Source organism: Hibiscus syriacus, unplaced genomic scaffold (assembly GCF_006381635.1).
Source record: "Hibiscus syriacus cultivar Baekdansim isolate YM2019G1 unplaced genomic scaffold, ASM638163v2 tig00111095_pilon, whole genome shotgun sequence".
Classification (NCBI taxonomy): Eukaryota; Viridiplantae; Streptophyta; class Magnoliopsida; order Malvales; family Malvaceae; genus Hibiscus; species Hibiscus syriacus.
In genome coordinates, this window is record NW_024062980.1 from 9808731 (window position 1) to 9880819 (window position 72089).

The 72089-nt window shown below is 33.3% G+C and overlaps 1 protein-coding gene and 1 pseudogene across 1 annotated transcript; both read left to right on the forward strand.

Annotated features, from left to right (window-relative positions):
* The first annotated feature begins 21540 nt into the window (after positions 1–21540).
* On the forward strand, positions 21541–24960 carry LOC120152774 (annotated as a pseudogene).
* Positions 24961–55256: 30296 nt separating this feature from the next.
* On the forward strand, positions 55257–56915 carry LOC120152731 (cyclin-D3-1-like). The gene is made up of 4 exons (XM_039164892.1): positions 55257–55879; positions 55950–56151; positions 56239–56369; positions 56449–56915. Exons 1-4 carry the CDS (start codon positions 55421–55423, stop codon positions 56692–56694), a joined length of 1038 nt encoding a protein of 345 aa, XP_039020823.1. The 5' UTR covers positions 55257–55420; the 3' UTR covers positions 56695–56915.
* The last annotated feature ends 15174 nt before the right edge of the window (positions 56916–72089 follow it).

Here is a 72089-nt window from a genome sequence, read left to right on the forward strand (position 1 = left end):
GTTCTTTTAGATCATTTGATCGTTCATTCTTTCTTATTCATCAACGTCAAGATATTTTCTTCAACAATTAAATAATGAGAAGGTCGAGAATGAGAAGAAAAATAATACATCTCGATTCTACAATTATCAAACGAAGCAAAATTTAGATTGGACCAAGATAAGGTTGAATCTTTTATTTAAGTTTTATCCATTTCAAAACAATTTTGAGAAAATTAAACTGAGAAGGAGAAAGAAGAGAGATGAGAATATTTTAAGATCTTATACGTCTTAACTAACAATCGACGATGGTCGAACGATAATACATAAGGATATCAACCAAAGGGTAAAAGAAGACTAAAATATTAGGTTAATTTTATAAACAAAAATTAAAAAAATGCAATGTTTTGTTGATGCTACAAACCAATTTGAAGAATTAACAGATTAGTGACTTAAACAAGCAAAAACTAATGTTTAATAGTAATCCAATTGAAATATTTTATAATTGGATAATCAAAACACTCAAAGTTGTATAACATCTTAGTGTACTATATAAAACAATTAAATATTATTTTAAAAACAATTATGACTTTTATTTGGAAAATTGGTCGGTTTTGAATCGATTGGATAGAGTCTCCATCGACCTTTGGGTTAGGTAGGTCAAATACCTAAAACGTCTTTTTAAAAATATTTAAGAAAAATTGTTTTTAAGACAAAAAGCTGGTTTGCGTTTACAAAGATTCGATTAAAACGAGTTCGGGATTCGGTTACGCGTGGGGAAGGATTGGCACCCCCACAGCGCCCAAAATTGGTATTGTGTCGCTTACACATCGTCATAAATGGTGAAAATTTTGAATTCGCATCGATAATTAAAGTGTGATCCCTTTATTAAAGTTAATTTAATTTGCTTCGAATTAATAACTTAAAGAAAATTCTTTGACTGGATAAGAACTCTCAAAATTCACAATCCTCCGTCGGGAAAGCTATTTCGACTACTTCTTATCCGTAAAAAAAGATTCTATCTTCGAATATAACAACCCAAATCGAATAATAAATAAATATGAATATTGACATTTGCATGAAATAAAATAAATTAATCAGAACGCATTGAATCATTCACATAAAAATATTTAATTAATAAATAAAATAGATTTATATCAAGTCTCAATTCATTCGAACGTCGTATCGGATTGTACCACTTCGATCAAGTGATACTTTTCACATCCGTTCTACAAATACGTGTTCGTGAAATTACTCAAATATTGTATCAATAAATAAAGAAATAATATGGGAATAAATACAATCGTAAATGTAAAAAAATAAAATAATTACAACAAATAATAAAAAATTACATTTGTTTAATGTTATACAAATAAATACATAATATGCTAAATGTATAAATTCAAAAGGGACTAAAACAAAACAATAAAAATTTACACGTCAAAATGTAAATAGCCAAATAAACATATTCAAAAATTTAAGGGATCAAAATAAAAATAATAAAAACTTAAAGGACTAAATTGAAAAAATAAAAAGTTAAGGGACTAAATAGAAAATACAAACATTTAGAGGACTAAAATAGCCAAAAAGAAAAAACTTAAGGACAAAAATGGCAAAAATTGAAAGGGCTAAAATAGTATAAACAGAAATTTAAAGGACTAAAATAGAAAAAACAACAATTTGAAGGGCTGAACAGTAATTACAAATAATCCAGAGCCAAAATCATAAATATTAAACAATACAGGTACTAGAAATGAAAATAACCCAAAAATAATATATAGGACTGAAATAAAATAAACATAAACATAAAGGGGCAAAACAATAATTAAACCAAATAAGAAGCAGTGACTAAAATAAAATATTTACAATTATCAAATCCAAATTTGAATTTGAAGAAAAATATACAAAACATTAAATCAGGTACTAAAATGATATATTTACAAATTTCGTGACTAAATTCCAATCATCCACAAAAATCTACAACACACTAAATAAATGCCTAAAATGAAATAAATAATAAACATTATGACCAAAGTCAAATATTAACATAAATAACGTAACATACAATAACAGGACTAAAACGTAAAATATGAAACATATGTGCTCAAAATCAAACAAAGCAGAACTTCATTATATGGCTCAAAAATAAGATTACAATGGCATAAGGACCGAAACAACTATTATACCCTAAAGCAAAAACACATAAATGGGGGACGACAAAACGACGTCGTCTCTCCTTGGGTATTTAAGCCTAAACCCGAGCTTAACCTTCCCAACACCCTTCATTTCTCTCATTTCTCAAAAAAACAAAGAGTGAGAGAGTTATAAAACTCTTTCAACTCCCCTCATCGGGGAGAGAAAGGCAGCTGATGCCAGTGTCAGCCACGACGGCTCGCGGCGGAGCCCATAGCGACGTACGGCGGCCAGAGAAAGATACACACCCCTAAAAGCTTCCTCTCGCCTTCCTCAACCCAAATCCCTAGATATCTCTGCCTAAAAGTGACCCTAACCCCTTAGATATGAAGGTTTACCTTTCGAAAGCTCCAGAAATCAACGACCTCACAGCTTCTCTTTGTACCCCGAATCAAGGTATGAACCCTATTTATCTCTCTTTTCTTTCTTTTGGCTATGTAACTCTCAGCTTTTTTATTTTCTTCCTCATTTCTTTTCTTTTTTCGAAATAGTTTTCTCTGTTTTTTATCTCTCTCATTTTTTCTTTTTTCCTTGAAACTCGTTGTTTTTTCTTTCCCCCGATCCCGAATGATTTTTTATATCCCTTCTTTCTCTGTTTGTATGTTCTTCTTGTGATTTGTTGTTGATTAACTTGAGATGATAGAGTAGATAAGATTGCCTTGGGATATTATTTGTCCTTAGTTGATCTTTTTAATTATTTTTTCTCTGTTTTTTTCACTATTGATTGATGGGTGCAATCTTAGGTCACTGTGAATGCAGGCGGCCAGCGTCAGAGGTTGTCGGCGAAGATGAGACTCGGCTTGAGCGACGGCTAGGAAGTTGGCGGCAACTTAAGATATTTCAGGGTTCAAAACCCTAACCCTTAATGATCTGGACCGTTGGATGGGTCCAGGTCTAAGGGCTGAGACGAGGCGTTGGCAGCTGAAAAGAAGAAACCTAGCTGTGTTCTAGGTTAGCTGGGTCGGTTCGGGTGGGTAGTTGAGTGGGCTGCTGGGTTAGGGTTGGATCCCAGCTGTTTGGGTCAGCAGCTTGGGTTAGTCTCAATTGGGCTTGTATTTGTAGTTGGGCTCCAGGTAAGGGCCTGGTGTTGGGTTTTTTCTAGAACCGAATTGCTTTGTATTCTGGGCTGATGGGTTGGGTCCCTTGTTCTGCTGGGCTTATAATCTGGGTCCCTTGTACTGCTGAGCTTGTAATCTAGGTCTTGTAATTGGGCTTCGCAGAGGCCTGTACAAAATGTATTTGTTGTTAACAAAATAATAATAATAATAATATAATAATAATATAATAATAATAATATACTAATAATATTTTTGTAGACCCGGACAAAAATGGGTGTCTACAGCTACCCCTCTTTGCACATTCTTGTGTTAACAAGAATAGGGAAAAGACAAAAAAGACAACTAGTTTTTGTCATGTTATCTGTTTTTGGTTTTGAAAATTTGATATTTTTGGTTTAGGGACGACACTGCTCATACGTGATGAAGAGGTTTGGTCATCTAAGGTTGACACGGCTCATACGTGATGAAGAGTTCTGGCCATCTTTAGGGAAGGTGATAACACGATTCCTACACAATGAGGATGGCTGGTTATCTAAGGGTGACATGGCTCCTAAGTGATGAGGAGGTATGGTCGGGGGATAACACGGTTCCTACATAATGAGGACAGTTGGCCATCTTTAGGGATGATAACACGATTCCTACGTGATGAGGACGGTTGGTTATCAGAGGTGACACAACTCCTACGTGATGAGGAGGTCTGGTCGGGGGATGACACGGTTCCTACGTGATGAGGATGGCAAGCCATCTTTAGGAATGATAACACGGTTCCTATGTGATGAGGATGACAGGTTATCTAGGGGTGACACGACTCCTACGTGATGAGGAGGTCTGGTTGGGGGATGACACGGTTCCTACACGATGAGGATGGTAGGCTATCTTTAGTGATTTTGGTTTCAAGAGAAACTGACTCAAAGATGATGCTTGAAGAGAAGCTGTCTCAAGAGAGACAAAATCCATTTCAAGGAAATAACTCAAAGATGGTTTTGTTTCAAGAGAAACAAACTCAAAGATTTGTGTTTCCAGAGAAACTGCCTCAAGGGAGACAAAATTTGTTTCAATGGAAACGATCTCAAAGGTTGGTTTTAAGAGAAACTGTCTCAAGAGAGACAAAACTTTATTTTCATAGAAACAGACTCAAATATCTTTCTTTAAAAGAAACTGTCTCAGGAGAAAAAATTTGTTTCGATGGAAATGATCTCAAAGGTTTTTTTCTCAAAGGAACTTGTCTCAAGAGAGACAAAACTTTGTTTCCAAAGAAACAATTCAAAGGATATTGATAATTGGCTTGTTCATGCTGGTGGAGGAAATGCCTTCATAAGATCTAATCGTTCACATCAGGATGTTGAATCCCCAAAGATGCCCCAACATTCAATGTTGATTGCTTCAAAGATGCCCCAATATTCGATGTTGATTGCTTCAAAGATGCCCCAATATTCGATGTCGAGTGCTTTAGCATTGATTCTAAGCATGAGTTTTGTGTCTGTGAGCCATATGTCAACTACCAAGATCCACTCCAGAGAGATTGTCTTGTTTGCAAACGTTTTTCTTCTTCTTGTATTTTCAAAAGTATGAAAATATCAATTAAAAGAGTTTTGAAAAATGTTTAATCAAAAGTTTTTAAATATTGCCCCTTTAGAGGTTTTACAATTGATAACTCATAAAACAAGAGTTCATTGGATATCAAAGAATTAATTACGCTGTTAATCCTTTAATAAATTATAGTTATTTGAAAAGTGTCAATATCAATGCTATTTTAGAGAAATGGTCAAGTAAGGAAAGGATAAAAATGTTTTAGGTTTTTATTTTTTGTCAAAGGTATGGCATTCTCATTTATTTGTTGTTTGCTGATCGGAGTAGCCTCTGTACTCATTTATTGGAAGTGTTCTCCGACTCCCACCTCTCATATTCTCATTCAGGTTGTGCGATGTCTTATCAAGGGATTTGTGTGATCGCCTTCTATGCAATAGTTGCACAGTCTTCATTTTCCACCAGAGTGTACTCTTGTAAACCTCGACTTGAGACAAGTTATTTCCTTGCCCCATCAATTTTTGTCCCAAAAATTGGCTTCCTATAATACCCCAAATATTGAATTATGGACTTTATTAAAATGATTTTAAAATATGAGGATGTATTGGAGTAAATAATAAAAGATGAGAATGATTTGTAATAGTGATTATACTAAAGTGTATAAATTGATAAAGTAAAAGGGCATTTTGATCTTTTAAAGTGAAATAAAATTTTAAAATCCATTTAAATTCTATGGATTTAAGAAAAGGGGAAGTAAGTTAAAGAAACTCTCTCTTCCTCTTATTCTTCTCTCCCGTGGGTTGCTCTCCTCCATAGTTTCAAAGGTAAATTTTTAATCAATCAAATTTTCCTTTTAAATATGGGTAGTTCTTGTAACCTTAAGTGATACATATGCTTAAGGAAAGGTTATATAGGATTAAAACTAGGAAATGGAGGAAATATTAGAGATTTAAGAAAATGGGTTTTTAAATGATATGTTAATATATGAGTGTTTATTGAGGTTTATGGGTAGAATTGATATATATGAGTGTTAATATATGAGTGTTTAATGATTCAATTAGTATCGATGCCATGGTAAGGGTATCGATACCAAGCATCATCGAAGCTAAATTTTGTATCGATACCGGCAGGGGGTATCGGTACCATAGCATGGTAGTACCGATACCATGGTAAGGGTATCGATATTAGGCAACACTGAACCTAAAATTGGTATCAATACCAAAAGGGGGTATCGGTACCATAGCTTAGAAGTATCGGTACCAAGGTAGTGGTATCAATACTATGGAGCCAGAAATGTTAAAAATAGGTTGATATTGGTATAGAAAGTTAATGATATGTTCTTTTGAGTATGGTTTAAGTATAATGATTAGGAAATATACTAACATTGAGTATGATACATGTTTTAATGGATGTTTGAGTAGATCAGAACTGAGCTCTCGAGACAAGAAAAAATTAAGGGTAAAGGCAAAGTACCGGAGTAGTCAGCCTTAAGTTTTGGATACTTAGCGAGGAAAGTCATGTGAGTACATTTAATTATGTACATATATGTTAAGTTAGTCATAGTTATATTAATTATTCATGTAAGAATGGTGATTACCAAATGGCATTAAGTGTGCAAAGTTAAGAAATTCATACTAAGTGTATGAATTTCCGTATTGGGCACTTTGTGTGCTAAAATGATAAAAAATTCATACTAAGCGTATGAATTTCCGTATTGGGCACTTTGTGTGCTAAAATGATAAGAAATTCATACTAAGTGTATGAATTTCCGTATGAGATATATATATATATATATATATATATATATATAAACATAAGAAATTCATAATAAGGAAATGGATTTTTATATTGATAATGAGTATTAAAACCACACATATTTTAGTGATGGTTGATAAATGACGGTATTAGCACTATCGATGTAAACCATAGAGTATTTATTGAATTGAAAGAATCTCTATATGAACTATTGTATAGGCACTACGTGTGTATCTTAATAAATGAACATGAATAAGTTGGTAAATTACCATATGAGCACTAAGGGTTTAAATGTATAAGGGTTAAAATAAATTAAAGATAGTTAATTGATAATAAAAGTAAGTATTAGAGTAGAAACTATTCCAAACTAAAAGATTAAAGGCCTAATTGTGCATTTGACAGAAAGGTGTCAATTATGCCAGTTAGATGAAAGGCTAAGTGCCTTTGAGGCCTAACTGTGCATTTGACAGAAAGGTGTCAAATATGCCAGTTAGATGAAAGGCTAAGTGCCTTTAAGGCCTAACTGTGCATTTGACAGAAAGGTGTCAATTATGTCAGTTAGATGAAAGGCTAAGTGCCTTTAAGGCCTAACTGTGCATTTGACAGAAATGTGTCAATTATGCCAGTTAGATGAAAGGCTAAGTGCCTTTGAGGCCTAACTGTGCATTTGATATAAAGGTGTCAAATATTCCTGTTAGATGAAGGCTAAGCGCCTTTCAGACCTAACTGTGTATTTGACAGAAAGGTGTCAATTATGCCAGTTATATGAGCGGTTAAGTACCGTTTAGTAAAAGAATAATGCATGTGGGTGCATTATTGGCATGAAAAGATGCCATAGCTGAAATGTATATGGGTACATTGTTAGCATAAAATAAAAATACATATGGTGCATTATTAGCATGAAAGGATGACATAGCTGAAATGTATATGGGTACATTGTCAGCATAAAAGAATAATGCATATGGGTGCATTATTGGCATGAAAGGATGCCATAGCTGAAATGTATATGGGTACATTGTCAGCATAAAAGAATAATGCATATGGGTGCATTATTGGCATAAAAGGATGTCATAGTTGAAATGTATATGGGTACATTATCAGCATAAAAGAATAATGCATATGGGTGCATTATTGGCATGAAAGGATGCCATAGCTGAAATGTATATGGGTACATTGTCAGCATAAAAGAATAATTCATATGGGTGTATTATTGGCATGAAAAGATTCCATAAATGAAATGTATAACGGTGTATAAAAGGCATGAAATGATGCCATAAATAAAATGTATAATATTATATAAAATGACATGAACGGTTGTTATAAATGAAAATTTCATAATGATGAATTATAAGAATGAATGGATGTTTTCAATGAAAACAAAGAATAATGACTAAAGAGATAAATGAGAAAAAAATATAAAGAAAATATGTATGCTAGGCCTACTAAAAATCATTAAGGCAATTGTGAATGGAAACCGGTTTAACTGAGGAGGATTATAGGATCCTTAAAGAATATATGATTTAGTATGAACCAAATAAATATGACATTCTTATGTATTCATAAAGATTTCTTAAAATATTGTGCCTCACTAAGTAAATACTTAACGTGTGTTGCTTCCACGCATAGGTAAATGAAGAGACAAATCAAATAAGGAGTGCAGTAGTAGAAGCGGATGTCATCAATTAAGGTTGACTCATCAGTAATATTATGACAATCTTATTCATTTTGAGAACTTAGTTGGCATGTAATTAACTAGGGTAAATATTTTGTAATGATCAAATTGAAACAAAATTTTTACGGGTTTTCAAATGACAAACATTTTTATAAAGTGATGTGAAATATGTATTTCGTGTATGGAAAGGTATACGGTATATGGGTGTTACATTTATTGGTATCAGAACCATAGGTTTAGTCGATTCTCAGCCTAAATCGAATGTCTTTTAATGTAAAAAGGATTACATGCCATTCAGATTGTCAAAGTTATTGATATAGTGTCAATTAGAGGGCGATTGATATCACTCCTTATTAGCTTTATTGTTATTCTTAATTATGTCCTAATAGATGTCGGAAACTAAGGACAAAAGTAAGAAAGTAGATGATATTGAAAAGAATGTTGAGATAAAAATTGACCCAATAGAATTCGACATGATTTTAGTATCATGCCGAAAAAGAGTAGAAGTTGCTAGGGATTTTCCTCCATTCTGTGGAAGAAATACCCCATTGTTTAACGATGATCCTGCATTTGGGGAATCTATTAAAAAGTTTGAATGGTTTACAAGAGAAGTTGAATCAGATAAGGATCTAGATGAGATTCTGAATATAGTGATGATTCCGAAATTTCTTCAGGTAAGCTTAATTAATTGAGAAATATTTAAGTGAAACATTAAATTGTTCAAAGTGTTGTTAATTTGAGTAAGAGAAAAGGAGTAAGCTGTAAATACATTGATTGCTAAAAGCTTATAGAAAGATGAATTATTAGTGGATCAAGTGATTATGAGTTTGTTTAAGAGTAAATTTGGTTACTAATGTATTTTTTGCATTAACTGTTATGAGATTATTACCACGAAGTTATCAAGTCTTATTATTTAATAAGGTGGATAACTAGACTTTTATAGTCGAGAGATAAAATGTTTCGATCGCTCGAGAATATTTTAAATAGATCTGGAAAGTTACGAATTTTCTCGAGAAGGAAATGAAAGATTTTAGAATAAAAATATTCTATTTAAATTAATCTCGAGTGAGATGATAGCAGTAAACCCTAGTGGGTCATGGTGCAAAGATGAGTTGGACAGGTAGTAAATAATTGGTATAGATTTTAGGGACTACGTTCCCGATGAACTTGATGAAATTATCATTTGATGAGTTAAGATCATATTGAATATAAGTTGTTTGTCTCTAGAGACAATTATTTCAGAAAGATGCAGAGAGTATGGAAATTATAGTTTTTAGTGAGAAGGTAAAATCATCGCTCAAGGTGATATCGATGATGATTGTGAAGAAAATGATGTCAAAAAGATTTATATATATAACTTTTATGGTTAATGTGATAGATACTCAAATAGTTAAAGTTGAAGTGTTTGTTAATTTCACACAAAAATTTGGGGGAATTTATAAATGGCTTTTCAGGTAATTTATTGAGTTACCTTCATACCGAAATGTGGAAATCAATGTTAATAGTTATTAAGGTATTGAATATGTTTATATGATTTAGTATTAAATGACTTAAGCGAGTCAAGAGAATTTGAGACTCAATTATAAGAGTTGATTGATAAAAGTTTTATCAACTCGAGTATTTCATTTTGGGAAGTATGTGTGTTATTAGTGAAAAGAAAGATAAATCTATGTGGTTATACATAGATTTTTACAGTTAAATAAGACTCTTCGAGAGAAGAACTTGTTGCCAAACTATTCAAATGTGAAATTTTGGTTAGCATAGATGGTTTCTGTAACCATGTTGTTTCGACATAAGGTATAAGAGTAGATCTTAAGAAAAAACTCATGTTGTAGTAAATTGAAAACTCCCATAGAATGATCCTGAAGTTTGAATTTCTTTAGGGCTTGTTGTTTACTATTGAAGGTTAATGGAAAACTTTTAGACGTTAGCTTTGCTGCTAACCAAGTTTTAAGGAAAGATAAGACTTTTTGTAGAATAAAAAAGAGTCAGGAGAGTTTTGAAATACTAAAGAGGATTATAACAGAAATACCAGTGTTTATACAACTGGAGTTGGTAAATATTATGTAGTTTTTACTAATGCATCTATCAACGGGTTAGGAAGTGTGCTTATGCACAAAGGTAAAGTTGTGGCATATGCCTCAATAAAGTTAAAGACCAACAATAGGAATTATATACACATGCATTAGAGTTGACCATAATCAAATGTCTTAAAAGATTTGACGTTATAATTTTTATAGTGAGCGGTACTATAGTTGTGTTAATTACAAAAGTCTTATGCTGATCTGAGGTAAATGCGCAAAGTTTTTTTAAAATTCGTGGACGAATTTTCTTATGGTGAAAGAAATATAATACCCCAAATATTGAATTAGGGACTTTATTGAAATGATTTAAAAATATGAGGTTGTATTCGAGTAAATAACAAAAGATGAGAATGATTTGTAATAGTGATTAGACTAAAGTGTATAAATTGATAAAGTAAAAGGGTATTTTAGTCTTTTTAAGTGAAATAAAATTTTAAAACCCATTTAAATTCTAGGGATTTAAGAAAAGAGGAAAGTAATTTAAAGAAACTCTCTCTTCCTCTTACTCTTCTCTCCCGTGGGTTGCTCTCCTCCATAGTTCCAAAGGTAAATTTTTAATCAATCAAATTTTCCTTTTGAATATGGGTAATTCTTGTAACCTTAAGTGATACATAAGCTTAAGGAAAGGTTATATAGGATTAAAACTAGGAAATGGAGGAAATATTAGAGATTTAAGAAAATGGGTTTTTAAATGATATGTTAATATATGAGTGTTTATTGAGGTTTATGGGTAGAATTGACTTGTCATAGAGGTAAATGAAAGATTAGAAGCATTGGATGAGTGTGAAAACAAGTTAGAAATTTTGGTGTGATTCTTAAAATCTAATTCTCTTGAAGGATAATAGATGTTTTAAGTATCTAAATGAGGGAAAGTCAATATATATAAATAATGAAGAGTTTAGTAGCATTATGGGAGGTAATCCTAACGAAATTTGATTTAAATTGTGTAATAATCGGGGTAAAAACTTGAAAATCTGGGCAAGGGTATCGGTATTTATAGAACAGTACCGGTACTATAGACTAAAATGGGATGAATTAGCTAAGTAGTATCGATAATGATTCAATTAGTATCGATACCGACGAGGTAGTATTGATGCCATGGTAAGGTACTCAGCCTTAAGTTTTGGATACTTAGTAAGGAAAGTCAGGTGAGTAAATTTAATTAGGTACATATATGGCACTAAGTGTGCAAAGTTAAGAAATTCATACTAAGTGTATGAATTTCCGTATTGGGCACTTTGTGTGCTAAAATGATAAGATACTAAGTGTATGAATTTTCGTATTGGGCACTTTGTGTGCTAAAATGATAGAAAAGTGTATGAATTTCCGTATGGTAAATATATGTGTATAAACATAAGAAATTCGTAATAAGGAAATGGATTTTTATATTGATAATGGGTATTCAAACCACACAGATTTTAGTGATAGTTGATAAATGACGGTATTAGCACTATCGATGTAAACCATATAGTGTTTATTGAATTGAAAGAATCTCTAGATGAACTGTTGTATAGGCACTAAGTGTGTATCTTAATAAATGAACAGGAATAAGAAGTTGGTAAATTACCATGTGAGCACTAAGGGTGTAAATGTATAAATAAATTAAATAGAGTTAATTGATATTAAAAGTATGTATTAGAGTAGAAACTATTCCAAACTAAAAGATTAAAGGCCTAACTGTGCATTTGACAGAAATGTGTCAATTATGCCAGTTAGATGAAAGGCTAAGTGCCTTTGAGGCCTAACTGTTCATTTGACAGAAAGGTGTCAAATATGTAGTTAGATGAAAGGCTAAGAGCCTTTGAGGCCTAACTGTGCATTTGACATAAAGGTGTCAATTATGCCAGTTAGATAAAAGGCTATGTGCCTTTGATGCCTAACTATGCATTTGACAGAAAGATGTCAATTATGTCAGTTAGATGAAAGGCTAAGTGCCTTTGAGGCCTAACTGTGCATTTGACAGAAAGGTGTCAATTATGCCAGTTAGATGAAAGGCTAATTGGGCACTTTGTGTGCTAAAATGATAGAAAAGTGTATGAATTTCCGTATGGGAAATATATGTGTATAAACATAAGAAATTCGTAATAAGGAAATGGATTTTTATAATGATAATGGGTATTCAAACCACACAGATTTTAGTGATGGTTGATAAATGACGGTATTAGCACTATCGATGTAAACCATATAGTGTTTATTGAATTGAAAGAATCTCTAGATGAACTGCTGTATAGGCACTAAGTGTGTATCTTAATAAATGAACAGGAATAAGAAGTTGGTAAATTACCATGTGAGCACTAAGGGTGTAAATGTATAAATAAATTAAATAGAGTTAATTGATATTAAAAGTATGTATTAGAGTAGAAACTATTCCAAACTAAAAGATTAAAGGCCTAACTATGTATTTGACAAAAATGTGTCAATTATGCCAGTTAGATGAAAGGCTAAGTGCCTTTGAGGCCTAACTGTTCATTTGACAAAAAGGTGTCAAATATGCAGTTAGATGAAAGGCTAAGAGCCTTTGAGGCCTAACTGTGCATTTGACATAAAGGTGTCAATTATGCCAGTTAGATAAAAGGCTATGTGCCTTTGATGCCTAACTATGCATTTGACAGAAAGATGTCAATTATGTCAGTTAGATGAAAGGCTAAGTGCCTTTGAGGCCTAACTGTGCATTTGACAGAAAGGTGTCAAATATGCAAATTAGATGAAAGACTAAGTGCCTTTGAGGCCTAACTGTGTATTTGACATAATGGTGCCAATTATACCAGTTAGATGAGCAGTTAATTACCGTTGAGTAAAAGAATAATGCATATGGGTGCATTATTGGCATGAACGGATGCCATAGCTGAAATGTATATGGGTACATTGTCAACATAAAAGAATAATGCATATGGGTGCATTATTGGCATGAAAGGATGCCATAGCTTAAATGTATATAGGTATATTGTCAGCATAAAAGAATAATGTATATGGGTGCATTATTGGCATGAAAGGATGCTATAGATGAAATGTATATGGGTACATTGTGAGCATAAAAGAATAATGCATATGGGTGCATTATTGGTATGAAAGGATGCCATAGCTGAAATGTATATGTGTACATTGTGAGCATAAAAGAATAATGCATATGGGTGCATTATTGGCATGAAAGGATGCCATAGCTGAAATATATATGGGTACATTGTTAGTATAAAAGAATAATGCATATGGGTGCATTATTGGCATGAAAAGATGCCATAAATGAAATGTATAACGGTATATAAAATGCATAAAATGATGCCATAAATAAAATGTATAATAGTATATAAATGGCATAATGATGCATTATAAGAATAACGGTATATAAATTTCATAATGATGCATTATAAGAAAGAATGGATGTTTTCAATGAAAATAAAGAATAACGACTAAAGAGATAAATGGAAAAAATAAAAATATAAAGAAAATGGGTATGCTAGGCGTACTAAAAATCATTAAGGCAACTGTGAATGGAAATCGGTTTAACTGATAAGGATTATAGGATCTTTAAAGAATATATGATTTAGTATGAACCAAATAATATGGCATACTTATGTATTCATAAAGATTTCATAAAATATTGTGTCTCACTAAGTAAATACTTAACGTGTGTTGCTTCCATGCGTAGGTAAAATAAGAGACAAATCAAATGAGTGCAGCAGTAGCAGCAGATATCATCAATTAAGGTTGACTCATCAGTAATATTATGAAAATCTTATTCATTTTGAGAACTTAGTTGGCATATAATTAAACTAGGGTAAATATTTTGTAATGATCAAATTGAAACAAAATTTTTACGGGTTTTCAAATAACAAACATTTTTATAAAGTGATGTGACATCTGTATTTCGTGTACAGAAAGGTATACGGGATATGGGTGTTACACTTCCCTTGCCCCAACTTCGATCTTGAGCTTCAAAGAGATATTCATTGAATTCTAAGATACTTCCGGAGAACTTATCTTGTTTGAAAATGTTTTTCTTCGTTTAGATTTTCAAAATTTTGAAAAATATCAAAAGAGTTTTGAAAAAATATTGCCTCCTTCTAAGTTTCACAATTGAAACAAATCATAAACAGGAGTTCATTGGATATCAAAAGAATCAACTGCTCTTTTAATCTTTGATAGCTGCAAATCTTTGAAAAATATCAAGATCGAAAGGTTGGTTTCGAGGTTAGCTACCTAAACTCTAAGGTTTATTTCATAGATTCGGTCACCTTGAAGATCATGGCATGCCCCTCTTTCTTGGTTTGGCATTTTGATCAGAGACAGACAAAATGTCACAACTAGCATAGTCAATTGGTAGACTCTTTAGCACACTTTTGTTTCAGTTCTCTAAAATCTTCCATTTGTTCAAGCTTTGTAGACTCCTCTAGTCAAGGCAGTGCAGAAATATCGGTCTAAAAATGAGATTTCTGAGAGCTTGTATGATGTTGACTATAACAGGTGTTCCTCAACTCCCTTAGTCCATTTTCACTGAAACTCCTTATTTAATAAATTAGATTTAATTTGCCATTGTTTGGCTATTTGAATTCAACTTTATTGTACATATATTTTATAATTGCCTTTGTATGGCTAGCTGAATGATTCATGTCGTCACAAAGTCTTCGACTTGACAACAACAGTGGAGCAAACACCGAATTGCCAAGTACCCAATCAATATCATAGTTTGAATGAAATTTATGCATAAAGCCAGGGCTTTCGAGTTTCCTCTATAACCAATTGCTTTAGAGGAATAGCTCAGCTTTATTGTATACTTATATATATATTATGGGTATGCAGATTCCATTTCTTAAGCTCACTGAGGAGAACCTGTTATAGCCTAGGTGTTTGTTGAAGGTCAGAAAATCTCATCGTTAGAATTCAATTTCCAAGTAACTGATCTAAACTAGATTCGCCTACTTGACCATTCCATCTAAGAAGATTATGATCATCATTGAACATCATTAACAGAAGTAGAAACTAATTATTTTTTTAATCTCATGTGCTAGTTGCCCTATTTTATCCGCTCCTACACATACCTGAATGCCAAACCCTTTGATTGTTTCTTCATGTGAAGAGAAAACTAGTTAGGTCCTTTCAAGAGAAAGGTATGTATTCTGATATATCGTCGGGATTAGGATCAAGGGGTCTTTGTTTTGTAGGGTTCAATCTTGTCATTTGTCAAAGATTTACGGCCTCAATTATTAAAAAGCTTTTAATTAAAATGATATTTAAAGAATTTCAAGATTGAAATTTGCTCATTGTTCATTTCCTAAGAATGAAGCATTTTATTGAAAATGTTCGAACGTCAAGCGACTTACAAATATTTAAACGTAAGAGGTACAAAAGAAAAAACAAGTTCAAACAAGATGTTATGCATGAGAATACAACAAACTCCAGATGGATGCCCCAGTCGATTCCCATTCAGAATGGCCTATCACATATTGAATGCCAATGCCCCTAAATCAATCAGATCTTGGACCTTGTACTTCAATGCCCTAAAATTCTCAGTGGTATGCCTTGAGCTCCCAATATGATAGTTGCATACGACGTTTATATCACGGCCTTCCGAATATGGGGCTTCTCTTGGTTTGGATTAAACTGGAGTCACAAGGTTCTTCTCAACTAGCGTTGGGAGAAATTCCTCATATGTCATCAAAATTAGATTGATGCGAGATGACCCACATTGTTTATTCTGGTAGGAAGGTTCACGCTCAAGTGAACATCTTGTACTCAATGTCTTCAGGTTTTATTGGTAGAAAAATGTTGGTTTTGTGTCTAAGAAGATGATGGTGTAGTTTTATTGGCTCAAAGAAAGGTAAGGGTATGAATTTTTGTGTTTCAAAAAAGATAAAAGCAATGTTTCAAAGTCAAAAAGAATGTTTCAAGGTCTCAAAGAGAGGGAATGTCAAAATTTGGTTCTTTGGTAGTGACTATGAATTATTTCAGGTAAAGAATCGAGAGATTTTATTTCTGGTTTTGGACAGGATAAGAAAGGTCTAATATTTCCATATGTAAAAAATCTATAATTCTTAAAGAATTAAAAGAATCCATAATTTATTTGATATTCGAAGAACTCAATATTAAAACTCGTTCAATTATTAAACCTTAGAAGATATCATAAATTCAATCATTAAGATTAAAAATATTTAAGCACATATTAAATACAAAACAAAAACGAGTTCAAACAAAACAATGCTCTCAATGCAAATGGTAGATTCAATGCCCCATCTTTTTTCGATTGTTCATGCCTCTGAATCTATCAAGTTTTGGATCTTGCATTTCAGTGCCTTACAATTTTCAGTGGAATGTCTGGGGCTTCCTATGTGGTAATTGCATACGATATCAACATCATAGAACTTATGGAACGGGGACTCTTTATTCAGATCATCCTGGAAGGCTCAACCATATAACCGGATGAGCAAGCTCCCACCATACTGATTTCAGCTTCTTCTTTTAATTGTCAATGTGGTTAGGACCACTTTATTGAACCCTCCGTGGATTAACTCCATGCATATGAAAATGTTTAAAAATATGAAATACAGATGCAAAGATGCAAAAGCATATGAAAAAATGTTGATCCCAACGATGAATATCTTAGAATAATCTTCACCAGAAATAAAAGTTTTCACATTACAAGAATGTCCAATTTAGAGACTTATCTTCGCTTAGATGTTAAATCTGAAGTAGATCATTACTTCATCTTAGATCTTGGTCATTGAAAATGATGCCCCTCAAATGCTTTGTACCCTAACTCGGTCAATGCCCCTACGGTGGTGAAGTCAGTGAGTCGCTCCTTAATGGTCAGCGATGAAATGATAGTAGATAAGAATCTACTGCTGGATAACTCCTCGGATCAATAGATCATCATATTCGTCTCGAATGTTGCACGATCTTTGAGCTCACTTATTTTGGTATTTTGAACTTCTTTTAGCCTTCAGTGCATGTTTGTGTACTTGACTGCTTGGTTGAAAACTTTTATCTCTTCTTGTGAAGATTTTCTCATGAATATCCCCTTACGGATCAACACTTTCACATTATGTTATGCAATGCAATGCAATGCAAAGAATGATGAAAAAAATGACACAAATAAAAAAGAAGAAATAAGTTAGTGTATACAAATAAAAGAAAAGAAATTAGTTAGTACAGGTAAGACAACCGATATAGATAAAAATGTTATTCAAAGATGAATATAACACCTACCTCGTCATGATATCTACCCAAACATGCTTTAATTAAATAGCATTCCTACCCAGACATGTTTTCTACCCAAAATGATTATTCCAAGAAAATGATCTTAACCACATGATATCTAGTTCGCATGCTTTAATTTAACAAAATTTAAAATAAAAAGGAAAGGTTCAGAAACGCTCCTCCTTTGTGTACACCTATTTTGGGTACCTACTGACGGACAAAGGTTTGATATGACTATACCTATGGTGATCATTCTACGGTTCACTATATACATGGTTTCGGCTCTATCAAGAAAAGGGTACTCGAATTGTCCTTGATGTCGGTGCCCCCTTGGGCTTCCAAACCATCGATCCTCACCCATTACAGGTTTCGAACGGAACGAGTTCAATTCGAGGGGATTCACTGCCTTATACTCATACAAGGAATAAATCCCTACGAAAGTATAAGGTATGTATCACATGGGTTATTTGCTAAAACTCATACAAAAATTAAATTCTTACGAGAGTAAAGGATTCACCCCGATTAATTGGATCGAAGTTTGTGTCTAGAGCTTATGTTATGCAAATGCAAGTGATGTGTGTGAGTAGGAACGTACCTACCTTTGACTCAAAAAATGAAAAAGAAAAAAAAAACTTGACAACAACCTGGACAAAGCTGAAAGCAAAAATTCAAATGTTAGTATATCAATTAAAAAATGAAACAATTAAAAACTTCAATAAACTGATCATAAGTTAACTAAAGACTTGAACTCATAATTTCCACCACAACAACAATGTGTAAGCGACTTACAGCCTGACTCTCTAAATAAAATCCCCAGCAGTGTCACCAAGCTGACATAACCATTTTTTATATAAAACAATTAAATATTATTTTAAAAACAATTAAAACTTTTATTTGGAAAATTGGTCGTTTTGAATTGATTGGATAGATTCACCATCGACCTTTACGTTAGGTAGGTCGAATACCTAAAAACGTCTTTTAAAAACAATTTTAAGAAAAATTATTTTTAAGATAAAAAGCTGGTTTGCGTTTACAAAGATTCAATTAAAACGGGTTCGGGAGTCGGTTACGCGTGGGAAAGGATTAGCACCCCCACAGCGCCCAAAATTGGTATTGTGTCACTTACACGTCGTCGTAAATGGTGGAAATTTTGAATTCGCATCGATAATTAAAGTTTGATCCCTTATTAAAGTTAATTTAATTTGCTTCGAATTAATAACTTAAAGAAAATTCTTTAACTAGATAAGAACTCTCAAAATTCACAATCCTACGTCGGGAAAGCTATTTCAACTACTTCTTATCCGTAAAAAAAGATTATATATTCGAATATAACAACGCAAATCGAATAATAAATAAAAATGAATATTGACATTTGCATGAAATAAAATAAATTAATCAAAACGCATTGAATCATTCACATAAAAATATTTAATTAATAAATAAAATAGATTTATTTCAAGTCTCAATTCGTTCGAACATCTTATCGGATTGTACCACTTCGATCAAGTGATACTTTCCACGCCCGTTCTACAAATACGTGTTCTTGAAATTACTCAAATATCGTATCACTAAATAAGGAAATAATATGGGAATAAATACAATCGTTAATGTAAAAAAATAAAATAATTACAACAAATAATAAAAAATTACATTTTTTTAATGTTATACAAATAAATACATAATATGCTAAATGTATAAAATCAAAAGGGACTAAAACAAAATAATAAAAATGTACACATCAAAATGTAAATAACCAAATAAACATATTCGAAAATTTAAGGGAACAAAATAAAAATAATAGAAACTTAAAGGATTAAATTGCAAAAATAGAAAGTTAAGGGACTAAATAGCAAATACAGAAATTTAGAGGACTAAAATAGACAAAAATAAAACTTAAGGATAAAAATGGCAAAAATAGAAACTTAAAGGGCTAAAATAATACAAACATAAATTTAAAGGACTAAAATAGCAAAAATAGAAATTTGAAGGGCTGAATAGTAATTACAAATAATCTAGAGCCAAAATCATAAATATTAAACAATACAGGTACTAGAAATGAAAAAAACCCAAAAATAATATATAGGAATGAAATAAAATAAACAGAAATATAAAGGGGCAAAACAATAATTAAACCAAATAAGAAGTAGTGACTAAAATAAAATATTTACAACTATCACAACCAAATTCGAATATCAAGAAAAATATACAAAACATTAAATCTGTGACTAAAATGATATATTTACAAATTTCGTGTCTAAATTCCAATCATCCACAAAAATCCACAATACACTAAATAAATGCCTAAAATGAAATAATTATAAACATTGTGACCAAAGTCAAATATTAACATAAATAAAGTAACATACAAAAACATGACTAAAACGTAAAATATGAAACATAAGTGATCGAAATCAAACAAAGCATAACTTCATTAGATGGCTTAAAAATAAGATTACAATGGTATAAGGACCGAAACGACTATTATACCCTAAACCAAAAACACATAAATAGGGGACGAAAAAACGACGTCGTCTCTCCCTGGTATTTAAGCCTAAACCCGAGCTTAACCTTCCCCACACCCTTCATTTCTCAGAAAAACAAAGAGATAGATAGTTATAAAACTCTCTCAACTCCCCTCGTCGGGGAGAGAAAGGCAGTTGTTGCCGGCTTCAGCCACGGTGGTTCGCGGCGAAAGCTTCTTCTCACCTTCCTCAACCCAAATTCCTAGATATCTCATTCTAAAAGTGACCTTAACCCCTCCGATCTAGAGGTTTACCCTTCGAAAGCTCCAGAAATCGGCGACCTCTTTGTACCCCGAATCAAGGTATAAACCCTCTTTGTCTCTCTTTTCTTTCTTTTGGCTATGTAACTCTCAGCTTTTTTTATTTGCTTCCTCTTTTCTTTTTTTTAGAAATGGTTTTCTCTACTTTTTATCTCTCGTTTTTTCTTTTTTTCCCCTAAAACTCTCACTATTTTTTTTCTTTCCCCCCAATCCCGAATGATTTTTCATATCCCCTCTTTCTTTGTTTTTATGTTCTTCTTGTGATTTGTTGTTGATTGACTTGAGATGATAGAGTAGATAAGATTGTCTTGGGATATTATTTGTCCTTGGTTGATCTTTTTTATTATTTTTTCTCAGTTTTTTCCACTATTGATTGATGGGTGCAATCTTAGGTCACTGTGGATTCAGGCGGCCGGCGTCAGAGGCTGTCGGCGAAGATGGGACTCGGCTTGAGCGGCGACTGAGAAGTTGGAAAAGCTGGCGGCGATTGAAGATATTTTAGGGTTCAAAACCCTAACCCTTGATAATCTGGATCGTTTGATGGGTCTAGATCTAAGGACTGAGACGAGGCGGTGCTGGCAGCTGAAAAGAAGAAACCTTAGATGTGTTCTAGGTTAGCTGTGTCGGTTCGAGTGGGTGGTTGAGTGGGCTGCTGGGTTCGAGTTGGATCCGAACAACTTGAGTTAGTCTCAATTGGGCTTGTACTTGTAGTTGGGCTCCAGGTAAGGGCCTGATGTTGTGTTGTTTCTGGAATCGGATTGCTTTGTATTCTGGGCTGCTGGGTTGGGTCCCTTGTACTGCTGGGCTTGTAATTTGGGTCTTATAATTAGGCTTCGATGAAGCCTGCACAAAATGTATTTGTTGTTAATAAAATAATAATAATATTTTTGTAGACTCGGACAAAAACAAATGTCTACAATACCTTTATTTAAATTATTTGTGTTGTAACTTCAATGTAATTCATATATTAATATTAATTTTGTATCGTTTTCATGACATGTCTGTCTTGCATTCACAAATTGCTTAAAAATAGTACAAAGAATAAAGAAAGGAAAGGGTAAAGGAATAGAGAATGTAAATAAGTTGGGGGTTGGGGAGTCTATTCGTGTAGGGTTTTAATTTTTCTAGTTTAATAATTATTTAAAATTAAATTAAAATTTATTATCAATTAAAAGTTTATTTTAACAAAAAAACCATAATATTAAAGATTTAATTTTCAGCGTTTGCATATCGAAATGGAAAAATATAAACAGTAAGCTAAATTTATATTCTAGTCTATTGGAAAAATCCAAAAGCCGACTGGACCCCTCCCAGATGCCGACGAGTTAGGTTATTCTAAGTAACGCAGCCACACTTCACTCATGGTCGCGTCCCTGCTTCCTAAAGGCATTCCGCTGCTCCGGCTTCGGCTGCAACGTTACAACCTTCTCGCCGCAGGAATCCTATCGCCTCTGCGCCGTCCTTGGTGCGCTGCAGCTGAGTCAGCTGTGGACGACGAAGAGAATATATCCTCTGCGAATAAGACCGATGCGGTGCCGAGCCCGAGGGACCTGCTGAAGTACCACACGCAGGATGATCCTGGTTACAAGAAATGGAAGGATAAGAAGGAAGAGATTCTTCGAGACATCCAACCAATCATTTCGCTCGCTAGAGAGATTCTTCACTCTAATAGGTCAGTCTCTTAGCCTTATCCATTCTACTATTTATTTAGGCTCAGCTTACATAGTTTTATTATTATAGCATACATTCAAATTTTTACTGATATGATTTTATATCTGTATCGCTCAATGGTATTTGAATTATTCATGTATTTTAACTCAAACAAGAAAAAAAAGTGATAACAGCAACCTGAATTTTTAAATTCCTAAACTGTAGTCTGATATTTGTGCCGATTCTGCCGAATAGCCGATGTTAGCTTCAATTCCTTTCATCATGACATGTTTGGATTTCGGATTCTTGATCATGATAATTATGTTATTTATGTTGTTTTTTTTTTAACAAGGAAAATTGTTGATTTAATTCATTGCCAATGTTTAGGAATTTCAAATATTGAGTTCTGACATTTTTTTATGGTAGTTTAGAGGTTTTGTTAGTATGGTACTTTGAAATTCTGAGACTGTTTCTGATATGAGATGAATGAAAAGTTACATTTGTACTTTTGCATTATCAAGTTGGCATGGTTTCATTGCTGTTGCTTCTTTTGCAATCAGTGTTAAAACTTGTTTGATCCGGTGTGATTAAACTTTATTGAATTCATAAATATTGTTTTCTATTGCTGTGATGAAAATTATACTTCCTGTTCATATTTAAAAGTAGTTTAAGAAATAATGCTATAAAAGATATAACAGAGTTCCGTTTGTGGTTGCCTTATCCATTTGCTAGAACCTAGTTACACTGGGGCTGCAGTTATTCTTACATCTTATAAAAGATCTGGAAACCAAGTAAATAAGCAAAAAAACTGAACTCTCTAAATATATTTGAATTTTAACACAATCTTCTGAGGTTATCATCTCCAGAATAGTAAGCTTGCTACATTTAGAAGAAAATAAATACTAACGAAATTAAGTTTTGACAATGAACATGTGATTTAAACCACTGCTAGGTGGTCATTATTTTGAGAAACTTTTGGGATCATTGGATGTATCAGTTAATAAGTAGAATCAACCAGTCTATAATGTAACAATGTTAAATATTAGTGAACTTTGTCATTATGATTCTATTTATTTTTCAAAATGTTAGGTATATGGACGGGGAACAATTAACTGTTGCAGATGAGAAAGTTTTGGTAGAGAGGCTTCTTCGTTATCATCCAAAATCTGAAGATAAAATTGGATGTGGACTTGATTCGATTATGGTAAGTTTCTGTGCATTATCTTTTATCGAGGTTTTCACTATTTTGATTGAGTTGCTAGATAATCAAGCACGTCTTCTGGGTAAACAAACTTCTCAGTATTTCCATACCCCAATCTGTTGGCCAATTTGGTGGTTGCATATCTGATAATATCTATATTAAAGTTAAGACTGAAACTGATTGTTTCTTATGTCCTACTGTCAAAATTTTCTCCTACCTGCATCTACTATGAATTTAATCAATAAACTAAATATTTTGCAAATGCAAGCAGCAATTGCATTAGTTGTAGTTTTCCTTTATAATTGGTACAACATCTGAAAAGTGTGTTCAAACATGGTTCTACTGTGTTTTGGGCCTGAGTTATCTCAAACAAATTATGAAAAAAATGTTGGCAAGCCTTGATTTAGAAGATTAATTTTTTTATTGATCATGGTTTTATCCCTTGCTTCTTACTGATACAATCTCCTGTTATTTGTGCTTGAGAAAAATGTCTTTTGGGCCTGGGTGATGAATATATTTGGATCATGTATTATTTTTACACTTTTTGCCTGCATGGTAACATGATATTCTTTAATTTTGGCATTTGGTTTTTGGTGTCATGGACTTGTGGAGAATTTAAGGAAAGTTGTACAAATATTTGTTTATGCCTGGATGATCATAGAACATAAGGATCCTGAGAAGAGTTCTAGTTAAAATGCCGCATGCCAAGTATATTGGAATTTAGCTTACAGTACTTGGAAAAGTTATATTTATTGTTAATAAATGTTAAGTGGATAAAACTAAAGAATTAACATCTCAAAAGTATACACATGTACAGAGAAGCGTGTACAATGGTGGTTTTGTTTACCGTTTTTCCATTGGGGTGTGAAATTGTTGCACATATTAACACTCAACCTTATTTATATTGAGCACTATTTGTAGCCAGTTAATTTATTGCATGCTTCGCACTCTCTCAATCTTATCCAACAGTGCAATTTCAAAATAGTTTTTTCCTTCTCTCAAAAAATAATCTGTTTCTAATTATAATTTACCAATATGGTCCTTAGAATGAGCTTAATATGGCTGGCTAATCTAGGTAGCGTTTTGAGTATCTTTAGCTACACATGCTGGTTTGGTTGTTCAAACTTCTCTCGCACTTAGATATTGGACTAACACCAACATTTTTCCTTTATCAGTTTATCTCAATTCTCAAGATTGGAATCATACTCTTTTTTAAAACTGAATTTCGGTTTCATATATTTTGTGGTGCTAAAATCTTCCTACTGATGCTTTTATGCATGCTTGTGTTTTTATGCAATAGCGGGCGCATAGATTGACAGGATGACTGATCCATTCTTTTGTCTATTTTTGGGACATAGAATCTGTTGTTCTCTCTTTATTTGCCTGATAATTTGGCTTAAATTTCTATCGGCTTTACTAATGTTCTTAATCTCTTCCTTTTAAGGTTGATCGACATCCTGAATTTAGACACTCAAGGTGTATATGTTGTTAGAACTGATGGATGGATAGATTTCCCATGCTGAAAGATTTGTCAGTTAAACATTTTAAGGATGGACGATTTTATGGGAAACTTGCCCGCATGATGTCAAAGTCACCATGAAAAATTTTCAATATTATAAGATGACTCTTGAATAATCTCTGTTATAAATGAAGCCGAAGAAAATGATTGAATTGAGCCTCACTTTGTTGACTTGCACCTTTCTCCTCTGCGGTTGGCTTTGTATATAATTGTTAGTATTATTAGAAGATCCTTATACCTTAGGCCTGGGCTTTTTATCTAAAGTTACTAGGATTTTGAAAGCACTTTATTTTATGTCTGGAACTTGTCTCAAGAGCTTGTTAATTGGTAGATAACAGAATTCACATTTCTATCACTGTTATAAACTCATTGAATAGTAATCTAATACTAGTCTTCTAGAGATTCGATTGTCTTCTTGCGGCTTATGATTGAGCAATCACCAAATTTCCTTCAGTTGTTGAAGGCCTGAAACTGGACTTATGTCAGTCAAAGCAGAGGGGCTCTGGTCTGCATTTCCAGTTAAATGTTAATTGTCAAAATGGTAGGAAACTCTGAACTCTGAATCCTTGTATGAAAGAATGGGCTTTTTTACCTAAATATCATCAAATAAAGAAATTAATATAAGAAACAACACTTGTTTTAGATTATTTTATGGTTGTCAACTTTTTTTAGCACATAGGACAAAGGCGCTTTCTATATCGAAAGCGATTTTTGTGGGAAGCGCCAGAAGTTGTTCGGAACTTAAAAGTTGGGCTAAAATGAAAGAAAAGGAAAAGGAGGGACTTAAATATGAAAAAATTATAAGAATTTTGCCCAAAAAGAATAAATGTGTTCAGTATGTGTCGAAGACACGTATTTGAACGAGCATGAGTCGGGCGACGGTAGCGCACATGTATTAGTATTATCTTCAATCAGTTAATAAATACATATTTAAAGGTTATATTTAGACACTTGAAAATCCTCATATCTAAACAATATTAAATTCTCACGTCGTTTAGATATCAAGATTTTCAAGTGTTTAAATATAACTTTATAAACATGTATTTATTAAGCGATTGAACATAAGGCTAATATGTGCCATTATTGCATGAGTTATGCTTAGGGTTAAGCGAGAAAAACGAGAAATTGATTCAAATCAGACTATTTGGTTTGTTTAGTTTTGGTTTTTTAATTTGTGGTTCAGTTTCATTTTGTTTTAAAAAAAATAAGTATCAAATTCGGTCCGGTTTCGGTTTTTTCATACGATAACAGTTTGAACCGAAATAAAAGAAAATAAATATTCAAAACACATTCATTTTGAATTTATTATAAGATAAATTTAAATAAATAAAATATTAAAACTAATAAAAAATTTTATAAATTTAAATTTATATATTTACACTCCATTTACTCTTAAATTTTTTTTATTGGAGGTTTAGTTTGAAAAAATAGTAAACAGTTAAAAATCACTAAATCGAACCGTATTAAACTGAAAATCGTGGTTTGTATACCATTCGATTTCTATTTCAATTTCGGTTCCCATTTTCAAAAACCGACAAAGGGTGGTTCGATTCATATTTTAGTTAAAATTGAACCAAACCGAATACACCCCTAGTCATGCTTATGTAATTACTTGTCTTTGACACATACCTTGAGTGTTCATTCTTTTTGGACAAAATTCATATATATTTTTTTATATGTTTTTAGACCCTCTTTTACTCTTCCTTTCATTTTAGTCCAATTTGTGTCCATGTTTTCATCACTCACTAGGCAGAAGGTGAGTTTTGTAAGGCACACTTTTTAGATAACGTGCCTTTGCTTTACGTGGCGGAAAATTTGAGCTAATCCGAGAAATAATCTGAAATGAATGTTATTTTGGGTATTAATTTTTAATTTGGTGATATTTGGGTGAAAAACTCGCAAGAATGTGGATTGTTTTAGAAGACAATGGGGGCATTTTCTTTCTTGATGTGGGTTTTTTTGAGTGGTCACATCTTGCATAGTTGAAACAATAATATAAAATCGTTGTCAAGTGTAGCATGTGCTGTAGCTTTTGAAATGTTGAAGTTAGGTTTCAATAGTTTGTGCTGCTTTTTTATTTGATATCGGAATGAACTTGGACCATTTCCTTCAACTGTAACTGAGCTAGGCTATATGATTCTAAATCAACCTTTATAAGCTGTGTTGTTTCGCGTCCTCTGCCTAACAAGACTGCCTAAATTAAGTGAGGCCAGCGATTTCTCATTGGATGGGGATCATCACTTGTGAGCTGAATCTGAATTATTACATTAACTAGTGAATAGGGTATGAAATTTAGGTCAAGTGACATACAATGGCACATTATCTAATTAGGTGCATCTTATAAGATTAACAATTCTGTAAGATCTATTCATTAATTTTGCCACCATTGGCTCTCAAATTGCTAAGTGCACCCTCACTGTTTGTCTTTTATAGATTGATACTGGAGAATATTGAATGTAACTTGGGTTGACTACAATGCCAAGCAATGGGTTTGAATGATGATTAGGAGACAAGCATGGTGATTGGAGTCGAACAACTCCATGGTCTGTGGGTGGACCGCCTTCAACTGTGGAAGGGTCCACTACACAGCTGGATGAGCAAAATCCAAATGGGGTCTTGTTCATTCTGCTCCCTTTCTTTGTATAATTTGCTGAATACTAACTAGTAGGAGATGAAAATCAAAGATTTTGTGTTTGAGAGGTGAATTCTGTGATACTCAGCCCGGTCTTATCAGCTGCTGGCTTTTTGTGTTTGATTTGAGATGGTGGAGTAAACCAACCAGATTTTTTCTTCGAAGTTGGTGTGGCCTTGTCAGACTTTGACCTTTCCCAGTGGAAATTAGGGATGAGAAAACAAAAAATGGGAAAAAGTTTCAAAAATCCATTATAGTTCTGATTCACTTCTCTTTTTTTAGGGTAAATTGCACCAATAATCACTGAACTTTAATCTCCCTCATATTTCACTCATTATACTTTAAATTCATTCCATTTTCTCACTACATTCACCATAATTAATATTTTTTGTCACTCAGCCGTTTTCCTACTAAGCGTCATTATAAATGAGCTATTATATAGATGTAAATCGATGTTGTTTTGGTAAAAAATTTGTTTTTCTAAAATGGCGTCATTTTAACGCCGTTAAATATTTAACGGCTAAGTGACAAATATTAATTATATTAAATTCAGTGAGGAAATTAAATAGATTTAATTTACAATGAGTGAAATATGAAAGAGTAAAATTCAGTACTGATTGATGTAATTTACCTTTTTTTTTAATTTCGATTAAGTTCATTCGTTTTAGTTGACCTTTTGGATCAAAAGTTAAGAAGTTAATAAAAAGTATTATTTAATGTTTTATTTGGATTAGTTTGATTATATTGTATTTAATATATTAAAAAATAAAAATATTTCAGAATACATAGTCAGATAAAAAAACCAAAATATATTAAAATGCCAATTTAAATAGAATAAATCCATTTTACTAATGTTATAAATCGTACTTTAATTCTCAAACACAAACACTTAGAGGCGTTTAGTTCGGCAAAAAAACCATTATAAAGATGAATAATCTTTTTTAAAATTGTATTTTTTACGTTTGGACGGAAAATATCATTACCAGAAAATAAACTATTACCAATAGTAACAATATTGGTTAAAATAGTGGGAATATACCTCCAAATTCTTAAGAATTAAACAATTCACGCCACTTCGAAAAAGAATACCTGGAACAATAAATTCTTTCATATTGATTCTTCTCAATTCTATTATTTGTGTTTTATTTAAAATTTAAACATAATAATAATAATAATAATAATAATAATAATAATAATAAAAAGTTTAATATAGTGAAATATTAATAAATTTAAGTTGTAAAAGTTATTTTGTATTTTAATATTTAATACATTAATTTATAATTTTATGAGGTGAAAAATGATATTATTGTAAAATATATTATTATTTAAAATAATATCTAACTTTAAGCTATTAAAAATAAATCTTATACATTGAAAAATAATATCTTTGTGCACTCGAAACCATAATATTATTTTTGTATTATGGAATATATTTTATATAAATAAATATGATATTTTTCATTTATGAAAATTATTTAAAAATGTAAGTTTGGTATACTAATTATATTAAGGGTAAATTTTGCATTTAGTACCTTTACTATTTTTTTGGTCTGTTTTAATACCTAAACTTTTAATTTTTTCAAACTCAAACCTAATGTTTAGTTTTTGTTTTATTTTAGTACTTCACCGTTAAAAACTTAACCCTTTAGTATCTAAACTAAGATAGTTACAAAGTAGTATCTGACCTAAATACTTACAACCATTTGGCAATGAAAATCCAATTCCCTTGCAGTCGCTGGTGCTCAAACCCATGACCTCTAGGAACAACAACAATTCCTTTAACAACTGAGATAAGTTGGTTTGTGCTAAAATTTAATATTAAATTTTTAATAGGTGTACTAAAATAAAACAAAAAGCTAAACTTTAGTTATTGTTTTGAAAAAATTGAAAGTTTAGGTACTAAAATGGATCAAAATTGATAGTTTAGGTACTAAAATGGATCAAAATTGATAGTTTAGGTACTAAACGAGCAATTATTCCTTAAATTAGTTATATATTTAAATGTATTTTTTCTCAAAAGTTAGATAGTGTATCAATTAAAATATTTTTATAAATTCTCTTTCAAATATTTATAATTTAATATTAGAATACAATTTATTGAGAAAAAACATATATCATATGAATATTTTGATAAAATATACATACAAGTAATCTTATATTCTTCCAACCAAACATTTAATCTTATATTCATACTAAACAAATTAAACAAGATAATACAACACTTCCAAAATAATGTTACATTTTGATAATTTTATTTTTAGAGATAATATTATATTATTTCTGGAATAAAACACCCCTAATATTTACTACAACAAATGGTAAAGTGGTAAGGAGTATAGCACCCATTTGCCCAGTAGTGGTTGTGTGGAGGATGGGGGTGGAGAGCAACACAAACAGAGCTCCCCTATTATCTCCCACTTCCATTGATTACTGTGATACCTTCACCTGCTTCCACTCTATCTTACCTTTTTTTCCCCCTCTCAATATCTTCATTTCTTGGGGAACGAGCCTCTAAACAATGGAAGGAAGTAGTAGGAGTAAAACTAAAGCAAAGCGACGTATCATGGTGAATCAAACCCTACATGTTCACCACAATCCATCCCCACACGAAGATTTAGGATCCATAAAAAGTTTGGGATTTTATCTCAATCAATATGCGTTTCGATTTCTTAACAGAAAGAAACACTCACTCAAGGCCGTAGACTGTAGTAGGTTTTTTCTTTTTTTCTTTTTTGAAAGGTAGGATTATGATTGGTAACTTTGAAATGATAAAAACGTCATGAATCTCATTAAAAAAAATCTTTCTAATTCTATTTGAAGAAAGAAGAGTATTCATATTCATGACTAGTAGTTTCTTCTACCTCCAATATGTGCCTTTGGAGAATGCTTTTGGGTGAGACTGCGACTATTATTTTTTTTTTACCAATTTTTAGAATTACACTGTGTACTTAATTAACTATAATTAAACAATCATCAAATCAGTAGTACATATTCATACAGAGAGGCCAAAATAATTTATTTCAATCATCAACAATGTGGCTGCATGCTTAATGATTTATTAATCTATTTTTTCCATTTAGTGTTATTAATAATTTATTTCAATCATCAACAATGTGGCTGAATGCTTAATGATTTATTCTCTTTTTTTCCATTTAGTGTTATTAATAATTTATTTATTTTTTGTGATTAAAATTTTGTTTCCCTCCCCTCCCAATTGTCAATTTCTATGAATTTTCTTCTATCCATTATCTCTAATTAGAATTGGGATTAAGATTTAGAATTGTAGACACTCATTTTCGTCCGGAGTTTTTTAATATATATAATAATATAGTATAGTTTTTGAAAGAATTTTCTTTTTTTAGAAACATATAGTTTTTTTAAAAAAAAAATCGGCTTTTGAAAATATATATAATATATAGTTTTGAAAATATTTTTGAAACATATATAATATATAGTTTTGAAACATATATAATATATAGTTTTGAAAACATTTTGAAAATATATATATATATATATATATATATATATATATATATATATATTTTTAAAACGTGTTTGGAAAATATATAATGTATATTTTAGAAAGCATGTTGGAAAACTATATATAATATTTGGGTTTTGAAAATGTTAGTTTTAAAATATATTATAATATACCTATTTTTTATTTTTTATTATTTTCCCCTTATTTTTATTTTATTTATTTTTTTATTTATTTTTTAGGGTCCAATAAAGTCCAAAATGAGGCCCAACCGAAGAAGGCATGTTCACCCGAGCCCAACTGCATGACCTAGCAGTGGCTAGGGTTACGTATCTTAGCAAGAGCGTCGCATAAGAAGGGCTCGAGGGGCGCGTGAGGACCACGCGCTGGTGGCCATGCACATCATCCAGCCGAGATTTCGACAGAGAAAATCGGGATAGCCCGGGACTGAACCATCCCGGGATTTTAGCCAACAACGTTCACAGCCTGAGTAAATCGGAAACGAGGAGAGTGACTCTCGTAGCAATCGGAAACAACCCCCCAATAGGGGGTTATATAAGTCCCACGCCGGACACAACAAAGGACAAGAAGGAAACAAGATTAAGCAAACAGAGGTTGAGCAAACCAAGCAACCAATCAACCGAAAACGCACAAAAATCATTCGAATATAGAAAAAAAACATCAAAGCCTTCGCCGAAAGCCACCGGGAGAGCGTAAGGACCACGTCGGGAAACCAAGGGTCGCCGGAGAACAAAGAATCTCGTTGAAAACGAAGTTCACTTTTAGCATCAATTTGACCATATATTTCAATTTATTCTAATATGGTCCTTTTATTTTCTTATCAGGTGTTTATTATTATTATTATTATTAATTTTTTTCTTTTTTTTCTTTTTTCTCTTTTAATCTTTTTTCCTCATCGTTTTATTTATCTATTTTTTATTTTATTTCTCTTTTAACACTTCATATTCTATTTTTTCCCTTTAAAATTTAATTTTTTTGGTTTTATTTTATTTTTCCCCTTTTAACATTTTTTTAATTTAACATTTTTCCTTTTTTTGACTTATTAATATTTATTTTATTTTACAATCTAACACCTTTTTAGGGTCAATCTGAAATTCTTTAACGGTAAGTAATTCAGATTGAATTCTGTTAAATTTTAATTTTACTTTTAATTTTCGCCATTAAGACAACCGAAAAACTAAATTGGTACTGAAAGGGCAGTACAAGGGTGCTAATCCTTCATTGACTGTAACCGACTCCCGAACCCGACATATTTCTGGTAAAACGCATATCAGGTAAGATGGTGTCCGATCAACCTAAATTTTTTAAAAATGATCGGTGGTGGCTCTAACATGTATTATTTAAGTTGAAGCCCAATTTTGGGCCCACCCGAAAGACAGTTGTGAAAGTTTGGCGACTCTGTTGGGGACAGGTAAGTGAGTCAGGCCAGAATTAATTTTCAATTATCTTTTTAAGCGAAAATAACAAGTTTAAATTTTAATTTATTCGATTCTTATTGTTTATCTTTGACAACTGTCGTTTTGGATGTCAAAATAAATTCTTTATTCTCAATCAATAAATAAAGGAAATACGTAGTAAAGAGAAGAAAGGGTCGCTTCCATAGGGACTTAGAAAATTATAAATTTATGTTTGATTTATTTATGCATGCGTGAAACAGTAAAAATGGGGGGAATTTTGGTAATAAAATATTAAAATAATAAAAGCGATTAAATAAGTAAAAGCAATTAAAGTAAAAATAAGAAGATGAAGATTGTGAATAAATACAGTAAAAGTAGCCTCAAGCTTCGCTTTGACTCAATTTTCTTATGATCATCGAATAAGGTTTTCTCTTCGGGATTCACGTCGGTTACTTTGTCTATAAGGGCTATCCCTATGACTCTATCTTGTATACCGAATACCAAAGGCAATCTTTGATTCCGGCTTTGGTAATTGATTCTAGCAACATCAATTGTCGTAGATCAATTACCGTTTAAGCTCATGGCGTCCGACTCGAATTGTTGCTTCGATAACCGTCAATTCTGATCTCAATTCCCTCTTGGCGAAGCTATCTCGCCAAGTGTGTTCCCAGGAAGTCGAATTGCTTTCTATAAGCCGAATCTTCCTCCCACACATTTAATCGCAACAACCTCTTGACCAAAGTCAATCTTTGATTTTGAAAACTGTTTTGATTTTGAAAAATAAGCGCAGAGATTGAGAGAGATATTCCAAAGATATTAAGGGTCTATTTCAATTATTTCGATGGAATTGAGTCATCGCGACAGCTCTCAGCTTATGAAAAGTTTATCTAAGCATAAAAAAAGTCATACTTAGCATTTTGAAAACAAAGCTTGAAAAATAAAAGAAAAATGAAAAGAACTTGAAAAGTAAAAAGAGAAAACTTTTATAAAAACTAAAGAGAAAATAAGAATGTAATCTGAATGATGAGTTTAGGCTTACCCCAAGTGGGTATTTATAGCCTCTCAAAGCCTAAAGGATAAACAAAGAAAACAAATAAAATAATCCTAAAGATAATTGTTTTTTAATTTAAATTCAAACTTAAACTAGTCTCCTAATGCAACTCTGCTCATCAATCTTCCAGAAGGCGTGCGGAGAAAGTCTTCTAGAAGCCGTCGCTAACTGGACCTTCTAGAAACTACCACGTCAGACCGCGTCGTGCCCAGAGTCGTGCCCATGTCTCCAGCCATGATCAAATAATAAAAAAAATGCATAATGCGCCCGTATTGTCACCAATTCTGGAAAGTAAGGACATGCATGAAAAAAACATAACACGACCAATTTAGCATCAATAATTCCACAAAACCGAAGAAATAACGAGCAAAGATTGACGATTCTGAACATTCATCGATCTTTGATTATTTTTTCAAATAAATAGTTGTACTGACATTTTTTCAATGATTTTAGATTTTTAAAATTTTCATCTCTGTCTCTATACCCGAGCTCCAAACCCTTTTTAAGTAGAGATAAAAGTGACGTATTTGTGGGAATTTATTCTCCGTATAGGCCTAGCAAGTAACCTTCAGGATTCATATACCTTGTGTCTTCGTGTGAATTTATTCTCCGTATAGACATAAGGAAATGTATCCTCTCGAGTTTAACTTGGTCCACATAAGTTTGTAATGGGCTTAGGGGACTGGCAAGCCCAAGGGGCACCAGCAAGGAGAACTCGGGTACCTTCTTTAAAACCTAAACCAAGAGACTACAGGGAATTAGAGCCCACCCCTAAACTTCATTTCAAAACCTAGGTTGTCTTGAATTATTTCATGTTTTACTTTCAGTTCAAAGCATACAAACTAGAAAGATATGTCGTTAGGACTTGTTTAAAATTAACATGAGGGATAGAGATCATGTCCGGGTAGGAATAATAAGCATGTGGGGTAGATATCATGTGGGGTAGGATTTTTTATTTTCATTATTATTTTTATCTCACTAACTTTTTTTTCCTTTCCTTTCATTTTTGTTTTCTTTTACTTTATTTTTTATTATTTAGATCATTCAAAAGAGGTGTTGATTCACAAAAACGTGTTCGTTAAACATAAATAATTTACATTAATGGATAAAGGGGTTGTAATTCAAGAGGTGAAAAACACAGAAGTCCGACTATGGTCAGAAAAGACTCAGAAGGAAAAGAGAGACAATCTGCAAGGCAACTATGTGTCACATTCAATCAAGAAGACATGGTGCCCACAATCGAAGAGTATACCACTCTGCTACATTGTGAAGAACTCAGAATAGACCGGGATTTACACCAAGCACATAAAAAGTCAACTTTTCAAAAATGGGTTGACAAAGGTTGGAGGGGCAGATGAAAAAAAGGTTACTGACTTAGAGAGTCTCTTCAAAGACAGCAAGAACAAGATGACAAAACGATAGCTGAAATTAGAAGCAGTTGTTGACAAATTCAAGAAATAATCAAATGAACTTCAGATAGTTCCTATCGATGGAGGGCTCCAATGGTGTTTCCATTAGGGAACATGCTCAGCAGAGAGTGAAAGCCAGAGATGCAGTCATTCGATACTTCTTGGAGCAAGTACAAAAAGCAGCTCGTCACTTGCACGGTTTAGCCAAGGAAGCTAGAGTGGTTCGACAGTGTAATCAACCGGTGACAGACGAAGATAGAAGACTAGTCAACATGTTAGAAACTGTTCGGGTCTAGAATACTTAGTCAGAATATACCTTTAGGATGTTTTTGTCTCTTAAGAAATAACACTTTTGTCCCAATAAAGATTATTTATAAAGTTTGTTTTTGTCTTGCATATTTCGCATTATTCTTCTTTTTCTTTTCATTACATTCACATTAACTAACAGAAAATGTCTCATCTAAATAAGGAAGTGGGATTTTACCAAGAAACTACTCAGGAGGAAGCAAAAATTTGTGCATCTTAGAGTACATCAAAAGGAGCCATGTCAAGTGAAATGATCGATAAATGGGGAGAAAATGTGGATGAAGGCCCTAATCCAATTAAACACTCAATGTTATAGGAGTAATGGAGCATCCTAATTAGAAAGAGATCATTTCATTCTATGATGAAGCTTTATTCCATTTGCGGCATTTTATTTGACTTTGTTTTTTGAACTTTCTCATCTTTCTTATTGTAAGGAAGTTTAAATAAATTCATGCTACTTTGAAGATGGTGAGCATTGAATCAAATTTACGACCTGGAATTCTTTGAATATCAACTTAATTAAAAAAACTCTGTAAATGAATGGAGTTATAGATCTTTGAAAAAGTGGCATAATTAAAAACTGGTAAAACAACGACCCTTAACTTTACCCCAGAAGATACGCTCGAACACCATACCTTTCTCTTGCAAGAACCGATATAACATTCTCTTCTCATAAGGGAATAAACAAGCGGCTTGGTATTCAGATATGTATAGGAGCATACAACATGGGTCATCTTTTACGTATGACACTACAAAACTGACTAGACCATATTTTTGTTGATGACGTTCAATGATGATCTTCACAAATGGAATAGTCGAGTAGGCGAATCTAGTTTAGGTCAGTTGCTTGGAAATTGAACTCTAAAGATGAGATTTCTTGATTTTCAGACTATAACAGGTTCTTCTTGAAAAACTTAAGAAATTGGATCCGTATACTCAGATTATAATATTATATGTATACAATAAAGCTTGAGTTGTCCCTCTAGAGCAATTGGTTAAACGCCCCGACTTTATGGATAAGATTCAGCTAGCCTGATAAAGGTGATTATAATATATATACAATAAAGCTTGAACTGTCCCTCTAGAACAATTGGTTAAATGTCACGGCTTTATGGATAAGATTCAGCTAGCCTGATAAAGGCAAATTACAATAAAGCTAAATTCAGCTAGCCAAACAATGTCAAATTTTATAAATAAGAAGGTTCGGTAAAGATGGACTAAGGGAGTTAAGGAACACATGTTATAGTCACACGAGCACTCAGGAATTTCATTTTTAGATCGATATTTATGTACTACCTTTGATAGAGGAGTCTATGAAGCTTGAACAAATGGAAGATTTCAGAGAACCGAAATAGAAGTGTTCTAGAAAGTCTAGTAATTGATTATGCTAGTTGTGTCATTTTGTCCACATCCGATTAAAATTCCAAGCCAAGGAAGAGGGGCATGCTGCGATGTTCAAAAAGACCGAGAAAGAAATGACATTTTGATGGTCGAAACCTTAGAAAATAGAAAGCCGACATGAAGCAAACACATCAATTTGGATACTTGTCAAAGAGCTATAACTCTGAAAGCATTAAAGAGCCATTGATTCTTTTTATATTTTGTGAACTTATGTTTATGACGTGATTTGATTGTGAGCCTGAATTAAGGGGCAATACTTTATAAAATCCTTTTTTTCCTAAAATAAAAAAAAGAAAACATTTTCAAATAGGACAGTCTCAAATGTGAAAGGTCCTTAAAGTTGGTGAGACTCATTTTGTCTCTATTGAAGAAAGAATAAACAATGCCATAATAATGGAGCATTTCACATTCTTGAAAGCAAATAGTCCGAGAGACCAGATAGAACTTGTAACACTCCCTTATGACATTGTCAGCAACCCGAGGAGAAAATGAGGCATGATCGATTCTAAGGACAAGACTGACAGACAAAGAATGAGACTATATCTAGGAGATAAAACAAGAACTAATTCATGTTGCATACATTTTAGACATATTTAAGAGCATCACATTTATCATTTTTCACATACATAATTTTTTCAGCTTTAGAGTCAAGTTTCAACTTCAAGACGAAAGATAATCGATTCAAAAGCACCTTAAAAAAATCGATGGTAGGGAGCTACACCTAAAACCAACTTGACATATTGAAAGATCGACAGATCTTAGAATCAACTTCAGACTGGTTCGAGAGCCAATTCAGAATAGATCCAGTTCAGCTTAACTCAACGACGAGTGTCTAGTTTCCAGTTAACGTTTTCAAGCCACATTTCAACTCCACGACGGATGATATCCAACTGACAGAATATACCACTTGGTTGTCCCATTAAGGGGAGTCATATAAAGAATTATGATCGGCTTAGAGCCGCGAAGGGGGCCATCCTTCATTTAGAGGAAATTTACAGCATAACTTAAGTCAAGAAAAGTTGTCTGTCAACAAACAACTTTTCAGTTTTGTTGAAAACATTTTTGTGTTTCGATATAACAAATTAAGTTTATATGAATTTTAAGATTTTACAAATGATTTTCTAAGTATATTCGATTTAATTAATTGAATATCAAATTATTACTCCAAGTCTTTCAAGATCAAATTCAAACCTTACTAAATATGTAAAATTGTGTTTTATACTTAAACTATTTTTGAAACAATTTTCATAAAGTATTTTGAACCAAAATCAAGCCTAAAATCAATTTATCAAAGTGATGCATCGATGCACCAATCCATGCATCGATGCACCATGAATTAAATTGAACATCGAATGCATTTCATGCATCGATGCACATACCATGCACCGATGCACTGAGGATTTTAAGAAAACATCGAATGCATTTGATGCATCGATGCACCAGCCATGCATCGATGCACTCTGGCTATTTTGAAACATCGAATGCACTTGATGCATAGATGCACTCTTAGTGCACCGATGCACTAAGGTTCAACGGTCAAAATATTTGAATTTTACACTGATGCACCGATGCACCATGGGTATGCATCGATGCATTGACGCTCCCAACTGAATTTATTAATTGTTTTCACACTTAAACGACTATATTGACTCCACTAAGCATCCCCAACGTTCAAAATCATTTGAAAGTGTATTTAAACAAGCTTAGAAGCCATTGATCAATAACAAGAAACAACAATCAACAAGTATTAAGAGAGAATCAAAGAGAAAGCATCAAACCTCAAGTTTGAGCATTTCAAGCCTATTTTTCATTCAATATTCATTTTGCTTTCAAGAACACTACTTGTACTCAATTGTATTAATTTTTTAGTGTTCTTTTATTTGTTCTAGAATTTTGCAAACAATCTACCTTGTGAGGATTTCCTTGTAAGTTTGCAAATTTGTAATCTTCTCTTTGAGAAAGAGTGTTCTCAAGAATTAGGGTATATTCTTGAGGGAGTTGTAAGGTTATCTCTTTGGCCTCAAAAGAAAGAAAAAATTAGTGAATTTGTTGGGAAATCCTTAGTGTGGATAGCTAGGGTAGTCGACGTAGACTTTGATTGAGAAAGTCGAACCACTCTAAATCGCTGTGCAATTACTTTCAATTTTCTGCAAAAGCTTCCACCAAAATTTAATTGCCAATTCATCCCCCTCTTGGCCGATTTCGTCGATCGATTAACTCAACAATTGGTATTAGAGCCTCACTCATTTAAAGGTTTAATCGCCTCTTGAGTCGATTCGGGAAGCGTTACATCGATTATCAAGTCATCAATGGCCTCTACTTCAAATGTCGACTCCGGTCTCGATTCGATGCCTGTCAACAAGCATCCTTTCTTCAATGGAGCTAACTATGCCTATTGGAAGAATATGATGATGTATTTCATTCAAGCAAGTGACATGGGAGCATGGAATTTTGTAGAAGATGGTTATATCAAGCCTCTCACTCATCCAATATTGTGGAGTGAATGAGAGACAAGAATGTTCCAGCTCAACTCCAAAGCCATCCTTATCATATTTTGTACTCTTGGACCAAATGAATATGGAAGAGTTTCATCTTGTACAACCGCCAAAGAAATATGGGATAAACTACAAGTCACTCATGAAGGCACCGACGAGGTAAAAGAATCTAAAATTAGTCTTCTAACACATAGCTATGAAAATTCCAGGATGAAACCAAATGAAGATATCAAAGCTATGACGGATAGATTCTCTACAATTTTCAATGGTCTCAAATCATATGGAGAGATCATTCCAAACGAAAAGATTGTGAGGAAGTTAGTTTACTTACTTCCAAAATTATGGCAATCCAAGAAGACGACAATCATCGAGGCTAAGAACCTGAAGTCCTTAACTCTTGAAGAGCTAATTGGTTTCCTCCTCACTCATGAAATGATGCTTGAATATGAGGTGGACCTCGATAAGATTGACGAGACACCAAAGGAGAAGGAGAAGAAGAAAAACATTGGAGTTGCTCTCAAATCCACAAAAGATGAGAGTGATTCAGATGAAGATGACGAGGAAATGACATTGTTTGCCAAACGGTTCAGAAAAATGATGAGACCTTACAGAGGAAGAAAATTCAAACGAAATGAAGGCCTCAAAAATAAACCAAAAGAGAAGGATCCTATCATTTGCTATGAATGCAAAAAACTGGGGCATGTCAAATATGATTGCCCACAATTGAAAAGAAATGGTCAATAAAAAAATAAGCACAAGGCTCATGTGGCTACATGGAGCGATGAAGAGGGTTCCGATGAAGAGGAACAAGAAGTAGCAAACTTGTGCTTGATGGCATTCAGGGAAGATTCTAAGGTAACCTCTAACTCATCTGAATTTGATGATTTATCTTATGATGAGCTATTAGAGGAATATAATGGGTTGGTTTCTGATTATGAGAAATTGTTTTTAAAATATAAAAATGATGTTTCAAAATTGAAAAATGAAAATAAACTCATATCCAAAACCAACAACGATCTTGAAAGTAAAATCAAAGATTTGCAAATCAAACTAGAAGAGTTTGAAAAGAAAATTTTGGATTTGCAAAATTTATTTTCAAATGTCAATAATGATCATCAAAAGAAAATTGATGATCTTAAAGCTTCTTTTGATAAAGTTGGAACAAAACGTTTTGAAAGTGGAGAAAATTCAAAATCTAACTTTGTTAGAAAAAGTTTTAAAAACTACAATCATAGAGGTCCCCGAAAAACCTCTAATGGAAAAATTATTAGAAGTATATGGGTTCGTATAGGACCCATTACTACTAAAGATAAAGATATCCTACACAAATGGATGCCTAAGGGGTCTAGGATTTTGGAAACTAATGAATATGGACCCAAAAGAATTTGGGTACCAAAAATTAGAAATTAATCTATGTTTGTAGGAAAAGGAGCATTGCTACAAGGCACGGGAAACAAATTCAAACTCATGGTACCTTGATAGTGGATGCTCAAGACATATGACCGGAGACAAAAACCGGTTCATAGAGCTTAACGCCAAAAATGGAGGAGAAGTAACTTTTGGTGATAATTCAAAAGGTCACATCGAAGGTATAGGTACCATAGGTAATACCTCTTCTATACAAATTAAAATTGTTTTATATGTGAATGGATTAAAGCATAATCTCTTAAGTATTAGTCAATTATGTGATAAAAGATTCAATGTCATGTTTGAAACTAATGGTTGTAAAGTTATTGACATTGCATCTAATCAAATTATGCTTGTTGGTCATAGAATATGAAACATATACATGGTGTATTTAGACTATTGATATGACTAATTTATGTCTAGTTGCTAAGGATGAGCATGATAGTTGGTTATGGCATAGGAGACTAGGACATGCTAGTATGAGTGTTTCGCAACGGCAAATTCAAGGAAATTTAGTTCGAGGGTTGCCTAAGCTTAAATTTGATAATGATAAAATCTGTGATGTTTGTGCTAAAGGAAAACAAAAGCGAATTTCTTTTAAATCCATTAATGATGTATCAACTAGTAGAGTATTACAATTGATCCATATAGATCTTTTTGGGCCAACTAGGACTACTAGCTTGGGTGGAAAACAATATGCATTTGTCTTGTTAGATGACTATTCTAGATATACTTGGGTTCTATTCTTAATTACTAAAGATGAAGCATTAAAAAAATTCATCACGTTTTCAAAAGTAATCCAAAACGAAAAAGGTTACTCTATAACTAGTGTTAGGAGTGATCGTAGAACTGAATTTGAAAATCTTGGATTTACTGATTTTTGTAATTCTAATGGTATTAGCCATAATTTTTTAGCACCTAGAACCCCTCAACAAAATGGAGTTGTTGAGAGGAAAAATCGAACTTTAGAAGAAATGGCTAGAACCATGCTTTGTGAAAATAATTTGTCAAAATATTTTTGGGCGGAAGCCACAAATACTGCTTGTTATGTTGTAAATCGAGTAATGATTAGGTCAATCTTAAAGAAAACTCCATATGAAATTTTCAAAAATAAAAAGCCTAACATTAGCTGTTTTCATCCTTTTGGATGTAAATGTTTTGTTTTAAACAATGGTAAAGACAATCTTGGCAAATTTGATGCTAAAAGTGATGAAGGAATTTTTCTGGGTTATTCCTTAAATTCTAAAGCTTATTGAGTATTTAATAAAAGAACTTTAGTTGTAGAAGAGTATATACATGTTGTTTTCGATGATAATCCCCTTCCGAGGAAGGATTCTTGTTTGAATGATGATGTAGGTATTATAAATATAAATGACGTTGAACATGACGTTGGAGAACCATCATCAAAGGAAGAAACGAAAGATGAGGAAACTCAAGATCCTCTCGAGAATCCAACCATTGAAGAAAGGGAAGTATCTTACCCAAGAGACTACAACTATGTCAAGGATGGTAAGATTATAGGTGATCCATCCAAAAGGGTAGCAACTCGATCTTCTCTTAGAAATATTTGTAATTATGTTGCATTTATCTCATGCATAGAGCCTAAGAATATTAAAGAAGCATTAAAAGATGAACATTGGATTATGGCTATGCAAGAAGAGTTAAATCAATTTGAGAGAAGTAAAATATGGACATTAGTTGAAAGGCCTAGTAATAAATCTACTGTAGGTACTAGATGGGTGTTTAGGAATAAGCTTGATGAAAGGGGTAATATAGTGAGAAACAAGGCTAGACTTGTTGCTCAAGGCTATACTCAAGAAGAGGGCATAGATTATGATGAAACATACGCTCCCGTAGCTAGGATAGAAGCAATTAGAATGTTATTAGCATTTGCATGTTTTCATGAATTTAAATTATATCAAATGGATGTTAAAACTGCATTTTTAAATAGTTTTATAAAGGAAGAAGTGTATGTGGAACAACCTCTAGGTTTTGAAGATTTAAAATGTCCAAATCATGTTCTTAAATTGACAAAAGCACTTTATGGTTTAAAACAAGCTCCTAGAGCTTGGTATGAAAGATTGTCAAACTTTTTAATTGAAAAAGGTTTTTCAAAAGGGAAGGTTCACACTACATTGTTTTTAAAGCATAAAGGTAAAGATTTATTAGTAGTTCAAATTTATGTTGATGATATAATATTTGGTTTTACTAATGAATTTCTTTGCCAAGAATTTTCTAAGCTAATGCAAAGTGAATTCGAGATGAGCATGATGGGGGAGCTCTCATTTTTCTTGGGACTCCAAATCAAGCAAAGAAAAGATGGCATCTTCATCAATCAAGCTAACTACATCAAAGATATGCTCAAGAAGTTTGGACTGGAAAATGGGAAGCCACATAAAGCTTGACATAGATGAAGAAGGTAAATGTGTGGATGTTAAATTATATAGGTCAATGATTGGTTCTTTGCTTTATCTAATTGCAAGTAGACTGAACAGTATGTTTAGTGTTTGCTTATGTGCTAGATTTCAATCATGTCCTAAGGAATCACATTTACTAGCTGTTAAGAGGATCTTTAGATACCTTAAGGGCACTCCTAGTTTAGGACTTAGGTATCCTAGAGACTCTAGCTTTAGCTTGTATGCATTCTATGATGCAGATTATGGAGGATGCAAATTAGATAGGAAAAGCACCTCCGGTACTTGCCAATTCTTTGGAAATATGCTGATTTCTTGGTTTTCAAAGAAACAAAATTGTGTTGCATTATCTACCACTGAAGCGGAATACATTTCAGCTGGTAGCTGTTGTGCACAAATTTTATGGATGAAACAACAACTTTTTGATTATGGAATTGAAGTAGGTACCATTCCTATCAAGTGTGACAATACTAGTGTTATTTGTCTCACTAAAAATCCCATCCAACACTCTAGAACTAAGTATATTGAAATTAGACATCACTTCATTAGAGACCATGTCTCTAAGGAAGATGTAGTTTTAGAATTTATTGATACTTTGCATCAATTAGCGGATATCTTTACAAAACCTTTAGACAAAGAAAGATTTTGGACACTTAGGAGAGAATTAGGTTTAACTGACCTATCTTCACTTAGTGTTTAAAATAATTTTATCACTTTTAAGTATAAATGAAAAAATGCTTATAATAATAATTTTTGATTGCATTCTTTGCTAATAGTTAGGGGGAGTTTATGTTGCTTGATGAAAATTAATTTTATGTTCAAAAGTAGTTTAAGGATTAATTTGATTGATTGAACATGATTAATTTTCAATATATGAGTTGTCAATACCACTAGAGCTAATTAATTTAGCATTTTTAGTGTTTAAAACAGATTTTTTACATTTTTGTGCTTCATGCATCGATACACCTAACATTGCATCTATGCATCCTTGAATGTGCATCGATACACCATGAAGGTGCACTGATGCACGCATTGAATGTGCATCGATGCACAAGGCCATGCATCGATGCATCCATCGGGTTTTTGGTTAAAAACCCTTATTTTCCTTCATTCTCTCAAAACCCTTCTCTCTCTTCATACAGCCGCTCGTCCCCTTATCTCTCTAAACTCTCCATTTGTCTCAAATCAACAAAAATTTATCGGAATCTTCGAGTTTTTCAACTTTTTATCCCGCTCTTATCATCAAATCGTGCAAAATAACATCTCATTCTCATCAATCCGAAATTTTCAAGGTAATATTTCAAAAACCTCTATATTATTGATTTTTGATCTTATGACTAGTTTTAATTAGTTCTAGGATGAACATTATATCGGGCATTGATTGTTTGATGATTAAAAACTAGATTTTACAACTAATTTCATCAAAAACTCACAAATTTTCAAAGAATTTTTTTAAATTTTCGAAATAATAAACAAAATCAAAAATCTGAATTTAATTTAATTTTTAAATTTGATGTTTTTGATTTAATTATGTTGTTTTCATGAAAACTATACATATTATGATTTTACAAAAATTATTTTCAAATAGTTTTCAAACACTTTGCCCATTAGGATTCGATTTAGAGAACCTTGAATTATTGCGGACTCAATTGAGTTTTGGGATTGATTAAGTTGCATACATGCATTTCAATTTGCAGGTTATATTTCTTATTCCGATTCCTAAACCATGTCTAATCCCAAACGTCCTAGAACTTCATCGAGTCGATCTCGTTCAAACCAACCTCCTAATCCCGTTCCTCAACCTCCTAATAGCCTATTAGGATCTTGTTTTAACATGCTTGAGCGTCGTAGAGACGAATTGTACTCTAGGTACAGAAATTCTTTCCAAACTTATAGAATCCGTGAAGAGCGTATTCCTTCTCTTCAAGCCATGATAGATGTAGACTTTGAATACCTTCCGATTCTTAAAACTTGGAAGTTTGATAAATTGTTTCATCTCAAACCTATCGTCTATCAACAATTGGTCCGCATTTTCTATTCCAATACGGTGTGTATTCAAAATGAAACTCAATGTGGAACTATAGCCATTAGATCCTATCTTTTAGGCCAATATATTAATATTGACCCTGAGACTATAGCTTTCCGATTTGGGTTAGATGATAGTGGGATATATAATGAGAGTGAAAATATGGAATATCCCTATGTTCCAAACTCCAGTGTTAGTACTCTACGATCTCATCACGATCGTTTTCTCCATTTGATGATCTCTTGGTGGTTTAGACCATCCGGAGGTAGGTACTCTACACTTCGTGCTAGGGATTTATGGTGGATGTATTGTATTAAAAATAAAATCAAAATAAATCTGTCCCATATTATTTTCAGTCAACTAGTGGACATCATAAACATTGTTCCTTCAAAACATGTTGAAACATTGATTTATGGATGTCTTCTGAGTAACTTCTTTATCAAACTCGGTCTAGACGTCTCTCTCGACAATCCTATCCCACTCCAAAACCAAATCAATCTTACTTCCTTGAAGAAAGATGATACATGCATCACAAGGCTCACATCAAAGGAAGAAGTAATAACTCTTCCAAATGATCCACTCGTCCAAGCTTTGGAAAAGAAGATCAGAACAGTAGCAGACTTGAGACGACTTTTTGAATGGGATCATGATCTTATTTGGTCAACATATCTTCTGGAGATACAACCTTCTGTCTCTTATCTTTCCAACGGTTCTTGAATCGTATCAATCCCATATCGGGAACTCAAGATATGGCCATTTTACTGAAGACGGTGCATGCAGAAAATCCTATACGGGATTAATACGGGATTTTGTAAATATTACGAATTTTTAATATTTTTATTGATTATTTGTAATATAACTTAATATATGATGATGCATTATCTTTTAGGATTAGATTTATTATTTTATTAGGAATTAAGGTTGGGTTAAAATATTATCTTTAGTTATTATTATTTTATTAGGAATTAGAGTTAAGACATGTTTAGTTTATTATTATTTTATTCATTAGTTATTTAGGACCTTTAGAACTCAGCCCCTATATAAAGGAGGCTTCATTCTACTTTGTAAACAAGATTTCTTTGATTAATAATACAACGAGAGTTCGTTTTTGCAAGTGCTGATTACCTTGTGCCTTCGCAGCTTCTTCTCTTGGAGTTCTTTCAAGTTCTTGTGAGGGAGATTAATCTTCACACTCCAATTTGCCTTTTCATTGCGACTAGGAGGGTTGGTTAGAGCCGTATTATCGTGTTTGCCTTTCATTGCGACTAGGAGGGCTCGATAGGACACTTATCCATCTATTTTCCACAAATCTATCCTCACCATCATCATCTTTACCGTTCACCTTCATAAGGGAGATCTTTTGATTTATTGGTTATCATATTTTATTTTCAATTTCTTTATATTTTGTTTATCTTGTTCTAATCTTGTTTCTTACCTTGTTTCCAGCACTTAAAGAAACCCCAAAGAACCCTAGCTATTGCCGCCACCTTCCTCATTCATCTCTTATTATTCTTCATCGAGTCTAGAGCTTTTCTAGGTTTGATTCCTCAACAAGAGCAACGTTCATCAATCCGCCACCGCTTCCCTATCAATTGGTATCAGAGTTGGGCCGACTTCTGGAAAGAAGCAAGCAATCTTGCTTGTTCTTGCACACAAAACCATCAAAGTACCCCAACAGAGCTAGTTCAGAGAAGATTCATCGTTTCAGGTTATTTCTATTTAATTTTAATTTAGATTCAAATCCTTCTTGTTAGTTTGCTATTTTTTTCAAAAAAAAAAGAGAGGAAAAAAACAAAAAAAAACAAAAAAGCCAAAATTTCAAAAAATTGCAAACGAATGTATTTAGGTCTGATTTTCTGTAGATATCATACTCATCTTAATTTTAATCTCCAGTCCAAAATTCACTTCAATCAGAGTTCATTAGAGCCTTCAAATACATCATTCAAGTTTTATCGGCAGATTCGATCTAGAATATTGTCGAATTTCTTGAAAATTCTACAGGAGGAATTTTGTGCTGAAAATTTCCAGATTGAAACTTCATATATTGGATATCATTAACACAAGAATCAGAAATTTTGGAGATCAAGAACAACTTCAAAAAAAGCGATCAAGAAAAACAGATTGTTTGAGGACTCACCGTTCAACAGAGTCTACTGGATACTACTAAAGGTATTTGGTTCTGAAATTTTACAGGTGGTTGCTTGACGCATCGAAAGTCATTCAAGAAATTTTCCAGAATTTGTGGACACCGGTAACCTCCTCAAAAACGTTGCTCAAGTTGATCCAGCGTTTTCTAGGTTTTCTGGTTTAGTCCCTTTTTCTTTGACTCTTAGTGCTTTAGGTTCTTTTGTTTTCCCTTGTTATTGTTCTTTTGCATTATCTAACACATTATCTTCCTTGTGTTAGTAGGACTAAAGAGTTTGCATACTTCTTCCTTCTTTGCATTCTCGTTCTCTTGGAGTCTAACCTTTGTTTAGCCTCTTAGAGCTTTTAGGTTTTTCTTATCGCCTTTGCTAGTAATCAAACTCTGATACGAACTGTGAAAGACTACTTGGTAAAGTGAGTTTTAAAGAGTTCAAGATTGGCTTACTTGCCTCTCGTTGTGTTACTTTCTTGGAGTGACTTGTGAGGTTTCTTGCTTTGTTGAATTTTCTTTATTTTATTTTTATTTTTATTTTACTTTTAAATTTTTTTTTTCGAGTGTTATGATTTCAGGATGGGCGACAATAACAACAATACACTTACGGCTATCTTAGCCGCACTTGCACGACTCACGACTCAAGTTGAAAGATTTGATGAACTTACCAATACCGTGAGAGAACGACAAGAACCATAACTGGATCTACCAAACCAGAATCCAAGACCAAACAATATTGAACTTTTGGTACCCAGGCGAGAACAACCACGTTTCCAAGCACCCGAAATCTTTGCAAAACCAAAGTTCATGATCCCTTCTTTCAAAGGAGACAATGATCCGGAAAGGTACATCGATTGGGAAGAAAAAGTTGATCTCATCTTCGCATATCATGACTACCCGCAAGCTAAACAAGTTCCCCTCATCACCATGCAATTCGAAGGATATGCTCGAACTTGGTGGATGTAAACAAGGAAAAAGATCCAGAACTTCCAAATTCCAACAATCACTTCTTGGACCGACCTCAAACAAACCATGAAGAAGCGATTTCTACCGACACATTATACACGAGAAGTTAAACTACGACTACACTGACTTCGACAAGGTAGAAGTTCAGTTGAAGACTACTACAAGGAGATGCAGTCCTTACTCAATAGGGCTAACATAACCGAAAAAGAAGAGGTCACCGTGTCAAGATTCGTCGTCGGCTTGAACTCAAACATCACTGATCTTCTTGAACTCCATGGGTACGAAAACCTTGAAGATACACTAAAGAAAGCAATGACAATCGAAGCACAAATCCAGAGGAGATTTCGAGAACATTACCAAGGTACTTCATCCTCTTACCAAGGTAATCATTCAAATCCTTCCTCATCTTCTGCTCCATCTTCTCTGAAAAAGCCAAGAGATGACAAACCTGACAATGAGAAAGAACGACCAGCAAAGAATGACACACTTCCAGCCCCTAAAGATCAAATTTGTGAGGAGGTAGGGAAATCAAAAAAAAGAAAAAGTTGAGAAAGATGCAAAAGAAAAAGAGGTCACTAGTTACAAAAGCCAAAAGCATAATGACCCATGGGAGGTGAGTGAACCTAATTGTGAGAAGAAAAGAGTGACTCAAAATCTACGTGTGAGCACAAAAGAATTGAGAGAGAACCTTCTTTACAAACAACCTTTCATCCTTGTTCGCTTTAGAGAATCAATTGTTTCGATTTCTAACATTAACAAGGATTTGCCTAGTGTGTTTTCATCTTTGTTACAGGATTTTCGAGAAATGTTAGGTGATCCACCTGACGGATTACCACTGGAAAAATGAAAACAACACCAAACCAATCTAATTCAAGGTTCCATCATACCTCGTCAAACATACAGTCTCGAAGAAACTAAAGAGTTAGATTTGTTACAAAAAGGATACATCCATGAAAGCCTTAGTCGTAACGTCATCTTAATGACGAAACATGACTTGAACAACTCCACATGCTTTATAGTTCGTGCACAGGGAATCCATGTAAATGATGAGAAAGTAAAAGCAACACGAGACTGGCCCACACCATCTTCCATCGCCAAGAGTTGTCGAATAGTGCTAGGTGACCCTCCTGACGGGTTACCAACTGAAAGCCCTAATCACTATGTCATATTAATGAAGAGTCACGATTTACGAGAGTCCAAAGGTAAGTATTTTATTACTCATTTTAATGACATTGTAACGTACTTCTTATTCTTCTTACAAGGTAAGGCTCGTGAAGTTGTCATCCATACTAAACACAACTCCTTTAAGTGCGTAACATACCGAGGTAAGCAAAACACAGTAGACGATACACTACCACGAAGGTATACTCTTACCTATCAAACTCATATTACTATTCCGAGAATTGAACATATCAAAGATGTATATCACGATAACTCGTATATTTCTAATATTTCTACCCATACTTTTAAAAGTGCTTTTAATGAGCTTTATCTTGTATATGAGTTTCCTTGCCAACTAAACAGGTTCTACAGTCCATAAATATCCTCCTGGGAATCATTAATTCATGAACCACACTTAGAAGACTTAAGGGATTACTTTAACAAACCAGTTGACATGGTTTTTAAACACTCATTCTCACCACACACGAATAAAACCATGGAGAATTATCTGAAATAATCATACAGAAAGCCAACAGTGGCCGGCGCCATGTTGAATTTCAACCAAAACATCATATTGCAAGACTTGTATGGAAAAGAGGATTTCAAGACTACAAGAAATCAGTTCCTACAAAGAAGAAACCTCGACTAAAACGCATAAAGACACATCACATTGATCCTGGTAAATGTTTCACAAGTTTTTCTTTCAACACATTTAAATCTCTTTCTTTTGGATTTTCAGATTCGAGGAAGAATCCTTTTGAGGAGTGGGAGAATGATACATGCACCAGAGTCCATAATACATGCTTCTTTGGACTAATGTTTCTACTCGAACCTATTAGAAGAACAAAGTCTCTAAGATTCAAAACATATCTTTTCGGTAAGCATAATGTGAATGAATTATTAAACTATTCTAATTTTGTTCCCTTTAATGTTTTAGATTTGAGGTCGAATCTTTTTGAAGAAAGGGAGGATGATACATGCATCACAAGGCTCACATCAAAGGAAGAAGTAATAACTCTTCCAAATGATCCACTCGTCCAAGCTTTGGAAAAGAATATCAGAACAGTAGCAGACTTGAGATGACTTTTTGAATGGGATTATGATCTTATTTGGTCAACATATCTTCTGTAGATACAACCATCTGTCTCTTATCTTTCCAACGGTTCTTGAATCGTATCAATTCGATATCACGAACTCAAGATATGACCATTTTACTGAAGACGGTGCATGCAGAAAATCCTATACGGGATTTTGTAAATATTACGAATTTTCAATATTTTTATTGATTATTTGTAATATAACTTAATATATGATGATGCATTATCTTTTAGGATTAGATTTATTATTTTATTAGGAATTAAGGTTGAGTTAAAATATTATCTTTAGTTATTATTATTTTATTAGGAATTAGAGTTAAGACATGTTTAGTTTTTTATTATTTTATTCATTAGTTATTTAGGACCTTTAGAACTCAACCCCTATATAAAGGAGGCTTCATTCTACTTTGTAAACAAGATTTCTTTGATTAATAATACAACGAGAGTTCGTTTTTGCAAGTGCTGATTGCCTTGTGCCTTCGAAGCTTCTTCTCCTGGAGTTCTTTCAAGTTCTTGTGAGGGAGATTAATCTTCACACTCCAATTTGCCTTTTCATTGCGACTAGGAGGGTTGGTTAGAGCTGTATTATCTTGTTTGCCTTTTCATTGCGACTAGGAGGGCTCGATAGGACACTTATCCATCTATTTTCCACAAATCCATCCTCACCATCATCATCTTTACCGTTCACCTTCATAAGGGAGATCTTTTGATTTATTGGTTATCATATTTTATTTTCAATTTCTTTATATTTTGTTTATCTTGTTTCTTACCTTGTTTCCAGCACTTAAAGAAACCCCAAAGAACCCTAGCTATTGCCGCCACCTTCCTCATTCATCTCTTATTATTCTTCATCGAGTCTAGAGCTTTTCTAGGTTTGATTCCTCAACAAGAGCAACGTTCATCAATCCTCCACCGCTTCCCTATCAAAAGCGGATTGGAAACAAAACGTGGAAACTGGTCTTTGGGTATTTCGACCCGGTAAGAAAACCCCGGGAGCTAGCTCTTCACGAGCTGCTCCTAGCTCTTCTCGTGCTCCTCCTTCTCCTCTGGCACCGGCTGCTGACGATGATCATGAGTTTCAACAACTTATGCAAGATATAGATGATCATATTCCAGATGACGAGCCTGCACCGGAACCGTTGTTTTATGGATTTTTGAACTTAATATTTATATATATTTGGTTTGAATTTTCATTATGAATTTAATGTTTATTAATTTTATTTTTGCATCATTTACATACTAGTTACATTATGACCAATTATGACATTTCACATTTGTTTATAAATATTGATTATGAAACTAATGGCTAATCTTTCTTTTGATTGTGATCTTAGCAGCTTAAGCTATATTTACTTTTAATCAATTGGCTAATCGATTTTTAAATCTTTTTGATTTAACAAAAAGGGAGAGAAATATTAAGTGTTAAAAGGGAGAAGTGTTATAGTAAGGGGGAGTAATTTTAGTAATTTTTCAAAATTGATTTCAAATTTTTAGAAAATCTTAAAATAACACAAATGTTTTGTTATATCAAAAATGGGGAGATTGTTGAAAACATTTTTGTGTTTCGATATAACAAATTAAGTTTAAATGAATTTTAAGATTTTACAAATGATTTTCTAAGTATATTCGATTTAATTAATTGAATATCAAATTATTACTCCAAGCCTTTCAAGATCAAATTCAAACCTTACTAAATATGTAAAATTGTGTTTTATACTTAAACTATTTTTGAAACAATTTTCATAAGGTATTTTGAACAAAAATCAAGCCTAAAATCAATTTATCAAAGTGATGCACCGATGCACCAATCCATGCATCGATGCACCATGAATTAAATAGAACATCGAATGCATTTGATGCATCGATGCACATACCATGCACTGAGGATTTTATGAAAACATCGAATGCATTTGATGCATCGATGCACTCTGACTATTTTGAAACATCGAATGCACTTGATGCATCGATGCACTCTTAGTGCGCCGATGCACTAAGGGTTCAACGGTCAAAATATTTGAATTTTACACTGATGCACCGATGCACCATGGGAATGCATCGATGCACTGACGCTCCCAACTGAATTTATTAATTGTTTTCACACTTAAACGACTATATTGACTCCACTAAGCATCCCCAACGTTCAGAATCATTTGAAAGTGTATTTAAACAAGCTTATAAGCCATTGATCAATAACAAGAAACAACAATCAACAAGTATTAAGAGAGAATCAAAGAGAAAGCATCAAACCTCAAGTTTGAGCATTTCAAGCCTATTTTTCATTCAATATTTATTTTGCTTTCAAGAACACTACTTGTACTCAATTGTATTCATTTTTTAGTGTTCTTTTCTTTGTTCTAGAATTGTGCAAACAATCTACCTTGTTAGGATTTCCTTGTAAGTTTGCAAATTTGTAATCTTCTCTTTGAGAAAGAGTGTTCTCAAGAATTTGGGTATATTCTTGAGGGAGTTGTAAGGTTATCTCTTTGGCCTCAAAAGAAAGAACAAATTAGTGAATTTGTTGGAAAATCCTTAGTGTGGAAATCTAAGGTAGTGGACGTAGACTTTGATTGACAAATTCGAACCACTTTAAATCGCTGTGCAATTACTTTCAATTTTCTGCAAAAGCTTCCACTAAAATTTAATTGCCAATTCACCCCCTCTTGGCCGATTCCGTCGATCGATTAACTCAACAAGTTTAGATTTCGAGCTAGATTTCAACTTCACAGCGAAAGATAATGAACTCGAAATGATGCAACTTATACAAGATTGAATTTCAACTTCACAACGAATGATATCTAACCCAAAGCCAATTTGGCGAAGCACTACAACTCGAGATTGGATTTCAACTTCACAACGAATGTCATCTAATTCAAAGCTCAACTTCACGGCGAATGAGCCATCCACGATTTTAACTTCACGAAGAAGGATATCGTGCCCAAATGGATTGACTTAGTTTCACAGCAAATGAGTCATCTGCAATAATAGGGGGTTATCTCCCAGCCTATTACAGTATAGCTCAAGGCGAGAAGGGTTATCTGCCAACAAAAACCTTCGAGTTTGATTCCATTCAGATCGAGGGCATATCACCACATGTTAGCATCGAGGAACTACTTTCCGGTTGAAGCTTAAACTGAGGTCTTTAAGTCAAGAAGAAGAGCTGGGTTGGCTACGATTTAGCAACAAGGAACTATATCACAGTCAAATTTACAGCATAGCTCAAGGCGATAAGGGTTATATGTTAACAAAAATCTTCGAGTTCGATTCCATTTAGCTCGAAGGCATATCAACCGCTTAGTAGCAGCGAGGAACTACTTTCCGGTCGAATTTTCAAACCTAGGTCTTTAAACCGAGAAGAAGACCAAGGTTGACTATGATTTGGCAACAAGAAGTCACCTTCCGATTCAAATTCCGAACTACGATTTCAATTTCATGAAGAAGGATATCATTTCAAGACTGATTTTACTTCGCGACAGAGGAGTCATCCGCAACTCAATTTAACAGAGTTATTCCTAATTGCAATATCAGAGTCAATTTTTAACTCCACAAGGGAGGATATTAGACTCAAGGACCCCTTCATACCGAACGAAATTATGTGTCTTTTATCTTTGTCCTATTTTTCGTTACACGAAAAATGACAAAGAGGGGAAACTGTAGACACTCATTTTCGTCCGAAGTTTTTTAATATATATATAATAATATAGTGTAGTTTTTGAAAGAATTTTCTTTTTTTTGGAAACATATAGTTTAAAAAAAATCGGTTTTTGAAAATAAATATAATATATAGTTTTGAAAACATTTTGAAAATATATATAATATATAATTTTGAAAACATTTTTGAAATATATATAATATATAGTTTTGAAAACATTTTGAAATATAATAGTTGAGTTTTGAAAATGTTAGTTTTAAAATATATTATATTATACATATTTTTTTATTATTTATTATTTTCCCTTATTTTTATTTTATTTAGGGTCCAATAATGTCCAAAATGAGGCCCAACCGAAGAAGGCCTGTACCAACCCAACAACCCGAGCCAACTGCCTGACCCAACAGTGGCTAGGGTTATGTATCTTAGCAGGGGCCAACATAGAAGGGGCTCGAGGGGCGCGTGAGGACCACGTGTCGGTGGCCATGCACATCAACCAACTGAGATTTTGGTAGAGAAAATCGGGGCAGCCCGGGACTGAATCATCCCGGGATTTTAGCCAGTAATGTTTACAGCCCGAGTAAATCGGGAACGAGGAGAGTGACTCCCGTAGCAATCGAAAACAACCCAACCCTCCAATGGGGGCTATATAAGTCTCACGTCTGACACAACAAAGGATAAGAAAAAAAGAAGATCAAGCAAACAGAGGTTGAGCAAACCAAGCAACCAATCAACCTAAAACACACAAAAATATCATTCGAATATAGCAAAAAAATAAAAATATCGAAGTCTTCCCCAAAAGCCACCGGGAGAGTGTAAGGACCACGTCGGGAAACCAAGGGTCGCCAAAGAACAAATAATCTCGTCGAAAACGAAGTTCACTTTTAGCATCAATTTGACCATAGATTTAAATTTATTTTAATCTGGTCTTTTTATTTTTTTTACCAGGTGTTTTTTTTATTATTAATTTTTTTTTATCTTTCTTCTCTTTTAACTTTTTTTCCCTCATCATTTTATTTATCTATTTTTTTATTTTATTTCTCTTTTAACACTTCATATTCTATTTTTTCCTTTAAATTTTTTTTTTATTTTTTGGTTTTATTTTATTTTTCCCTTTTAACTTTTTTAATTTAACATTTTTTTGACTTATTTAATATTTATTTTATTTTACAATCCAACACCTTTTTAGGATAAATCTTAAATTCTTCAACGGTAAGTAAATGGATCGAATTCTCTTAAATTTTAATTGACTTTTAATTTTTGTCATTAAGTCAACCGAAAAACTAAATTGATACCGAAAGGGCAGTACAAAGATGTTAATGCTTGATTGATTGTAACCGACTCTTGAACCTGACACATTACTAATAAAACGCAGATAAAGTAAGATGGTGTCCAATCAACATAATTTTTTAAAATGATCGGTGGTGGCTCTAACATGTTTTATTTAAATCGAAACCCAATTTCGAATCTACCCGAAAGATGGTTGCAACAATAATTTTATAAAATTAGATGTGAATTACATAATTTTATGTATTAATTATTAAGTTTATTTTAATTCACGTTAATCATTACTTAAGTAGTACTATAACCCCCCATTGATTGATTCATCAGACCAGACAACTGAGCCAATTCACTAAACAAATACCCTTCGTTTGCCCACTGCTCACAAGGGAGATGCCTCAAGGCCTCTCTTTCTTCTTCTTCTTCTCTGTTCTATAATGTTAACAAAGATCTGAACAAGTTTGGGTTTTTTTAGTGGAACATAATGGCTTTGAATCATCAAGACTCTTTCTTTGCTTTCGATGCTCTTTATTGTTCAGAAGAGGCTTGGGAGGATGGAGGAGGAAGATGTTTCGGTAATGGGTTTGTTAATGAATCTAACCCTTTTCCGGTTTCGTTAGATCAAGACATGTTCTGGGAAGACGACGAACTTTCCTCTATGTTTTCGAAACAAGAGCAGAATCAGTTGTTTGATATCGTTCAAGCCGACGGGAATCTAGCCAAGGCTCGCCAGGAAGCTGTGGAATGGGTTTTGAAAGTCAATGCTCACTATTCTTTCTCTGCTCTCACAGCTGTTCTTGCCGTCAATTATCTCGATAGATTCTTGTCTAGCTTCCGGTTCCAAAGCGAGAAGCCATGGACCACTCAACTTGCAGCCGTTGCTTGTCTTTCTCTTGCGGCCAAAGTGGAGGAAACCCAAGTTCCTCTCCTACTGGATTTACAAGTACGACTCTTTAGTTAATTTAATTCATTTGCCATTTCGAATCGGCTTAAGAATGTGTTGTTCTGTTTAGGTGGAGGAGAGCAGGTATGTGTTCGAGGCCAAAACTATCCAAAGAATGGAGATTTTGGTGCTCTCATCTCTTCAATGGAAGATGAACCCTGTAACCCCACTTTCGTTTCTCGATTTAATCGCAAGGAGGCTTGGGTTAAAGGACCATCTTTGCTGGGAGTTTCTCAGGAGATGCAACCGGGTTCTACTCTCTGTCATTTCAGGTTAATTAGTACCCTTTGTTGAATCGGACTCCCTCTGTAATCTACATGTAATTAATAAAGATTAATTATTGTTAAATTCACCGCCAGATTCTAGGTTTATGTGCTACGTTCCTTCTGAAATGGCCACTGCTACAATGCTGCACGTTGTTGATAGTGTGGAGCCTAGTCTTAGAGTAGAATACGAAAACCAGCTATTAGGCATCCTGGGAATTGATAAGGTATTTGTTTCTGATACGTTTTTTTAACAATGTTAAAAGTGCAAATTCATCTTAAATCTGGATTCATATATTGAACCAGGACAGGGTAAGTGAATGCTGTGGGTGGATAATGGAGTGGGCAACTACGAGAGTCGAAGGCAACCGATCGAAGAAGCGTGGGTTTAGGTCCATCCCGGGCAGCCCGAATGGCGTAATCGACGTGTTGTATAGTTCGGATAGCTCGAACGATTCGTGGGTAGTGGGATCATCATCACCCGAGCCTATGTCCAAGAAGAGCAGAACTCAGCAAGACCAGCTTCTGGAAATGCTAAGCATTCCTCACTGAATTTCCCAATGTCAATTCGAGACTATAAATGTATAATAATATTGCTGTTATTTTTTATGCAAGTTAAATTGCTAGCATCTCTGCTTTTTTCGACTAGAACTCCCACATCGAGAGGAAGTGATTGGTGAGGAAATCAGGAGTCAGAGATGGTTTGCATTTTATCCGGAAGGAATCAAGTGGAAAGAAACAAATATGAAAATGCAACTGCCCATGTTTAGACAGTTTTGTTTCTATGAACATTAATGTTAATTTAAGTAGATCATTACAGTATATAAAATTAAAAAAAATCTCACTTCTTAGTTCATTAAAAAAACAGTATATGAAAATATTTACTTTTAAATTTTATAAAATAATATTCATAGATCAATAAGTAATTAACCTGTGACATAATATTAAAAAAACTCCCCAAATTTCTGTTCATGAATCCCACACTAGTCATTTTCATCCTTCTATTTTCTGATTCATCATTCATGAAGTGTTATGTCAAGTCCGTCACGAAAATAAATAAATTTGTTAAAAAAGAATTTAAAAATAGTCTATATATGAAATGGAAAAATATTTATATAAGATGTAATGTTAGAAAAATGTCTGTCTGATTAAATGTTTAATTTAATCTTTATTTTTTGGAGTATTTTAATCTTCAATGTTTTAATTTAGGATATAAAGACTCTTAAAATTTGATTAAATAATTATTGTAATCCTTATTCTTTTTTTTTTCTTAAAACATTTTGTCCATCAATGTTTTTTAGGTTAAAAAACTCATATTTTAAAATTGTTATGATTTGTTAAAGTAAAATGTTAAACGATAAAATGTTCTTTAAAAAGAATAGGAATCAAAATAATTATTTAATTAAATGTTATAAATATTTTTTTTTCGCCTATTAGAAATGGTATATAGTGAATGTTGAACCCTTCTTAATTCATCACACATGATTGATTTGGGTATATGTACCTATGAGTATTTAAAGGAAGTGGTGAATTAAAAAGGAAAAAGGGGGGGGGGTTCATAAGTCATAAGAAGAAATGTTGTTTGCATGTGAAGGGAGGAACATGTTGTCGGCCATGGGCGGGACTTGGAGTTAAATTTGGTGACTATGATTTTTAGGGGTTTGACCTCGTTGGAAGAGCCCCATTTTTCGTTTGAAATTTTTAGCCTCACCCTGGAGTGAGCCAACAGCTGTAACAATCACCATCTTCCCTGCCCTTTATTTTCCATATATCACCATCCTGAAAATTAAACAACAAAAATGAGGCCTTCTTACCTAAATATTACCTAATAAAAAGTTATTTCATAAAAATAAATATTTATGATATGTGTCCTTAACATGTATCTAGATGAACACGAGTTAATTAATATCAACAATGCATATATGTGTGCTTTGTCTTTAATTATTCCGTAAGTGCATGTTTAAAATGTCATACTTAAATATATGAAAAAAATTAATATCTAAATAATATAAAATTTGAGAATCTCATTACCAAAGTATCTGTTATTGAGTTATCAGAGACATCTCCTAAAGTTGATTATACATAGATCTTGAACTCTATAAACTGTTGTCTTATGAAATACTCAGAATCGTAATATTTAAAATTGTCTTTGACTTTCACACTAACATATGTTTCATCAAGTTCATGACATAGATTTCATCAAGTTCATGATATTTCTTTAACAGTTCATGATATCATTGTCGGATTTGTACTTGTGTAAATACTTGTATTTAACACGTGCCATGCATGTTTTTTTATTTTGGACAAAATTCATAATTTTTTTACATTTGGGCCTTCCGTTTATTTTGATCGAACATTTAAAAGCTTTGATCGACTTGTTGTCATGTAAGTAAAGACATTTCTTATCAAAAGTGCTTTATGAAAAGTGTCTTTCTTCAATCATTCAATGAGTATGGTTTAAAATGTTTATATTTAAATATTTGAAAAAAATCATTGGATAGTTGAAGATAAAATCTACACACATGTTGTCGTACTTGTTCGAATCGAGTCTTATTAACACATGTCTTTGATATATACGGAGCTTGATTTTTCTTTTTGGATAAGATTTATATGGTAACTTTTTTCCCCTATTGGTTTCTATTCTCTTTTCATTTTGGACATAGCCATGCATGTTATTTTCGAAACTATAAAAGACCCTAGTCCTTACTCATTCCTTCCCAGGATCATGACACGTAGGTAACAAAATGTCCAACCATCAACGTCTTTCTCTGGATTTAAATGTCACATACATACTTAAAAACTCCTCTAACAGTCCATATTTTTTTAAATTTTAATAGAATGATGTTATTTTGATAAATAATAAAAAATGGGTGCCATTCTAGTACTTAGTTTTCAAAATGGTGATATACAAGTAAAAGAAAACCTCACTCCTAATATTCTATAAAATTCCATCGGTATCAATAACTTGGATTTATTTTATTTGTATAATTAACCGATGTAAATTTAGTTAAAAATTTTATGAATTTATTTTACATTTATGGATATCATATATCAATATGATATAATTTAATAAAATCATTTTTAAATTGAATTTTGAGTCATTTTTTTTATTAATATGTGATAAGTATAATGTAATATTTATTCAAAGATAATTTTTAATTATTTGATGTTGAATGTTCATACCTATGACATTCTTGATGCTTAAACTCAAACTTTAACTATGATATTCCTATGGTTGAACTCGAGAATTCAAAAATATCAATAATTATTTTACCACTGAAGTCGTTTGGTTCGTGTCTATTTTTTTTTTTTTGAATTTCTCATGAAATTGGATCGTAGACTGAAGGGATTGATTGACATGGTGTGAACAATGGGAACTCGACTGTACACCTAATTCATAAATTCTTAATTGCCAAATTTGAATGCAAGGGAGGAGAGGCACTCCAACCATGGTTTTTAAAACTGGATCGGTTAGTGAACCGGTCATGCTACCGGTTCATTGGTTTAACCGGTTGAACCGATTCGATCGGTCGGAAAAACCGGACGACGTCATAATTATTTAAAAAATTAAATAAAAATACCAAAAATATTTAATAAAAAATAATTTTTTATATCACAAGTCATATTCAAAGCAAGTCATAACATATATAAGTTAAAAACTATAAAATCAAGTGAAACAAAATAATTCAAATTAACTATAACATAATAATTAAGGTAAAACATATTAAATAATAAATATAATTATATAACTATAATTAAAAAATAAATTTGGGGTTAAAAAAATCATAACAAAATTATATTGTTTGGTTTAATTTTTTTAAAAAAACAATTTCACATGGTTAAGAAACATAGAAGAGCATCCTAAAAGTCTAAAGAGTAAAAATATGAGAACAAAACAATCCCACATGGCTAAGAAACATAGAAGAGCATCCCAACTAACTTCTATAAATACTAGAGGTAATTTGACATTCAAAATCATGGAGCCTTTTGGTGAGCATTAAGTGAACTATTCTTTCACTTCAATCATGCTCGAATTTTAGGCTTCAATCGAGCTTCTAAATTTTTTTTGAGTTCAAGCCTTTTCGAGTTCAAGTTTCAATATTATATTTTGAGTTTGAGTTGAACTTGATAATTTTTAGCTCGTGAGTTTGAGTCGAGTTGAGCTTACTTTTAAAGTTTTCAAGTTTGAGTTGAGCTCAACAATACTCGAGTTCGACTTGGCTCGTTTAACAAACGACGTCGTTTGGTTTAATTTTTTTTTTTAAAAATAAATAAAATTGGCGGTTTTTCCGGTTTTTCCTGGTTTTCAGCCGGTCCGGTTTGAACGGTTCTGACCGGTTCACTAATAATGGTTCAACCAGTGTAGATTGAATCAAACTGGGCAACGATTCTCAATTGAATCGGTTGAACCGATCTGTTCAAAACAATGCTCCAACCGTTAAATCAATGTCAAAGAAGAGGCATCCCACTGCTCTGACAATATTGAAACGCATGATATAATCCCTTATTTTATATATAACCTTGAAGAAGAAATGAGAAGACCATCTGCTTCATAAAATTACAGAGAATTTTCCACCTCCCAAAGTTATTGCTTTTGGCAGTCAACAATGTCCTCTTTGTAAATCCAAAGCCATGTGGCTAAATTGCCATACTTCAATAGACAGCAGCAAGCACTTTACACACCCTTTAAACTAAAGGCGATTCTTGAATTGGTATCCCTAAAAAGTCAAAGATTATGCCTTTGTAGTTAAATGTAATGATTACATTGAGATTTTCTAAATTTATGTATCATTAAATAGTTGTTCATGTAAAGCCGATAATGACAGATCAGTGGAGGTGATTATAACGTGAGTGAGATAATAATAATAATAATAATAATAATAATAATAATAATAATAATAATAATAATAATAATAATAAATGTCCGTGATCCACGCTTGGTTTCAGGGTGCAAATTTCCCACTAATTTTGAAGCGAAACAGGCTATTTAGATCCACTAAAAAAAGAGGTGCAAAAAGGTTAGAAGTGGAGAATGTTGAAATTGGAAGACACAATCTCTTTTGATTTTGTTTTCTTCGTCTTTTGTTCTTTGCTTTTGGTGGATAAATACTCTTTCAACCCAAAAAAGATAGAAAAAGAAAAGAAAACAATCATAACATATTATTTAGTCATCATGAAAAAGAAGAACAAATTCGGTGTCCACCCAAACCTCTTCAAATTTTGTATACACATAGTTATCTTATTTACAAGTTTTCATTTTTTTAATACATACATATACATTCTAACGTGAACAATATATAAAGAAATTAAATAAAGCTAAATTTCATCTATATGATCTGTTGAGCATTGATCAGTTTAAATTAAAAACCTTAAAACAAAGCGGGGCTTTATTCATTTCATCAAACGCACAGACATTGACTCCCTCGGTTTCCAAACTCTCTAAAATATAACAGGGTCATTTCCAGGGCCATGGCCGTGCATATTAGTGGCAGTGGGGCACGGTCACAGCCACAGGCATATATTTCTCCCTTTTCTGTACCCTCATACCGATGCGGATATTCCGATCCGATCTGGAGTGTCACATTAGGGCCACCGGAGCGACCCACCGTAAAAGTAGCGGAAAATTTAAAACTTTTATTAAACATGTAAACTCATAAATTGATCTATCACTGTTCAGAAATAAAACAAGTTTTAAAACTCGTATATAAAACAAAATACAATTACATGCCCCCTAATCACCTGTATCATCCTCTGCAAGCAACGTCGGACGAACTCTCTTGTTGATGTAAATGGCTGCACTAGTACAATTCTTTTAACCTGCAATGATTAGTAATAGAGTGAGCTTCGAAAAACTCAGTAATACAGAACTACCAGATGATGCTACATGACATGCAGATAAATGGAAATCCATATAATTTCCTTATTGAATCAGACGTATATCAGTTGCGGAATAATCTGGGTTTCCATTAGTAGTTCATCGAGTTGAAGCCATGAAGATCACAATTCATAGGAAGCATTCAAAGTATGACATTTTCAGGAGATCGAATAGGATGTCTAGTGTGTTCCAATCAAAACTAGTAAAAAGATATAAATCTTTTTAAAACCATAGCGAAACCCTCCAACCAAACTCCAATATGCAGTTCCCCAGAACTGCGTCCGTAGGGCTTACCCTAAGCACACAGCAAAGGGAGCCAACCTAAGGATATGCCTTGGGGCCCATGGGCCTACCCAAGGGTATCATTAGGTCCGTAAGGTCTTATTAGCTAGATCAGGGTTGTGCCTCTATACTCTAGAATCCTATCCATATAAAAATTCGATAGAAATCAGTTTTAGCCATAAAACATAATACCTGGACCGTTATCAGTAATATGTCATAATCGTAATAATGAAATAAATCGTATAATTGATTTCTGCCTGTACACCATAAGTAGTCCAATTATTAACCTAAGGGAGTGCCTTGGGGTCTGAGAGCTTACCCAAGGATCACCTTAAGTCCGTAAGGATTTACCAGCTTGATCAGAGCTGTACCTCCATACTCCAGTCTACCCATATAATATCCCAATAAAACAATTCCATTAGTAACCCGTATTATTCATGGTCCATAAAAAAATAACCATCATTTTATTCCAGTGAAACAAGAAACCTGATAACACATTTCAAGTACCCATAATTCATAAACCAGTAGATTTCATGATTCCATAAATCAGGAACAATTCATAGTTTTCGATGAAAACCGTAATCAAATATCACATACCATGTTGCCATGGTTCATAAACCAGTAAATCAATAATTTTGTTAAAACTCATTTCAAAACATATAAAACTGCCATGTAGTACATGTAGAACACACTAGAGGATCCAGATATTTTTCAGAGACATTTTGTAGTTATCAGTATGTATAACTTGAAACTTGTGCAATTTGATCGGATTCCAGGAACGAGGTTCTATTGGTGAGAATCGATTACTAACCGATCTAATCGGATAGTTAAAGTTGATACTTTAGAATCCCACTATGTTTTCATGTGCATCCGGAGTAACCAGAGTGATTTGAGTCGATAATAAAGTACTGAAGATTCAGGATATTTACTATTTATATTAATCGATCGAATTATCAATCAACTCCCATAACTGATGCTTGTCGACTGCTCAATTCATTGTCCTTCTATGTTATTAACTCTTCAATACCGAAATGCATACACATAGATCATCTCCAGAATCATCGCTGAATACATCCTCCTATAATCTTTACTTTCTTTTCCATGTTTCAACAATATCAAGAAATGTTGACATATTTAATTCGTGGTTTGTTACCATAAGTACAATTCATCATGTAAGTTCAACAGTGTTTCCATACTCATCCAATTATTTATCTAATCCTCAATCATTGAGGTTACTTCGTTCATTTAGCAATCACTTCTATCCCGATTACTTCAGAATTTTCCAATGTAATTCGGACGTTTTCTGAATTACTGATACATATTGTACTTCCGTTCAGTTTAGTTCGGTATTAGCGGTTGATTTTTTGTACAAATATCAAATTCTTAGTACTGAATGCGATCTAGAGTTGAGCTGAGCTGAATACTTCCAAAATTATCATTGAGCCAAACTTGAGAAGTCAAACACGCATTCAAGTGACACTTATGTCGTTCTGGTACTGATATTAACATTGGTTGCTCGGCTTAATATGTGATCCATAACTTTTAAGAGCAGTACCACACTCATGATTATTTGGATTCCTTAATTAATCCAAGACCATAAGGGTATTTCAGTCATTTTATAGATAAAACGTATTTTAATCAGTTCCTTCCGTCCGATCTTATTATTTAATTTAGAATTATCATCTATTCCATTCTATACGAACAATTCTGACAGAAGAGCACCCTCAATAATTTATTCTTCAGGTATTTACTCATAACACAAAAATTTCAAGTTAAATACCTTCTCAAATGTTACTAACGAATTATCAGAAATTTCTATACAAAAATAGGATCTCAACAAGTAAATCAGTAATTTATCGAGTTAAAAATGAATCCTCAAAGTACTTTCTCATTCAGGGTTAACTTGGATTATTTTTACTTCTAAAGGGCATTTTCATAATTTATTAACCAGATAATTTCGATATTAACTCTTAATGAAAATAATTATACCTTAGAGATCCAATGGTTAATTGCTTTCCCGAACATTCTTTGATCTCAAAATGATTCCTTAACAGACTTCTGGTATCTTGCATAAACCCTATTGGGTTAAAAACCGGTTATCCAAATTTTCTAAGCAAACTAGCATTTCTTATGCACATCTGTAATTTTATCAGATCAATATATCATTTCAGAGTTATTAATCAACTTTCAGGGATAATTCTTTTCGTCTTACAACATAAGGGTATTTCCGTATTTTTACCATACCAGAATATTCTCATAATTTCCTATCCAAGTACCTTTGATAAAATAATTTATATGTCACAGATCCAAGTTGATTCCTTTATCACTATACACAGAACTTGAAATTTTTAATTATAATAGTCCATCAATTTCTCATAAAAATCATCTGAACCATAATCAGTTACTTAATTTTTATCGTATTCAGATTGAGTGTAGAAATTAATTAATTACACATATGAGACCAATATTATCTTATTCATGCATTTACCAATACCAACATATTCCATAAAGCATAAAGAGGTAGTAAGTATTACCTCGATTTCCATGCCATACTGATCGACCATATAAATTCCATTCGAACGCCCTTGATCTTTAATTCAACTTCCAATATTTCCTCAGATCCATATCAACAAAAATTACATAAAAAAATGGAGCTTAATTTTGAAAAATGGATCGAATCAGATGATAAATCAGTGAAAAACAAGTTACCGGGTTCGAATTTAGTGAAACGGACTTCAAATTCGGATTCAGGATATCGAAAACCCTAAAATATGACTTTTCAAAAATTTAGACTTTTCGGTCAAAATCAAAATCAATGGCTTTTACTGGAAATTTTGAGGCCTTCGGGTCTGAATTTCGAAAAACGGACTATGGAATCGGATTCAGAACATCGAAAAACGTCAAGATAGGTATACTCGGTCAAAGTCAAAGGTCATTTAATGCTCGGTCAACGCTGGTCAAAGTTCTGGTCAACAGTGGTCAATACTGGTCAACGGTCAACAGTCAACCATTTTACACAATTATCACCCTAACAGAAATTAATTACAAAATTAGCCACCTTCTACATATATTTACGAAACTAACACCCGAATTTTACACATAGCACCCAAACATAAATTAATTACAACCAGACGATGCCCACTCTCGGGGGTGGCACGTGCGGCGCGTGAACAGTGATACGATGTCGGAACATTCCCAGAAAAATTCCTAAAAATTATTTTAAGACATTTTGAGGCACTTACAAATCTCGGTTCACAATTTTGAACGACAGAGAGCTCGATTCAGAAATATCGAAAACTTTGACGGTCTCACCCCTCCACGCGCCCGCGCCGGCGACGACGGAGAAACGGAGAACACAGGTGGACTCGAAACGATGTAAGAAACACGATGGTGCGGGAGGTGTCGAAAATGGATCATCGGATCGTCGTGAATCGATGAAAAACCAACTGAAATCGAGTTATTACCGACGATACTTCTAACTGAAATTAACATTGAACGATGACGATTCACGACGAAAGGTTTGAGGGGTTTTTTTCATCAGTCGACAACGAACACAATGGTGGTTTCAGTTCGTCGATCGGATGCCGGACGGTGAGTAGATCAGAGTTCAAAGAGGGGTTGAGGGGAAGAGGAAAACTGGGAAAATGCAATCTGCAACACGGGGAGAGAGTTTATAATTCTCTCCTAAAGAAAAATGGTTAAACTATGAGTTTAGCCACTGAACTTTCTGCACTTCTTAAAATGGTATGCCAACTTTGAAATTTTACAATTTAATCCACTGCTTCTTTCAAAATACCAATTAAATCCAATACTTTATAATTCCTAAAATTTAGCCCCTAAATTAGGGTGTTACAATTCTCCCCTCCTTAAAAGAATTTCGTTCTCTAAATTCATTCATGTCATATAATTGCAGAAATGAAACTTTCATCAGTTCTTTCATATCTTTCATGTACCTCTTTTAAAAATACGAATCCTCCACTAATCCTTAACCAGTTGAGTATACATCCTTATCAGAACTTTCCCTCATTTCAATAAAAGAATCCAAACGAAAAAGTCATTGAGTAATCAATTCAGTCCTGGTCATGAGAATAGGCTCATAGAGCAGTAGCATATCCCAATTTAATTTCCGGAGTTGGGTCAAAATTTCTCAGATGAGTAACTCTCACATGGCTCATGAGGTACTTCATAGCGTTTAGATAGATGTTACTGGTATTCCTTTTTGTACAAGTATAGCCTTAACGGATATAAATTCGGTTTAGTCATTAAAAATAGGGACTCAGAACTGGAGTTCCTACTCAGAGAGGTACGATTGTAGTCTAGGGGCATGTATTGATCAGACATATTTTGACATTCGACTGGCCGGTCTATCTTGAAAAATTTTGACTCAAACCATAGCTCTGATATCACTAAATGTAACCCCCTCAAACTGATGCGGATATCCCGATTCGATCTGGAGTGTCACATTAGGGCCACCGGAGTGACCCATCGTAAAAATAGCGAAAAATTTAAAACTTTTATTAAACATGTAAACTCATAAAATGATCTATCACTGTTCAGAAATAAAACAGGTTTTCAGACTCGTATATAAAACAAAATACAATTACATTCCCCCTAATCACCTGTATCATCCTCTACAAGCAACGCCGAAAGAACTCCTTTGTTGATGTAAATGGCTGCACTAGTACAATTATTTTAACCTGTAATGATTAGTAATAGAGTGAGCTTCGAAAAGCTCAGTAATACAAAACTACCAGATGATGCTACATGACATGCAGATAAATGGAAATCCATATAATTTCCTTATTGAATCAGACGTATATCAGTTGCGGAATAATCTGGGTTTCCATTAGTAGTTCATCGAGTTGAAGCCATGAAGATCACAGTTCATAGGAAGCATTCAAAGTATGACATTTTTAGGAGATTGAATAGGATGTCCAGTGTGTTCCAATCAAAACCAGTAAAAAGATATAAATCTTTTTAAACCTATAGCGAAACCCTTCAACCAAACTCCAATATGCAGTTCCCCAGAACTATGTCTGTAGGGCTTATCCTAAGCACACAACAAAGGGAGCCAACCTAAGGATATGCCTTGGGGCCCATGGGCCTACCCAAGGGTATCATTAGGTCCGTAAGGTCTTATCACCTGGATCAGGGCTGTGCCTCCATACTCCAGAATCCTATCCATATAAAAATCCGGTAGAAATCAGTTTTAGCCATAAAACGTAATACCTGGACCGTTATCTAGTAATATGTCATAATCGTAATAATGAAATAAATCGTATAACTGATTTCTGCCTGTACATCATAAGTAGTCCAATTATTAACCTAAAGGAGTGCCTTGGGCCTGAGAGCTTACCCAAGGATCACCTTAAGTCCGTAATGATTTACCAGCTTGATCAAAGCTGTACCTCCATAATGCAGTCTACCCATATAGTATCCCAATAAAACAATTCCATTAGTAACCAGTATTATTCATGGTCCATAAAACAATAATCATCATTTTATTCCAGTGAAACAAGAAACCTGATAACACATTTCAAGTACCCATAATTCATAAACCAGTAGATTTCATGATTCCATAAATCAGGAACAATTAATAGTTTTTGATGAAAACCGTAATCAAATATCACATACCATGTTGCCATGGTTCATAAACCAGTAAATCAATAATTTTGTTAAAACTCATTTCAAAACATATAAAACTGCCATGTAGTACATGTGGAACACACTAGAGGATCCAGGTATTTTTCAGAGACATTTTGTAGTTATCAGTATGTATAACTTGAAACTTGTGCAATTTGATCGGATTCCAGGAACGAGGTTCTATTGGTGAGAATCAATTACTAACCGATCTAATCGGATAGTTAAAGTTGATACTTTAGAATCCCACTATGTTTTCATGTGCATCCGGAGTAACCGAAGTGATTTAAGTCGATAAAGAAGTACTGAAGATTCAGGACATTTACCATTTATATTAATCGATTGAATTATCAATCAACTCCCATAACTGATGCTTGTCGACTACTGAATTCATTGTCCTTCTATGTTATTAACTCTTTAATACCAAAATGCATAGACATAGATCATCTCTAGAATCATCGCTGAATATATCCTCCTATAATCTTTACTTTCTTTTCCATGTTTCAACAATATCAAGAAATGCTGACATATTTGATTCGTGGTTCGTTACCATAAGGAAAATTAATCATGTAATTTCAATAGTGTTTCCAGACTCATCTAATCATTTATCTAATCCTTAGTCATTGAGGTTACTGTTGAAAACATTTTGATATTTCGATATAACAAATTAAGTTAAATGAATTTTAAGATTTTCCAAAATGATTTTCTAAGTATATTCGATATAATTATTCGAATATCAAAACATTACTCAAAATATTTCAAAAATCATTTTTAATCCTTACTTAAGTGTAAAATTAAGTTTTAATCTTAAAACAATTTCAAAATAATATTTCAAAGTATTTCGAACCATTTCAAAGCCAAAAATTCCATATTGCTCAGAGGGAACCGATTCCCCCCCAAGGGGGTACCGATTCCCCCCTGAATGGTTTGGCTCCGAGATTTCCAGAATGCTCGGAGGGAACCGATTCCCCCATAGGGGGTACCGATTCCCCCCTGTTCAACGGTCGAAATATTTGAATTTTACACTTAGGGAACCGATTCCCTATGAGGGGGAACCGATTCCCCCCACGCTCCAAGCTGTTTTATTAATTGTTTTCACACTAAAACGGCTATATTATCTTCATTAATTATCCCCAACGTTCAGAAGTGATTCAAGGTGTATTTAAACAAGTTCTGAAGCCCTTGATCTACAAGAAATCATAGAGAAACAAAAGAGAAAGCATCAAACACCAAGTTTGTGCAAATCAAGCCAATTTTCCTTTCAATATTCATTTTTCTTTCAAGAACACCATTTGTGCTCATTTGTAATTATCTTTGAGTGTTCTTTTCTTGTTCTAGAATTGTGCAAACATCTTACCTTGTGAGGTTTTCCTTGTAAGTTTGCAAATTTGTAATCTTCTCTTTGGGAAAAGAGTGTTCTCAAGAATTGGGGTATATTCTTGAGGATATTGTAAGGTTATCTCTTTGGCCTCAAAAGAAAGAACAAATTAGTGAATTTGTTGGAAAATCCTTAGTGTGGATAGCTAAGGTAGTGGACGTAGACTTTGATTGAGAAAGTCGAACCACTCTAAATTGCTGTGCAAATCTTTTCAATTTTCTGCAAAAGCTTCCACCGAATTTTTAATTGCCAATTCACCCCCTCTTGGCTAATTCCATCGATCGATTAACTCAACAATTGGCATCAGAGCCTAACTCATTTGAAGGTTTAATCGCCTCTTGAGTCGATTCGGGAAGAGTTGTATCGATTATCAAAGTCATCAATGGCCTCCGATTCAAACTTCGACTCCGGCCTCGATTCGATGCCCGTCAACAAGCCTCCTTTCTTCAATGGAGCTAACTATGCCTATTGGAAGAATAGAATGATGTACTTCATTCAAGCAAGTGACATGGGAGCATGAAATGCTGTAGAAGAAGGATACATCAAACCTCTCACTCATCCAAGGTTGTGGAGTGAAGGAGAGACAAGAATGTTCCAGCTCAACTCCAAAGCCATCCATATCATTTTTTGTGCTCTTAGACCAGATGAATACGGAAGAGTTTCATCGTGTACAACCGCCAAAGAAATATGGGACAAACTTCAAGTCACTCATGAAGGTACCGATGAAGTAAAGAAATCTAAAATTAGTATTCTAACGCATAGCTATGAAAATTTTAGGATGAAACCAAATGAAGATATCAAAGCTATGACGGATAGATTTTCAACGATTGTCAATGGTCTCAAATCATATGGAGAGATCATTTCAAATGAAAAGCTTGTGAGGAAGTTAGTCTACTCCCTCCCAAAATTGTGGCAATCAAAGAAGACGGCAATCATCGAGTCTAAGGACTTAACGTCCTTAACTCTTGAAGAGCTAATTGGGTCACTCCTCACTCATGAAATGATGCTCGAAGATGAGGTGGACCTCGACAAAATTGACGAGACACCAAAGGAGAAGGAGAAGAAGAAAAACATTGGAGTTGCTCTCAAATCCACAAAAGATGAGAGTGATTCGAATAACAATGACGATGATGAGGAAATGGCATTGTTTGCCAAACGATTCAGAAAAATGATGAGACCTTATCGAGGAAGAAAATTCAAACTAAATGAAGGCCTAAAAAATGAACCGGAAGAGAAGGACCCAATCATTTGCTACGAATGTAAAAAGCCAGGGCATGTTAAATATGATTCCCACAATTGAAGAAAAAGGGTCAATCAAAGAATAAGCACAAGGCTCATGTGGCTACATGGAGCGATGAAGAAAGTTCCGATGAAGAGGAACAAGAAGTAGCTAACTTGTGCTTGATGGCATTTGGGGAAGATTCTAAGGTAACCTCTAACTCATCCGATTTTGATGATTTATCCTATGATGAGTTATTAGAGGAATATAATGGGTTGGCTTCGGATTATAAGAAATTATTTTTAAAATATAAAAATGATGTTTCAAAATTGAAAAATGAAAACAAATTCATATCCAAAACCAACAACGATCTTGAAAGTAAAATCAAAGACTTGCAAATCAAACTAGAAGAGTTTGAAAAGAAAAATTTAGATTTGCAAAATTTACTTTCAAAGATCAATGATGATCATCAAAAGAAAATTGATGATCTTAAAACTTCTTTTGATAAAGTTGGAACAAAACATTTTGAAAAAGGTAGAAATTCAAAATCCAACTTTGTTAGAAAAAGTTTTAGAAACTACAATCATAGAGGTCCCCAAAGAACCTCTAATGGAAACATAGTTAGAAGTATGTGGGTTCCTAAAGAACTCATTACTACTAAAGATAAAAATATCCTGCCCAAATGGATACCTAAGGGGACTAGGATTTTGGAAACTAATGAATATGGACCCAAAAGAATTTGGGTACCAAAAATCAAAAGTTAATCTATGTTTGTAGGGAAAGGAGCATTGCTACAAGGCACGGGAAACAAATTCAAATTCATGGTACCTTGATAGTGGATGCTCAAGACATATGACCGGAGACAAAAGCCGGTTCATTGAGCTTAACGCCAAAAATGGAGGAGAAGTGACTTTTGGAGATAATTCAAAAGGTCACATTGAAGGTATTGGTACAATAGGTAATACCTCTTCCATACAAATTAAGAATGTTTTATATGTGAATGGATTAAAGCATAATCTATTGAGTATTAGTCAATTATGCGATAAAGGATTCAATGTCTTATTTGAAATTAATGGTTGTAAAGTCATTGACATTGCATCTAATCGGATTATGCTTGTTGGTCATAGAATAGGGAACATTTACATGGTGAATTTAGATTCTTTTGATATGACTAATTTATGCCTAGTTACTAAAGATGAACATGATAGTTGGTTATGGCATAGGAGACTAGGACATGCTAGTATGAGTGTTTTGCAACGGCTAATTCAAGGTGATTTAGTTCGAGGGTTGCCTAAGCTTAAATTTGATAATGATAAAATCTGTGATGCTTGTGCTAAAGGAAAACAAAAGCGTGTTTCTTTTAAATCCATTAATGACGTATCAACTAGTAGAGTATTACAATTGATCCATGTAGATCTTTTTGGGCCAACTAGGACTACTAGCTTGGGTGGAAAACAATATGCATTTGTCTTGGTAGATGACTATTCTAGATATACTTGGGTTCTATTTTTAAGTACTAAAGATGAAGCATTAGAACAGTTCATCACATTTTC

Coding starts and splice junctions, on each gene's coding strand:
- LOC120152731 (XM_039164892.1), top strand. CDS start 55,421: ATGGCTTTGAATCATCAAGACTCTTTCTTTGCTTTCGATGCTCTTTAT. Junction 55,880..55,949: donor CTCTCCTACTGGATTTACAA/GTACGACTCTTT, acceptor TGTTCTGTTTAG/GTGGAGGAGAGCAGGTATGT. Junction 56,152..56,238: donor TCTACTCTCTGTCATTTCAG/GTTAATTAGTAC, acceptor ATTCACCGCCAG/ATTCTAGGTTTATGTGCTAC.